The 56803-nt window shown below is 29.8% G+C and overlaps 1 protein-coding gene across 1 annotated transcript; it reads left to right on the top strand.

The window, feature by feature from the left end:
- Positions 1-11352: 11352 nt before the first annotated feature.
- On the top strand, positions 11353-50937 carry Wdr24 (WD repeat domain 24). The gene is made up of 13 exons (XM_067270575.1): positions 11353-11698; positions 19101-19224; positions 21244-21360; positions 26573-26650; positions 28979-29123; positions 34014-34230; positions 34302-34503; positions 36979-37289; positions 41047-41290; positions 41372-41949; positions 46193-46295; positions 50278-50470; positions 50538-50937. Exons 2-13 carry the CDS (start codon positions 19128-19130, stop codon positions 50671-50673), a joined length of 2421 nt encoding a protein of 806 aa, XP_067126676.1. The 5' UTR covers positions 11353-11698; positions 19101-19127; the 3' UTR covers positions 50674-50937.
- Positions 50938-56803: the final 5866 nt, after the last annotated feature.

Here is a 56803-nt window from a genome sequence, read left to right as displayed (position 1 = left end):
CACCTGTCAAAATGGGCAAAAATGTCTGGCACGGAATAGTTTATACGTAGAGTCTTCCGCGAATATATCTGGTCTAAACTCTTGTTCGAACCCACCTCGGGGACTTCTCCCACCTTTGAAATTAGGTGCAGGTGTTAATGAATTAATCTAGCAACAAAGGAAATTCATTTGTTTGTTCGAAATTGTCCTAAAACGAAAGAAATGCGAAGTGCTGTCGTTAGATCGTGTTAAAGTTATCAGAGAAAGTGAAAATGGTTTATCACAACGGCAATTAGCAGCAAAGTTTAACTGTGGGAAAATAAAATTTATTTTACCGTAGATCTACAGTATTTTCCTTAGGGGCATAAAATATTATACACGATACAATTAATCGTCTGATTTCATCGTTTGATAAAATTTATTTTATTTTTTGACGCTCATATACAGTACATGTGCAATAAATAGTTTCTGTATCAATCTACCTTATTTCCACGATATTTTTAGAAAAATAATATCCAAGTAATTTTCGCACGCAAAATATTCAAAAGACACAAAACGCATTAACGCAAAAATTAGTTTTACAGACAACCTTCCTTTTTCGATTCCGCAATTGTCATTGAACAATTGCGGAATGTAATGAAATCGTATTATGAGAAAAAATAATAAAATTGTTTTATTATTAATTAATAATTTTTCTTATTGTACTTAAGAAAATATTAAATATTAAAGTTAAAATAAGATTAAACTAGCGAAACCCAAAACCAAAGTAATGAAGAGCTACGATATCGATATAATTATTGATATATATATCGATATATCGATATAATTATCGATATATATTGTATATCGATGACGTAATAAACGTAACTAAAAAGAACAAAGTTGAATTAATTAAGTCAGAAAAACGAAAGTGTGCATTATAATTGAAAAATCTCGGCTTTCGTTGACTTCTGTTATTGTCGGCTTGCCCAAGTGACCTCTGCTAATTTTGCGAAAACAAAAGGCGATCCACGCGTTTTCCGACTCAATGTGGCGTTATTTCTCGTTCTGTGAACATTACCCCGCGACGGCCCACCATTAGCCAACGTTTCTGTTCCCAGAACACTGGGAGTTCGGTCGTGGGTTCGCGCTTCGCCAAGACAGGTTGGTCACGTGGAGTTTTCCGGGTTTTCTCCACGTCTGTAACGCCCGAATAGGGGCCAATTATCCTTAAATGGACCTTCCAGAAGGCATTATTTCCCGCGATACAACCATCATAAACGCATACAACTACTATTACATGACAATTACGTCACACCTTACCACGGGGCGATATAGGCTAGAAGCTCATGTCAATTTCTACAAGATAAGACATTAACCTATTGACCTATAGCTAATTTATGTTATTATCTAGTCGATAAAGTATTATATGACGGATTTTAAAGCTTTATTATCTAATCTTATATACAAAAAAATGTAAATAAAATAAGATTTAATCTTGGATATCCTGAGGTGCAATAATAAGATAAGAAAGTAGACTATATTATTACATACATAAAATAATTTCATATATATATTATTAATTTAAGTCTTATCTTTTGTATGACGTAATGCTCTGCTTATCATACCTCTTCATAAGAGGAATGTTACATACGTAAGTATTAATTTGTTATTGTAATTTTGACCCTGATTTTGAACGCCCTTGACCGTATTCATGTATTGCTTGCATCATTTAATTGAATTTTTATTCTAGTTTCATAATAAAAAGTCTTGGGGATCATTTTTTGAACAATTACTTACTATTTGTTATATATAACAACCGGGAAAAGTAAAAAATTCTTTGTTTTTTTCTCAAGCGCAAGGCCGGATTTACATAAGGGCATTTGGGGCCTGTGCCCAGGGCCCCCACAAAACTAAAAAAAATTATGTTTAAACATAATTTTTTTTTTCTATTACAGCAACAGCCTAGTGTGGCCTAATAATGAGGGCAACAGGCAGAGAAAACCAAACCCGGGAAAAAACCTATGAAACATCGGAAAATTTCGGAAAAAAATTTCACATAGGTATTTTTCAGTTAAATTAAAATAATTAGTTTTACACAATAAAATATATGTATGTTTACAATAACCTTATTTTTAAATGAAATTTACAACTTCCTAGTTGAAATCTAATTGAAAGTACAGTATTTTGTGTAAATTTTCTAAATCATCAAATTTGCCTACTCTTAAAGGGGGGACCCCCACCGAATTTGTGCCCAGGACCCCTGGACTGGTAAATCCGGCCCTGCTCAAGCGGCTGACGGAACCACTGAACACCGGTAGTTTGTCACGGGTTCACGCATTATCAACTGACCATTTGGAGTTTCCCTGGTTTTCTCCACGTGTCTAAAAAGTGAAGAAAACCCGAAAAACTCCACGTGCCCATTTCGTTGGTGAGGCGCAAACTCAAGACCAACTACCAATGTTCTATGGTTGTTATCTACTCTGCCACTAGTAGGTACTTCTTGAGAGAGCCTGGTCCTCTCAAGAGAAAGCGTATAACGTAGATAATGACATAAAGAGGAGTACTATGTGTGTTCCATGGCCAAGAACAGAATACTATAGCGATACCCACAATGGAGACCCCATATAGGTTAATTGTGTCTTAGAAATAGGCACATAACGATGAGTGGTTTGAATAATGCATCATACAACCTCACTTCTATGAGAGAGGCATAAAGTCATTATTTATTATTTAATATAAATAACAATTTACTTTTGAACGTTTGATTGCAAATGAACGTTTTGTAAATTTCTTTAAATATATTTACTTACTGAAATTACTAATTATATTAAAAACACAAGTATTATTCAATTTTTCTGTTTCAAAAGGAAATATAAAGCGATATAAATATTAATTGTCATTGCATCATGTCCTGTAAATATGAATTACAAAGTGAAAGCGGAAGTACTGTATTATTATACTTGCACTTGTTAAACAAACATTATATTGATAAAACAAACATTACACTTGTTTGTTTTATCAATATAATCGGTTGCAGCAATTTCGCAAAATGAATGTGTTATACTGTACACTTCTTGTTTTAATTAATATTTTTAATATAGAAACAGGGAACACTACTTTAAAATAATAATAGGATTAATCAGTTTTTTTTTTAAATTTCAATTATTTTTCTCTTTATAGATGTTAAGAGAACCTCTTTCAAATCTCACCGTGTACTTGGCCAGCCATGAACGGGCTATCTTAATGAAGCCATTACCTCAGCGTACCATTGATTGGCAAGGCCCATTGATGGGACCAGTGTCATGATAGGTTTATTTTTAACATTTTTGGAAAATATTATATATTAAATATTAATCATTTAACTCGCAATATAAATAATTTTTTCTTTCGCTGTAGATGTAGGAAGTATCGAATGAGCGTAACTTTTCCAAGCATCGTCCTTCGTCACGCTCTATATTTTACGAATTATTTATCTTAAAAGTATAGTTGAAGGTAGTCCTTACTTTAAATAATGAGGAAAAATATTGAGAATATATTTTTTTTTTTCTAGAAGAGTGTGAGTTCAACTATCGACTGAAACAGTTTATGACCTTTTTCTCTCCTCCTCTTTTGTCTTTCTGGGAAGAGATTAATATAATAAAACATAAATATATATATACATAGTAACATATATATAAGTTTTAAGGACAAAAAATAAAATTAAAAAATTCAAGTTTCTTAAATGGAAATTTATTCAATAATCTCTTTATGTAGCCTAAGTAAGAAACTGAAAAGAAAAAAAACGATGGAGAAAAGGGAAGTGTTTAACAATATTTTTGAGAAAGCAAACTCTCTTATGGGTGATCACAGCAACGTTTCCAATTATTAATAATTTTCAAGGATAAAATTGAAAATCAATTGCAAAAAGTTAATTGTTTTTAATATTCTGCAGAAAAAGAAAATTAAAAAATCTGATATTACATTATGACAACTAAGTGTTAATGTTGACAGCCACTTTCAATTATTTACAATTGTTATCAATGTGTTTGATAATAGTCCATATCAGTTTACATAACAGTCTAACAGAATTTGGTATCAGTTATTTGCATAAAATAATAATTTCTACATAACAAATAGCTCTTTCTACCATTAAATTTTTTTCGAAAAATTAAAAAAAAACTTAGTCATTAATTAAAATGAATTATGCACCTATAAACTGCCTATCAACTGTAATTGCAACAGTAAACAGATAAATTGCTTATTAATTAATAATGCAGGCTTTTGCATAGAATTTTTAAAAATTATTTTTTGTAATATATTAATAGTTTATTAATTTGTACATTATAGGTGTATAGACTAATACAATACGAGTACATGCAATTGGTTGCCGAGTACATAAAACTAAAACACTGGCAGTTAGTCGTGAGTTTGTGCCTCCCCAATCGTACTGGGCAGAGGGTTTCCAGATTTTATTCACTTTCTAACATCTAAATTGGGGCCACTTTCCCTTTGGAACTCCTCCCGGGAGGCGTCCCTCTCTACAGATCGTACGGTACAGTACATAATAAATACCGTGTTAGATCATTTGGTGGGTTTAAGTTATTACTAATTACTTTTACTTTTTCATTAAATATACACTATTTTAATGAATTAATGTTTTCTCGTCCTGTTACTGGTGGAACTACTTTATACATAAACTAAACAAGCTACAGCTTAAGGCTTCATGCTTTTGATTATGCCTATCTTCGATATCATCTTTCATAGAATTTATGTGTACTTAATTAAACACGGAACATATTCATAATGAAAAGAAAGCATTAACAAACTCAGAATTTTGAGGAAGGAAAGAATAATAAAAAAAAAAAGTTAAACGAATCAAATGAGTTTTGTTAGAAAATTGACATAATAGGCAGAGAGTTTGCACGAAAATTGACCAAAATATATTTATTATTAGATCAAATCGATAAACATGTAATAAGTTATTGTTTCAGGACTTTAAACGTCCACTTTCTTTTAGATATTACTGTATTGTTTTAGTATTTATAATTAGTAGCCTTTCCTATACACTTATCACCTGCTTGCTGATAGGTTAGAGATGATAGGTGAGTAAAAAAGAATAAACTTGAGCATCCGGCTGTTTGACGTTAGATCTAAGAGTTTTATTGACGAAGCACAGGGCCACCAGGTGGGCACTATTGTCACCATTAATCTGAAGCCCTTCCAATCGAAATCGATCAGCCTTAAAAATGCTAAATTGCCAACCTGGGTCTTAGATGATAAATTGAAAGGTACAGCTAACTACTAACATTTGGAGTAACAGTGGTACTGGTGAACTGGTAGGCCCAGTCACTCGCAGACGAACCAAGAAAACATTTATTGTACTGACGAATTTTTGTATAGAACGCAGTGGCGTGCCGTGACATTTGATGATAGGGAAGCTGTGTTTCTGTAAGAAGCCGACTTACAGGGGCAATCAATTAATTACGCGTCAGGGCCCGTTCGTATTCGTTTGTTCGATAAGCCAGTAAAAACCGTATACTTCTTTAAGTGCATTTTTAATAGATTATCTGACTTACTTAATAAATAAGAAAGTTCAATATAATTTCCTCCGTTATTAGATTCAATAAATTCCCTATGCCCTCTAAATGCCAATTCTTGCTTTGAGAAAAAAACATATAACATCTATTAATTTAGATATATCTATTAATCGTAATTATCTTGTTATAATTTTCAATATTTATTTTATATTGTCTACCAATGTTAAATTCTATTCCGCTTTGAATTCCAAATTGCTTCAATTTTACGAAAGAATCGTCATTCGTCATAAATTTTATCGTCAAAATGTCGAAATTTTTTTGTTGACGTATTTATATTTAATTTAGGCATTGGTCTTTCTCTTTTAATAATGTTTTCTTTTTCGTTATACGGTCTCGAGCCAAAACTTTTTTAAAATAAATTTTTAAATCACTAGCCACGATATAAGGGCTAAAATTAAAATTATCAGAAAAACTTACTTGGTAAAACAAAATGTGTGATGAATATACATACCTAGTACAAAAAATTCTTCAATTGTATGAATATACTTTTAAAGAAACTTATAATTAAATATAACTTTGTGAAGAAACGTACATAAAAATAACAAAATATTCTTTACTTTTTAAATCTTAAAACAATCCACTTAGTGAAATAGCTCCCTACGAGTGGCTAATGAATGGAATCAGAGACTGTCCAGGTAGGTGTGTGTGTGCCAAATCCCGAGGGTGCCGATACCGGTCAATGTCAAATGCCTCTTTTGACGCATCACTAGCATATATCAAAGGACGCGACAGGGTTGTTGTAGATTTTAAACGTTTCTCACCATAGCTGTGAAAATCTAAATATGTTAAACTTAACAGATTGTCAGTCGTTCGTTTTCTAACTAATTCGTTTTAGGACCGAGTGTTCACAGAAATTTCCAAAATTTACAACTTTTCGGTCACTCTCATTGAACTGGAAAAATTTCTGTCTTTATTACATCTAATATTACGAAGAGATCAGACCCCACTGTACTCGGCAAGAGATTGGTTCGGTTAAGCTTCTGTTTAAGTAAAATTTCGGCTCTTTCATCGGGGTTTTATTTATGTTTCTAATTCCCTAATCGCTTAATTATTTAACTACTTAAATAGAAATAAGTCGAAACCGGTTACTTTGTACTCGAATATCTGTAGTCTTGGGAAAGAAGTGGAAAGAAATTTTTATGACAACCGATACATAAATCGTAAATTTAAGGAAAATAAATTCTAGAGCTTTTCTTGTACCATTGTACGTCTCATTCATTAAATTTGGTTGTAAATGATGCTGCCAAAGTAACAGTTAATTTTTTAACACTACTAGAATTGTACTGTACACGTTTTTTCTGCATCCCCTTACAGATGGGACATACAGTACTAAATCGTAATATCACCGGTTTAACATTGAAATCCGTAAGTAATATAAGATGGGAGAGCGGAATAAACGCAGAATAAATATATCAAATATTTTAATGGATTTTTTTAAAACTCCTGTCAACTATACAGAACTATCATAAAAACATGCCAGTAAATTCCTATCGGTTGGGTTAAGTTATAAATCTAGTCTAGGGTGGGCAACCTTTTTTATAACATGGGCCAGAATAAATTTTACGTTATTTCCGCGAGCCGTAGTAATTAATTGACGCCTTCTTGTGACTCGTGATTTTTTTAGTCTGCAAATATGAAATAAATAAATAAAAAGTTAATTACTACTTTTATTTCTCTTATCGTTTTCGAAAATTACAAAGAATTGGAAAAATAACTATTAATTAGTTATTTTTCCAATTTAATAATCTATTAAAGATCTCGCGGGCCGGATAGAAACTTTTCGCGAGCCGTAGCTGGCCCGCGGGCCGGGAGTTGCCCGCCGTTGATCTAGTCTACTCACGATTCACATAATCGGGCGAGGGCGGCCGAATATCTAGCAGGCAGGTGGCTAACAGCCCACAACCGGTCCGGGATATAAAATTAGAAGCTTTATGCGTGTGTTGCTTCTACCGGCTAAACCGGGTGAGGTTGGTGCTCTGTAAACCGCATGTGCCAATGCCTATATAATCTGGCTGATTGGAAACTGACATGGTTTCGACACTCCTTCCGCCACTGAATTATTCGAATATACAATAGATGTTAAGAATGTCAAGTATGTCAAGAATGATTGTTCAAGAAAGTTTGTGAAGTCTTGGTTTGATGCTGATTGTTTACGATTGAAAAGAGAGAAGAATCGTGCTCTACGGTCATTTCGGCGATCAAGATGTAAGCAACAATTTATTATTTATTCTAAATTAGAAAAAAGTTCAAATCCCTCTGTAAGGTCAAAAAGAAATTGTTTTGGAATAAGATTAATTTTCAGATATCGCATATTAAAAACTCTGCTGAATTATTGAAAAATTGTTAATAAATTTAGAATTAATAAACTTGTATATAATAACATTTCTATTTGTGATTGGTTAGACTATTTGAAAATTTATTTCTCTGGACCATGTTTGGCTGTACTGTCCATTTGTACCAATGACACTATGGACCCATTGCATTACTTGAAAATTTTTTTGTCTGAAAGACAATTGTTCTCTGATACCGCTTTTTAAATTGAAGTTAATTGTCTTTCAGAAGCGGTAAATGATAATAAAGGTCTTCCACGAGGTGAACCACTTAGTCCTATTTTGTTTAATTTATTTGTTAACGATCTCCCGGACACTTTTTATAGCCGTAATACTATGGGTATATCTATATCACCGGAAGTAGAATTGAACTCTCTTTTGTTTGCCAATGATATTGTAATATTTTCGTATTCACCTATTGGCCTTCAGAGGAAACTTAACCTTCTACAGGATTATTGTAAGTCTAATAAATTACTTATTAATGAGGCAAAGTCCAAAGTAATGGTTTTTTGGAGAGGGGGCAGATTGAGAAAGGCCGATAAATTTTATTTATCTAACTCTGAATTGGAGATCGTTTCGTCTTACAAATATCTGGGTATTTATTTTATTCACAGGGCTCATTTTCTTTTCACTTAGATAAATTGTTTTTTATATACAAACTTCAACTTTCTAATTTAATAAAGTTCATGATTAGAATGAAGCAATCTTCTATAAAATCATACTTTCGATTGTTCGATTCCTTGATACGCTCAAGTTTGAGATTTATGTTTCCTATTTGGGGATCATCTCTTGTTGATAAACTAGAGAAGACGCAAACTGAGATTTATCAGATCGATATTTCATATTAATCGTTCGGTGCCTGGACCTTTTTTAAGATTCGAATTGAGCCGTCTGCCAATGGCTATACGTTTAGCATTGGCCATTTTTAGATACTGGATTAAAATTTTAGAGTTACCAGAATTTGATCTTAGAAAGTTGGTTTATAATAAATTGAAATTAATAGGTAGAAATTCTTTGGTTGTAACTTGGTCTTCTTCAGTCGAACGTTTATTGTCTGATTTAGGTTATTCTACTGCTTACTATACTCAAATTTCTGATTAAAAAAAAAAAAAAAACTCTTTCTAGCTGAACTTTTTCAGTCACTAAAAGATAAATACTGGGTCCAAGATATTCATTACATTGAGCAAAAGTGTAGTTTTTTTTAAACTTTTTTTTAAAAACTTTTTAAACTCTATCTTCTACATGGACACCTCGATATTATCTGTTATTAAACTTAAATTACAATATTAAATCTTTAATAATACAACTACGACTTAGTATTAGTGACTATACTATTGTATTAAATTGGCGCAGAATGAATATATCGACTCATTTCAATTGTTCACAATGTAACAGATTTTGTGAAAACGTTAAGAACCACTTATTTGTATCTCGTGAACTTACCGAGCACTTAAAGGACACTTTTTTTGACATTTGATTTTGATGTGGTTTTTTTTTTTTTTTTTTAGACGATGATAATTTAAGTTCTGATATGTTGTATAAAGTTTACAAATTTTTCTGTTATTCATTAAATATGTTAACATAATATTACTAAGTTATATTATTATTTTTTGTAATCATGTATAACAATGTCTGTATTTATTAATGTTATTACGATTTTGTAACCCCCTTAGTAAAGGCGAAAGCCATAACAAATAAATGTTGATTGATTGATTGAATTTAATAAATACAAATATAATAATAAAACAAAATATAATTCTTTAAGTACAGAGTACCTAAGAATATTTACTTCATATTCGTATTTAAACTGTATTGACAAAATGTGTGACAAATACATAATAACACACACAAGTTCAAATTTGTTGTTTTTCTCGCTTTTTCGTTTGCAAATCGGTCAATCACTTTCTCCAGATTAAGTTGGCAAGCTCTTGTCGTTTTAATTGATATAGTAGCCGAAGAGCTAAGACGGTGTTGTGACATGCTGCTTCTTAAATAAGTTTTGATTAATTTTAATGTTGGAGAGATATGTCAAATATTTTATTCTGATCCTTCCAGAATAAAATATTTTGGAATTGTCTCAATTGTTACAATTTTTATCAGATGACGCAAAAAGATATGCAGGTGATAAGGGCATAAAAAGTGTACATAATTATCGAACGGATTCAAATTTAATAGTTAATTGATTGATTATTAAACTGCTCCGCGGTAGCTACGCCACTGGATGTAGTGTATAAGTATATGTCACTGCCAGGGACGTAAGTAAGGTAAAACGTGATTGGGAAATATTTTGGCTCCCTTTTTCGTTAGTCTGACCAGTTGTATGTTCGTGCTATCAACAGAATAAAGGCTACTAGGACGCGTTCCTGTGTGTTTTATTGTCTTCTTACCCCGGATTTAACAGTTTCTCTGACTTTTATGTTATTGCATCACCTTAAAAAATGCCTACATAGGTAATAAAACTAATGCAACTAATTTGATTAGTTTCAATCAAGACAGCAAATGATAAGGATACTCTGTAACCATTTGATCAAGTTACATAAATTTATGATTGCAAAATCATTCGAAATTATTATTAGACTGGCGTCTCACTGTTTTATGTAATTTTAGTTTAGTATCGTATAAAACTAACTGTTGGTACAAATTTGTTTAAAACCTGCACTATTCAAAAAGACCCAAAATGGCGGTTCCATAAGTAGGGTAACGTTCGTGATCAGACCTATTTATATAAACTTTGCAAATGTTTGTTTGTTTAGTTATGGCATCGCAACACTTGTGCGATCTGCCTAGGGGATGCCTTCCGGGAGGTCTTTTTAAGGGAAACTGGTCCCTATTTAGGCGTTACAGACGTGGAGAAAACCCGGAAAACTCCACGTGGCCAGCTCATCCGAGCGAGGCGCGAACCCACGACCGAACTCCCAGTGTTTAGAGAACGAAGGCCGCTTGGCCGCTGGTGGGCCAACTTTGCAAATGCCTACAATCAGCAGCACATGCCCGTGTTGGCAGAGGTGCGGAGCAACCGCTGTTAAAGAAAGCATTCCACTACTTTATGATCCTTTCTCCTCCATTGTAGGCCTGACCACAATTCATGATTTTTCTAAAGGATGGAGAATGAAAAAACCTTACGGTTTCAGCTACACCGAATGTAGTGGCCTGAATAACGAAGATCCACTGAATAAATAAAAAACATCGACTCCATGACAGGCATGGAAAAAAAGTAAGAATGTGCAGGGCGGAACGAATTTAAAAAATAAAATAGTACTATATTATAAAGAAAAAAACAACGAAATATTTATTTTCATAAAATTTATTATAAGTTGATTCTAACATATTTTTACTTAATGAAATAATTCGCAAAATAATATAATTTTTTCTATACAAATTAGTTGGCAAAAGTGATATCACATAAACAAGATGGCGTCTTTCACGACGAAAGTGGGATCTTTTTATCCCGACGAAAGTGAACGAAATAATACTGATCGATATAACTTCATGGTATCTCAATAAACCTAATTCGATGAAAATTAGAATTGTTTTTAAGAGGGATATATTAAAATTGTTTGCAAATATGCCTACACTTTTACATTTAGAAGCAAATTAGTCGTCAATATTTTCCCTAATCCCAAAACAGAAAACTCAATAGCGCTCCTAACGGCGAAAATCAGAAGTATTCCTGTAATCATGATCATGAGATGTGTCTGTAAACAGCGTGGTGTAGGGTGATACTAAGCGAATTTTTCGAATGATTCGGTTCCAAGTTGACATAACAAAAAAACAATGAGACTGTTAAATGATACTTAAATACATTTAATATTTAAATAAGTCATTTGTTTTGTAAGTATCATCTCTTAATTGACTCTCGCAATTAGTGATTAATTATCTTATGTGTTATTAATGACCTGGTATAAAAGGAAATAATTTAGAATTCCATCTAAAATCGACTTGTGCTGAGTACTCTCTGCCGTGAGGGAGTTTTCATGTCTTCCAACCTTATAAAATAAATGAGGCTGACTTAACAGTTAAGAAAAGTTAATTTTGGAATGCAAAAACAGAAATAAAAACAGTTTTTAGAATGAATGGCTGCGTTCGGCAGACTCGACAGTTCTGGAGCTGTCGAGTATTTTTCTGCTAAACTCTCTCTATGGTAGCACTGTTTCGGAATGTGTTTGGTATTTTAACTTAACATTTAGTAGCGTCTTTCATTTATGCTACCTGAAATTGACCGATGTTGGCTGCTTTTTGTTTCGACACACGCGTCGCTTGTCGTTTGGCAGATGTAACTATGAACGGCTACTGATTGAAACACCTCTGCTCGGTTACAACTGTTAATTCTGTCAAATGCAGCCATTTATTCAATTTTCAGTCTATTGCAATATTAAGTTTATAATATTGGCTTTCCTGCTAGAGATTATTAGTAGAAAAAAAAGTAGAAGACAGAGTAACAGTACATTGTACTATACATAATACATATTATGTAAAAAGTTAATTACCTAGAGAAAAGAAAAATTACAAAAATTAATAGTTCTTTACAGCCTGTACCCTAGAGAATGTGATTTTGACATGTAACTTAGATTTACAAGAACTTTCAAATTGGCTTTCTTGTATGAAGGATTTATCACATTTTGAGATGAAATTTTGTATGTAGCAAGTTTTTAGAGAAAAAATTTAATTTTTCTAATTTAATCAGAAATTTAAAGCTTTTGGTGAAATTCTTGTATGTGTATGGCAATATTGAAGTGAAAAAAAATATTAATGTTGGAGTGGACAATTTTAAACCCTTACAAACAAACTTGGAATTCTTAGTGCTATTGGTCATAAATTGATGTTTGTGAAGAAAATGCATTAATAGTTCCAGTACAGAATATTCTGTGTTGAAGAGGCTATCCATAAATGATGTTTCATTTCGTGAGTAGTAGTTCAGAATGTGATACAATGCAATGAGGAGAGGGAAAATGATCCATATGATATTACATTTTACATTTACCATTAATCAGTATCATATATGCTTTTTTAATAAAATATGTCACATTTAAAATACATAAAAATTTAGTTTTTGTACAGTAGACCCCCCCTATAACACGGTAGATACGTTCCGTGTTATATGAATTCCATATTGTACAAGTTACTTAGATTTTACAAATCAATGAGCTGTTCACAGCCTGGCACTTGTGCAGTTTAGGGGGTATGGCTGTTTGAAAGGTTTTCTTTCATAAAATTAATCGATTTTGACTAATTTTGATTTGAACATTCCAAAACATGTATAATTTTTTGGGAATAATCCATATAAAATATGCTATATACAAAAAATTGTAGGAATACTTACCAAGTGTGCACCATTCAAAGACACCATTGCTTAAGCCTTTTTCGTCGCGGAACAGCTCATCAAACGGCAAACGCGTTTCCTGATAAGTTATTCTTTCTATTAAAAATTCGCTGAACTTTGGAGATATCATTAATAGAAATATAATTGTTATGGCCATTGAATAATAAATGGTTTTTAGTAAGTCTGCTGCTCATTTAAACTTAATTGTTTGTGCAGTTTCCACTATTGGTCCAGATTCGACCAATCCTGTCGAGACATGAGTTGGCCATGACAATCTGTCTCATTCTCTTACCTTGCTATACGAGCCTCTTTTAGCATGTTATATGAATACGATTGCAATTTTTCTGCCAAGTTATACGAATCCGTCTTATATGAACTCGTGTTATAGGGGGAGTCTACTGTACTTAACTTTATGTAAAAACACTAAGAGATATAACAAAAATAAACTTGTATCATACAGTTACTTTACAATGGCTAGTAACTAGAGTTACCAAATGTTCGTATTTAGCACGGGCAGTCCGTACTTTAAAGGATTTGTTCGTGTTCTTACTGTACTTGGAAAAAATAAACAAAATGTCCATACTTTTCAACTGATTGTGCTGTTAATAGTTCAATTGTAACCAATTAGATTTAAATCTGATGAAAAGTGCTAAATTTTTGATTATTATTGTATTTGTTGGTTGTTGTTTAAGTGGTAAAATAGTTTTCTTATGTTTAAAATTGTATTCAGTGCCCCAAAGGAAAGTGTAAATTGAAATTTTGTATTATATGCCTACATTTACTAGATTGAAAAATATGAATAAATTCCTTTTACTTTGCTTTGTTGTCTGAGTACTTTTAATGCTAATCTGTTTGTATTTTGCTTTCAATTGTTATGGTAACCCTACTGGTAAAACAATCTGTTATAACCAAAGCAAAGTGATTGGTGCAATTTCTATGACTACAATAGTGTGGAATTTACATCATCACATTCTCAATATTTTTATGTTATAAATGACTCATCAGTTCATGCTTTTACAAATCTGAAGAGAAACAAGTATTACAATAACTAATGTTATGAAATTGTTAGGTTATGGAGTCATAGGTTGTCTTTATGTTTAAAATCTGTTGAGTTAAACAAGTTAATTTTGTATACTACTGTGAAAATATCAGGAATGATTCATTTAAACTGAGCATGTATGAGAGGCTGCTGTCATTGTATTTTTTGTTGTTTGATAAGACATTGACATCTAGCAGCAATACATCATTTTTGTTTGCAAATAAATGGTTGTTTTGCTTGTAAAGAATTGTGCTGGCAATTTTTCAAATTGTTGAGTGTAATTAAACAAAGAATAGAATGTGCATTAAATTTTGTTTTTCAACAGAATTACTCCTACAAAAATATTGGAAATGTTACAAAAAGTCTTTAGTGAAGATAATTTCAAAAACAAGTTTTCAAGGGGTTTAAGGAAGGCAGAGAATGTATTGAAGATAAACCACACTCTGGTAGATATCCATTTTAACTGATGAACAAGAAGTTGCTTGAATCAAAGATTTGATGCTCAATGATTGTAGTTTAACAATTAAGGGCATTATTGAACATGTTCCAGTATCATTTTAAAAGATCCCTTGGGCTTGAGATATCTCGTGTTACTTCTTAAGTTGTTTTGAAAACATTGAATTTTTTTCCAAAAACAATAACATATTCAAGTAGCCAAAGAAATGCTTTCTCAAGGAAAATAATTCTTAAAACGCATCATTATGGATGAAACATGGATCTATACCCTTGAGATTGAAACAGCTTAATAATTGAGTGAATGGCTCTTGAAAGGTGAAGCAAGACTGGAAAGACCACATCAGTCAGTCAAAAATCAAGGTCACGTTGACTGTTTTCTTTGATTGGTATTGTGTTGGGCATCATGAATTTTTTCTGACTAGCCAATCTGTCAAAAAAAAACATTTGTGAATTTTATGTTGTTTGCATGAAGCAATTCATAGAAAATGACCATATTAGAGTAAAATAACTTGCTATCAAGTTGTAGCAAAAATAAAATTTTGGTTAATATATGGCTATTGTTATGTAGTGTTTTATTATAATAAAAGTATAAACCATTAATTTTATGTTAATGTCTATTGCATAATTGATGCAGTGTGTTTGTTGTAATAATTCAAAGGCTTTGTTTGGGGTTAACAACCAGTGTGATATCATTTGTGAGGGAGACTTTGTCATAATGTGACTTGAGAGGAGGGATTAAAAATGTGGAATTTTTTATGACATCATTTATGGATGGCCCTAAAATTATATCAGCTCCTCATATGAAAAATATGCAGTCTCTGGTAATTTGAAATCTATATACTATTTTAAAAGAAAAAAACATTGTAATATGACACAGGAAAGAAAAAAATAGAATATATTGATACTATACATAATGTAAAAATAGTTTTTTAAAATATTTATTTCAATGATTTCTGATTTTATCAATATTTGTAAATTAAGACCTCAGTTAATTATTAAAATATTAAATGCTTAAAAAGCTAATCAAAAGTTAAATTTTATGTTTTAATTAATATGAAAACTTTCACTTTATAATTTTCTATAAAACTTAATGTTACTTAGTTATCATTTTAACTGGATAAAGTATAACTTACACTGCTTAAAATCCAGTGGGAAGTTTTGGAGAAATGTTTTCAATCATTTCTTAAGACTCCTTGTCGTCATCAAGTTTGAGATTCCATTTAAGACAATTGAAAGTGTTTGTTCTTTAAAACTTCCTGCTAGATTGAAAAGTATCCATGATTTAACTTATTAGTTATCATGGACATATTTTCTTCATAAATTTATAATATATTTTTAAATATTTGTAAGTTCTAAATATTTGTAAGTTTTAAATGAAGAGTATAAATTCCATTTTGTAATGTATAAAGAAAGTTTGGTATATTCGTTGGTTTAGAAATATATTTTTTTATATTGTATGTACAGTATATACAAAACAAAAACATGTTTTGTGTGTGTTTAAAGATATGAAAAAATATAATTTAACAATTCCAGTTTCCATATGCTGTACTTAGAGTGTAGAATTTCATTAGAATAGATAATGCATATCAGTTTTTAATTTTTGACTTTATCCTGTGGATGCATCCACAGGATAAAGTCAAAAATTAAAAACTTTCTTAAGAGTTCCTTTTAATCAAGCCCATTGTGGATTTCAGCCAGGCCCACAACAGGGTGGCCAGGCAGCGAGAGATGGGGCCCAATGTAAAGGGCCACCCCTCAAAAACTATGGGGTTTTCTGATTGGATTTGTTCCCAGATCCCTGGAATAGTAGGCTGATGCCTTAGCTGCTTTGCGATTTGGTAGTCAATGATAATCAGTTATGAGCAATGATATGTGGCATGCTTCTATTGTTCTTGTGTATAGAAAGTGAATATTTTTGTTACAAAAAAAAATGATATTTTGATAAAAGTGCATAAAATTAGAAGGAAATTGATGTTTTTACAGTATTATACTTATGCCAAACAACTGCTGGATTAAATTCGGCTACTTTAATCCAGCAATTGTTTGGCATATTACTAAAATATCAGGTTTTGGGATATTTATATGTGTATTATACTTATTCATTTTGTAGGTAATTTATTCTATTCATAAAATAAAATTATATCATCCATAGAATTAATTTTGTTTAACAGTAGAATCCCAATTATCCAACAAAATGTGGAGTGAAGATAACTTGGCTGCATATTGCCTCAACACCGGAACGTATTAACCAAAACACTCTAACCTGTTACCGGTGTGCACTCTTCTGAACGGTAACGAACGATTTCCGTTGATTTTTTGTGTTGATGGTCGTCTGGAGAGTGCACACCGGTAACAGGTTACAGCGTTTTGGTTAATAACTTGGCTGATCAAAAATTCAGATGACATGGAATGTTTGGTACAAAGCAATTAACAAAATACAAGAATATTGTTATAAAATCAAACTATTATGGTGATTACCACGTGGCACCATACCATGCCACAATTAACTATACAAACTTTTTGAAAATTCATATTGTAGTGAGAAATCACTAGAGCAAATTCTTTTTCAAAACTTCTAGAGCCTCTTTGTTTGATCAAGATTCATGAAATGAACTTTTGCCTTTGTACAGAAAATATTCTTTCACAATTTACCTTGTGTAATGCAGAACATCAGTTAATTGGGATTCTGTTGTATTAAATATTTTAATTAATTATTTTTAATAATAGAATTAATATAATAATAATTCATTTTTAATTATTCTTTAATTGCATATGTTAAAAATGGCTCACTGTTTCTCTCTCTTATCCACTTTCTTTTTATGATGTTTCTAATAAACTACAGCTTAATTTTTTCTTGAATATAGCTAAACTCTGAATTTATTTATGGAATAGAGTTTAGCTAGTTGGGCTGCAATTTGAAAAACTTGTAGGCCTATAAATTTCCACTTTCGTCTGTCTTTCCTTTCTTAATCTCTAGAACAGTGTTAGATAGATGAAAGTCAAGACCATATATGGAAAGCTTAAGGGCAGGAGGCCACAATTAACTATACGAACTTCCGGTCTAGACCAGAAGTCACATGAACTCAATGAAAAAATTTTTTCCTGAATGGAATTACATGGATGACCAACATGACTGTTCTTATCAGGAAAAGTATGATGTATAAGCTCAAGACACTACAAAATTTGAGATGGAGAATATATATTTTAAATTGAATAAATTAAGAATGTGATTAAAAATTGAAGCCCAGCATTGTGACAATGTCACAATAAATAATTGATTGTTTTTAAATAATGTAATTTTAGTTTGTATGTAACAGCTGACCAAACCTTGTCGTGACAAGAGCCATATATTGCATATCAGATATACAAGAGCTACATTCTCTATTGAAACTGTATTTTATATTATAGATATTTATTCCTGTATGTTTAGTTATAATAATTAAATACATGGGAGTTGCAGTTTAGACACCATGGGTATATCATTTTGGATTTTAGACTGTTTTTATAATTAAGAAACTATTTATTTAAATTTAATATGTATATTCAAGAGTTTGCTTATTTGATTTTTGTGTATTTGAATACTATTTTAATAAATTCAGCTATAATTTCCAAATCTGTCTTTTATTCAGAATTAGTTGACATTAAAAAATATTAAGAAAATTTTTAAAAATAAAATTTTTATTTGAAATTTTTCAGTTATATATATATTATAATGTTGTTCAATGTTTTATAATGTTTTATTAAAGCTTAAGATTTGATTAACTTAATTTTTATGATATTTTCAGAGACAGTGATACAGACTATTTATTCTTAATTGACAAATCAATTAAAATCATCAAAGTCAAATACAGGGTCTTCCAAAAAGAATGTATGCATTTTAAATTACTGTAATTTTGTTAATTATTATCTGAGAAGTATGTGATGCACACCGATCTGCAGAATAAATGTTTGAGTTTCATATATAATCTGTGTGCAATTGTCTTTTTGTCTGTTGCCAACTTTGCAGACTGCAAAACACAGAATGCCTTCTCTGTTATGGAGTTGCCATTTTTGTTTACGGCACTTCCTAGAGGGAGTAGACAAAAATATGTTTAAATGCAGATGGTAGGTGAAACTAAGACATTTACTCTATAAATTAGTGTACAATACATTCTTCTCAGAAAATAATTAACATAATTACAGTAATATAAAATGGTAGAATTCTTTTTGGAAGACCTGTATGTTTGTTCAGAAAATGCTATGGTATTAAATTAATGTTAGTGACATTTTAAGCTGAATAAAATGCTTAAATATTGAATATTTAATTACTTTTGACTGTAGATTATTTAAGAATCAATTTTTATAATATGGTCCTTAATAGCATGACTAAATTTTTTAAGAGCATATTAATAAATTAATTTATAAATTTTTTATTTCAGAATACATGACTGAAAAATTTATTCAATATGTCTGCAAAAACTATGTCCATTACTCTGGATCAGCCAGCAAATGCATTAGCAGCCAACAAAGATTCAGCACAAGTGGCAGTTGCAGGAAGAAATGGTTATTACATTTAAAAAATTTTATTAAAAAAATTTAGTGTATCAAACATCAGAAGTTTTAATCTCATTCTTAATGATATGCATACATAGATACATAATATAAAATATTTAACTAAATATGCACATGATACATATATATTTAAAAGTAAAAAATTATGAAAAGTATACATTCTATTCTAGGGTACTAAGAGAGCTTCTTATGTTCATGTGTTTGAGTAATGAGGGCTAGAGCCTAATATATCTGATGAAACCATTGGGCAGACTTTTTGATCTAATTGGGGCTCACATCTAAATTTCTCTACTATTTTGTCTGGCCATCTGCATTTTCACATATATGCACATATTAAATTACAGATCCAATTTTCTTTTAATAGAAAAATCATATATTTACTTAACTTTTAACCACCTCAAACATGCAATATTTGTATCAAACTTGTCATATAAATTTTTTTATACTTGACATCTATTGTACATTTTTTTCTCTTTATCTAACAACATATGATAGTCGGGCGCCCACTGAGCATTTATAGCAGGGGTGTTAAACTCAAACTGCTTAAGTGCCAATTTTTTGTCTCAAGTATGACAGGAGGCCAGATATTTTTAGCTTTTGTAGCCAAAAATTTTGTAAAAAGTAGCCCAAAAGTAGACAACTCAAAAAATTCCTTTTTAATAACCCGAGACTTCATAATAAAATAAGAAAAACACCATTTGTAGTTTTCTAGCAATAACTTTAATCACAGAAGAAACATTTTTGGCCAATTTACAGGCCTGTAAAATGATCTGGAAATAAGGATTGCAAGACTCAAAATACAAGCATAAACTGTAATTTACTAATATGTTGAAAACATGCATTTTATGTGCAAAATAGTGAGAATTATGCAATAAATGATCTTGCCAAGACGGACTTTAATTTGAAATTCAAAATATGAAATAGAGAAAACATAATGTAAACAAGAAATTAAACACAAAAATAAATCAAATAAAATAAATATCTCTAAATAATATGAATAAATAAAAATGAAAACAATAATAATTGAGTTTAACAATTTTGTTTATTAAGTATTGTTTGTTTAAGTACAGAATATCACATTTTCTTTGGTATCTAGATAATAAAAAAATAAACAAATAGCATTATTGAATTGATGTTGCAGGCCATGACTAATTGTCTCACGGGTAATGACTGACCTGCAGGCCGTATCTTTGACATGCCTGATTTATGGTATACACATTAGTGAATGTTGTTAATTGATTAAGGTTTGGTTAATGACACCTATGTCTACTAATGGGCATTGCTTGTAGTGGGTTGTTTTCTATAGTTGCTTATTACCATTCAAACAGTCTGTAAGGAAATGCAAAGAGAACAGTAGCATATTGTCTAAATCTTAGTCTATCCAGCATAATGGTTGTGAATAAATATTTTTAATGATTGTCTAATTATAACTGATCATTTGTTATGCTTTCCTTATAAAGAATTTACCATATATAAAACACCCAAACTGTTTGTTCCTCAGATTTGTTAATTAGAGAATTTCCAGTAAATTATTAAAGTTTAACATGATTTTTAAAAGTAAAAATCAATTTTGTTTCTTTCTTACTTTAGTTTTCATTATTGCAATTTTACATAAGAACCAGTAAAATTTCGTCATTTTTTAAAAATATTTTTAAATAAATTTATCTTTATAATATTAATAAGTAATATAGTATCGTAATAAGTATAATATTAATAACCTGCAACCCCTGCACAGTATGCAGGAGTTGCGGGTTCAAGTCCCTCTTCGGGCCGATTCTTTTCTTCCAGTTAGTTCTAAATTATTTAATTAAAATTATAATTATTAAATTTAGCAAGAGATGGCACCTAACACCTAATACCAAATTATCTTATAAATCGTTTATTATTGTAGCCGTTTCTAGCTTGATAATTCGACTTTGGTTAGTGTATCACTTTAACGGGTTAGCTGATGATGTTTGTTTATATACTAATAAGTAATTTAATAAAATTATATATTATTTTTATTAACAGTGTTTAAAGTTTTCAATATTGAAGATGACGAATTCACTGAATGTCTCAACTTAAGAGTAGGAAAAAATCTCAATCTTAACTTCAGTTGTGTTGATGTTGCTTGGAATCCTATAGAAGGTGAGACTTTTAATTTCTTGTAGGTTTGATTTTAATTTATGCTGGGTGATTAAATGAAAGGAAAATTTGTGAGAAATAGCTTAAGGAGTTTGTCAATGCTGCTCGTGTGACTTCACACTGATCTATCACACAAAGTGCAAATTTTCAAGTTTAATATTAGCTTTTCAATTTTGTTTATATAGTATCCACATAGACCTTGTATATAAATATGACTTATTATACTGGCATAGTTTTGAATTAGTAAAAGGAGGAAAACAGTCAAAAATAAGACAAAATATTTTCACCTGTACACTTCTTTTGTGTGTTTTGGACCTATAGGCCCATTTTTAGCAGGTTTACAAAAGTCTATAAACAAATTATATAGAACAGTTTTAAAAATATAATATACCTAACAATATTTTAAAACACATTATTATTACTAGCCAATATTAATACAATGATAATACTGACAAACATGTGTGTTGGGAAGTTCAAAAAGTGAATGTTGCTAAATTGAATTTTGACAAACAAATCTTTGAAAAAACCCACTTACCTGTCCCATGTTATTCCCCACATATTTCTGGTTGCCAAGTGCTAACTTTGACTGGAGATATCTCGTTTCATCATCAAAACTTTTTGAAACTAGATGGTAATTATAATTTTATATTAAAACTAACTTCCAAAATATAATTATTTTTTCTTTTTACATTTATTAATATATATATTTTGTTTGTGCAAAATAAAAAAATAATTGCAAACGATACAAAAGCCACCATTATTTTTTTCAAAAACGGGAAATTTTCACATTGACAAAAATTCAACCTGGGACATCATGCAACAGAGAGAAATTTCAACATTCGATAGGTTAATTTCACTGAAAATGCATCATGGACCATGTTGTGGCTGTGGCCGGTGAGGTTTGAATGATTGCGCTCAAAACTAGCAATACCAAAGATGATTGGAGAATGAGAACGAGACTCGTTGTAAGTGTCAGTGATTCTACTTAGTAGTGAGTTTCTGAGACATAGTCTTGTCCCAAATACAGCCTTGCTGTTTTACTTGTTCTATATAAAACAATAAAGCCATTAAAAAGTTTTTACTTACGTACAAAATATTAAAATCCCTTACTAACTATATTTCCATTGTATGTTTTTTCATGTTCCTACCTCCTCCTATTCTCTTTTTGCCTCTTCTTACTTCTATTTTAAATACCTCTATCCATAATGCCCTCTATAAATGAACGTGTTCTATGATTGATGGTTTTTTCTTCCTAAATTATCATTCATTTTATCATCTTGTTTTTTTATATAAATATGTTCTAATAATTGTCTTTTAAATCTATTTATTTCTTTTATTTTTATTGTATTTAAATTAATTTTACATCCTCCTTTATTACATTGCTTGGCTACTGCTGAATTTGCAAAATTACCTTTAATAGACTTATATATTCCTTTATGTGTATTTTAAGTTTCTGTTGTTTCCCCTATGTATGATTTATCTTGTCCACAAATACATTGAAAAGAATATACTACTACTATTTCTTCTATTACATTAGAGCATTGATTATCCGACTCAATTGGGGACTGGGGTTGGTCGGATAACTGAAAAAACGGATAACCAAAAAGTATGAAAAAATATATCGTTAGTATAGTATATTAGTATATCTCATGTAATTAGTACAGTCAAACCTGTTTTTATGCGCTCTTTTTATGTGCGATTTTTATTTGTGCGATTTTTTTAATGCAAATTTTTAATTTGTGCGGTATAGTTGGCGACTAGTCTCGTGCGATTCGTCATGTCTCACGTTGACTTATTATAGCATAAATGCACTTATTATAGTAATATTATTGCATGAATATGCGAAAAATGAAATAATTTACTTTTTAAGTCAACAAAACACCACCTGGACAAAAATATGTAAAACAGACGATAGACCAGACGATGCAGTCAAGTGCTGACATCTGTTGTCAATAAATTCTATTTCGTACGGTTTTGAGTTATTTTCTATGTGAGACTTTTTTTATGCGGTCCCTGTTGACCACATAAAAAAAAATATTTTTTAATTGTGTTGCGAAAACTATTATTTACAGCCATTCGTGAAGTTTCGTGAGATTTTTTTTTATGCGTTTTTTTTTAATGCGGTCCCTATCCCCCGCATAAAAACAGGTTTGACTGTATATTAGTATATTGCTATTAACCTACTTCGCATTGAATTTTCATCAATGTTAAGCCTAACAAAATTTTTTTAAATAATAATTATCGCTATTGTATCATTAAAAATTATTTCTTTATTATGCACAAAATAAATACAAAAATAAAGAAAAAATTGAAAATTAAGCCTGATTTAAATACTGGCTTCCCTTTCATGGTCGAGCCAGTGTTGCCAGCTAAAACATGCAAACATTTAACAAAAATAATATTAAAGTAGCCAAGACATAGCCAAATATTGTAGCGCCACATCACTAGTGGACACTTGAATTTGCCGACTAGAACACGGTCGGTTAACCGATGTGACGGTTGATCGGGGGTCAGATAATCAATGCTCTACTGTATTTCAGTTTTTTTTATTATTATTTCTATAATATAAATGCTTTTTAAATAAATCATTTTATTTTTGCATATTAAATTTATTTTATTATTGAATAGTTTCTTTAATCTTCCAAATAATTTAGGAATATAATTAAATTTCACATATTTTTTATTACCATTGAAAGATTTTATCAGGAATCACAGCAATGACTCCTTGCCAAGTAAAAAAGCCACTGACTGACTATATATACAGGAATCAGGATTGCCGATTTTTAGGAGTCAGTTTCACTGCCCACAAACACCTGAAGTTATTCCAAATAGCTCATTTGAAAGAAAATTGTTTTCTTAGGTAGTATGCAAAATTTTAAGATTTTCTATAAAGCAGTTGCAACATAAGCAATTGAAACAGTGAAAAAAATAATAAAAAATGCTGTACTTTTTTTTTCTTCACCCGGCACTGCAGACACTCACAGAGAAAAAACTACTGTGTCTAGAAAGCTCAAATTTTAAACTTGAGCCTTTCTTATTATCAATGAAACTCATCATCAAATGAAGCTCATGAAACTTCTGGGTCAATAGGTCAAACTGCATGGAGGTTTCCCATAGAGCTAATTCAGTTTTATGACTTAATTTTATGCTTATAAATATAAAATTGCATTGAAACAAATGACTTTTATTCAAAATGTTACTCAGAATAACAAAAGCTAAAATATATGCCAATTAAAACTTTTTATAAGGATTTTTCTAAATGGCGTATTGAAAGTATTTGTTGGCTGGAAATGTGTTTGGTTGGTACTGACCAAAATGAATATTGAAAGTGTTTGTTTGGCAACACATTTGTCAGCAGTGAACTGCCGAGTGCTAACCAAATTGCATATCATTGTCTTATATCTTGACATAATAATACAATTTAAAAAACAAAAACAATTGCTATTCAAACAAAAACATTTGACATGTAAAAAAATTTTGTTAAGTAAAAATTTATGACAATTTAGATGACAGTCAAATTGTTTTTTAGGAGGATTTCTTTGGTAAAGATAAGCTTGGTGCTTTGAAGTGGTTCTCATAAGATTTTTACCTGTATTATTCTACATTTTGCTTCCAAGTGCAAAGTTTATCTTTATCAAAGGAAAACTTCTAAAAAAAATGTTAACTGTCATCTAAATTGTCACAAGTTTTTACTTAACAAAATTTTTTTACATCTCAAATGTTTTGTTTGGATATTCCTATTGATTATTTATTACTTTATTTATCCATTCGTCTAATAATTTTTTAGGGTAATCATTGAACATAAATATTTTTACTATTTGTTGTATTTCTTTTTCCTGATTTTCTATTTTATTTTTAATTTTACATATATACATTTCATATTTATTGGTTCATCTGATTTATTATTAATTACTTTAGACACTGTAATAAGTCCTATTTATAAACAAGGTCTATGTGGAAAATATATAACCAAAATTGAAATATTTAAAGACATAGAAGCACAAAGAATTTAATATTAACTCTTAATTTAAGTAATAATAAAGTGTTGTAATAACTAGAAGTATTTTACTTTAGTCTTTGTAGTGAAAAGTTACTTAAAGAAGATAAGTTACTGAAAATTAATATGGAAAAATTTTGTAAATCATCTTTACTTAGAGGGTTTTTACTTACAAACTTTTTTAATAAATTGTCCACAGGGTTTGTTCATGGGAAAAAATTGTCATGAACAAAATGTCATCTGAAGAAAGCAAGATTTGGTCATGCTTAGATGCAAATTCAATGAACATCTCATGAAACTGGATTATCTTATGGTACTGTTTATTCAGCCACAAAAAGAATTAATTATCAGGGTTATAAAGTAAGAGTTGTCCATGAAATTTATATTTATATATTTATTTTATTTTATTCTATGTATTCATTTACAGTTTCAAATGTTATTCCTCAAGACCATATAAATAAATGTTTAAGATTCAAATGTTTTTTGCAATGCAAAGCAGGCCAGACAAACATGGCACTGTTGTTTGACTCATGGTGTTGCTAAACTCTTTGCAAGTTTTGATTTCATTTGATCACTCAGTATAAAGAAAATTATAGAAATAATTATTTTTATATATAAAGTAATAAAATGTCTTTTAATCATGCTTCTCATGGCCCCAGCCAGACCTGCAGGAGGATTTCCATGTTTAAGGAATGGAGATTGACATATTTAAATTGATCCACTTCAAGCCCATTCAAACTTGAACCTAGGTCCACAGAATGACCGACTGGTGCCTTCACCAACCAGATGACTACAGTAATAGTCTTGATCATCTGGTCAGCCTGCTGAGTCTAGGAGACAATGCAGAAATTTAATATTTATAACAGAACCATACAAGTGTAAAGGATTGAATAATATAATGCAATATTAATTTAATATTTTGTTTTAACTAAACATGAATTGAGTAGGACTTAATTTCTGCAGTGAAATAATTTTCAAAACCTAAAAAATACATTTTATTAAGGAATGTAAAATCAGTATTAATTAATCAGAAATTAATATTGTTAATATAAAATACAAAATAGTGATGTGTCTAAATTATTGAATTTTTTTAATTTGGTTGAAAATTTCTGATTAAACCTACTTTTTTTAGTACTAGTAGAAAGCAGTTTTAATAAACTTTTCATTTTTTTCTGTTTTACCATAACTTAATAGTTTACTTTTAAAATATTTTCTTAGATAATTTACTGGCAACTGCAGCTTCTAATGGAGCAGTTGTTACTTGGAATTTGAATAAGAATTCAAGATCAAAACAAGGTTAGATATATTTTTAAATTTAAAAATGAAGTTATTGAACAGAAATATATGTTACATAAATTTTGTTATAATTTTATATAATGTAATGTAAATTATTGTTGATATTTATACAACAAAATGTGAATCTGTCCTAACAGCATGTCACTCAGATTCAGTTCACATGAACATTTTATATACTACTATATATGTAAATTTACTAATTTTTTAGCTAATTTTATTTTGTTTTCATGAATTTTTTCCTGTTGAAGAGTTGTTCTGATGAATGATGGTTCTCCAATGGTAATTTGCTTCTCTCAGACTCCATCCTGTCCAATCCCTGATGTTTCTAATCCATGTTATTTGAAGTTTTTCTTTTTCTTTTCATCTAGAGTTCTTAATTATTCCTTAAATTGTAATAATTAAGTACACCAAACAAAACCTTTATAATCCAGTAAATAAGTTTAATTTGTAATTTGACAAATGTTTTCAATCTTACACAAGATCTGCTTCAGGTCAACATATGTACAGTACATTTCATATACTATTTTTATACATTAAAATTATTTACTGGATTATAAAGGTTTTATTTGGTGTTCATTGATCACCATTGATCCAGTTTTTTAGAAGAAGGCATTTAATTTCATTGTAATAATTATTTTTAATTCAATAAAAATAGGAAAAGTAAAAATTTGAGAGGTGTCCTTATGACATTTCCAAGTAATTTTGTAATAAAATATTTAAGCATTCTGTCTCTTCTTTCATAATTTGTAAACCAAGTGATTTTGGTACAGACCTTCTATTTGAGAATGAATGAAGAAAGAAGCAACAGAACATGTATAATTTGAATCTCAATAAAATAATTAAAATATATAAGAATAAATATATAGTAAATTTTTCTTACATATTTAATTTTTTTGATTTTTTAATGTAACAATTAGACCTGTGATATAATATCCATTGTTTTTTAAAATAAACTGTATTGTATATAAAACTTAAAATGAATGTTTATATTCATTATTATAATTAATTTTACTATAAAAGATCATAAATTATATTTTATCGGTATCATATAAAAAATTAAATGGAAATTCAAGATTTTCATTTGTTTACAATTCTTTATAAAAAAATTAGTAAAATGAAATAATTTACTTTCAGTCAGGTCCTTTAGTTGATAACATGTTAACTTATTATAACACCCAGATTTATAAATGTTTTATAAGTTAAAACATGTTTTTCTTCTGATATGTAGGAAAGTTTAACTTTGATATTTGACTTTCCTGTTGATTTCTGAAGCAAATTATGTCAATTTTATACAACATATTTTTCGTATTTTGTCATATTTCTTCATATTTTCCATTACTTTTATCATGCCAGCTGCATTATGGGGTGTTACTTGAAGCTACCATTTTAGTGATAATTATACTCAAACCTTTTTTGCTTCTTTCATCTTTAAATTTGATTAATTCATATGCCTCTATGTCCTTATTTTTTATTTATTATATATTTTGTCTACGAGACTTAGCCTATTAATAAGACTTATTGCACTGGTGTTTTGGCTTTAGCAATTGAAGAAAACCTTATTCAGAGAAAACAAACAATCTTTATTGATTACCTGTACACACTTTATACACTTTCTTTGTGTTTCAGATTTTCAGGTCCCTCCTCAGCAGATTTACAAAAACATGGTGAATTTCCTTTTTATCAATTACTTTAATATGTATGTAAATACACAGAAGAATTCCTTTAACTATGTTATAAAACAATTTTTTCATTAAATCAATACACCAAAAAATTCTTATTGAAATATCACAATACAGAGTATGCTTTGCAACAGCAAACAATGAAACTGGTTTCATTGTTTGCTGTTGCAAAGCATACTCTGTATTGTGATATTTCGATAAGAATTTTTTGGTGTATTGATTTAATGAAAAAATTGTTTTATAACATAGTTAAAGGAATTCTTCTGTGTATTTACATACATATTGAAGTAATTGATAAAAAGGAAATTCACCATGTTTTTGTAAACCTCCTGAGGAGGGACCTGAAAATCTGAAACACAAAAAAAGTGTATAAAGTGTGTACAGGTATAATACGAGGTGATCAATAAAAATTGTTTGTTTTCTCTGAATAAAGTTTTCTTCGATTGCTAAAGCCAAAACACCAGTGCAATAAGTCTTATTAATAGGCTAAGTCCTTGTAGACAAAATATATAACAAATTTAAATTTGATTGTTTAGTTAAATTTATATAATTGTGAACATGGATCCATGTTTCCAAATATTAATGATTTAAATATTTTCTTATTTTTGTTTTTACCATTTAAAATAAAATTACTGTAACTTTTTTACAGACATTGTTTATCAAGACCATAAAAGAACAGTAAATAAAGTATGTTTCCATGCAACAGAACCCCAGATATTAATTAGTGGATCACAAGATGGTACCATGAAATTATTTGATCTTAGAAAGAAAGATGCTGCTAGTACATTTTATAGGTCATTAAAAAATTTACTTTTTAAGAAAATTAAGTAATATAAAATTATAAATTATAGAATTAATTATTTATTATCAAGGATATTACATGCTAAGTATTATAAAAGCTAATAAAAATAATATAGAGAATTAAAATTATTCTCATGAAAATATGAGTAAAATATCAAGTAAAATTGGACTGCAGATAAGAATTTTGAAAGTTTGTAAAACATATTTCTTTTTAATGTTTGAATTATTTAAAATCATTAAAAATAGCTTTAAACTAGAAAGGAAAGGCAATAAAATGACTGACTTTTTCATGTTTAAAATAAAAGTTTTTGTGAAATTAAAATTTTGCATAATGCATAATATATATATATATAAACATCCACTAATGCAATTTTACCTAAAGCCAATCAATCTACCAGATTATTCTGTTATTTAAAAGCTGATTTTACTAACTAAATAAATAGTAATTTGACTAGAGGTAAACAGTTTTGTTGGTATATCTTGATAAATTTAATAATTATAAATTAATTAATTTGTAATTTTAATTTAGAAAGTTTTGGAAGAAAAGAATCAGTCTGGAGTGATACTCAAATCACACAGTTCTTGCATATCCTACAGATGCATTACCAGTTACACTATCTGGACCTCTGCTTAATCTTCGGCATATCTGCACAGCATTCAGAGGTTTCAGGTTTGAGTCCTGCTCCAGGCCAATTCATTTCATCTAGAACTTTCTAAAATAAAATTAACAATTAATTTATTTATAATTATTAAATTTATCAAGATATGGTGGTCTATCTATCTACCTGTAGTCAAATTATTGTTTATTTAATTATTAAAATTAGCCTTAAAATAGCCTAATAATCATTTGGCTTTATACATAATAACCAAAAATCCTCAATTGTATATAATTTCAAGAAAAAGAAAACCAATTTTAAGTTATATTGGATTTATAAGTTCTGGCACAAAGGTATAAAAACAATTAGATCACTATACCAAGATAATATCTATTAAAATACTAAAAAAACTACTGTCTCTTGGCATTATAACACTTTTTATTAACATGAGCACTTTTGACATTTTTATTAATGTCATCTTCGGGTAAAGAACATAATTTTGAAATAATTCGTTTTAAAAAATGGAACATCACATATTCAAAATGGAAAATGTATTTTGGAATATAACATTAAATAAACTTAAACTAACATAAGTACAATAATAACATGCACATGAATTAGTATGGAAAATAATAATAAATAAATAAATAAATAAAAATTATAAACATGCATATAGAAATAAATCCACATGGAAAAGTTGAAAGTGCTTGTGTTAATAAAAAGTGTTTTAACATTGATATACAGTAGTAAAACTCACTTTACTATGATATTTGCTGGCGACAACCTATTACATCATTGAACTCAGAAGCAACATCTCGAGGAGAAGACTTCCTCAGGAAGTTAAAAGAATGATCTCCTGCCCCAAATTGTCACTCAATATAAACCATAAAAATTTATAAATAATTAAATGTCAGGACAATGACATGACTTAAAGAAGATTACTAGAATTATCAAATGTTAGCCATTTAAGTACATAAATAGGGTTGAGTGGGCATAATCATGTAATGTCACCACAACCACACTATAAGATGATGGTGAAGCCAGGATCAAATGATGTGATGCTAAGGATCAAGTAAGGTTAAAGAAAGGCTTTCAAGTTCCATTGATGACAAAAGTTCTTGGTGATGATTAGGAGAGTTTATTTAGTAAGATTGAATTGTGAATTTTCTATATATTTCAATTTTCTGGAGATAAGTATAAGTAGCTATAATTCAAGTGTTAAGTCCCCAATTATTGGGAAAGTTTATTGTACATATTTCATTTGGATTTGGTAAATTAATATTTTATATTTTTGAATTTTTCACTAACTCATTTCATTTTTGTAAATATATTGGCATAGACTAATAAATAGATATTTTCATATTACATATAGTAATTATTTCAGGTTTTGAGTCATTAGCAATGTTTTTGTTACTTATTGCCTGCATACTCTCCAGGTCTGGCACTAACAGAACCCTCGTTTATGTAATGCACTGATGGGAAACTATCCAAGCATTCGATAGAACTAGATAAGATGTTACAAATGGAATTTGTCCACTGATCAAGAATAAAAGTACAGACTTTAAATTGATAAAAACACTTAAGAATGTGTTTGTACAGCATATAAATATGATATAACTTAAAATTCTTTTCTTTTCCTGAAACTGTTTGATCAAGGATTTTTCATTATTACATATAACTTCATATAAACTTTTACTTTATACATAAAATATTTAGAATTTAGGTAGTAACTTACTTTTGTTGCCTTTCCTTGTAAGAAATAATAAAATTAACAAGCATAAATTCATTATATTGACAATATAACCGAAACACAAATTAGTTTTACATTGTGTTTAGCCAGCATAAGTTGTATTAAAATTAGATTTACTACATATGTCTGATGGTGAAAATCAGAGTAAAAGTGGCTTAGTAAAAGTGTGATGTTTGTGTGATTAATATATGAAATGAGATAAAAGTAATAAACAAGCAATTATTTAGTGTGATATCATCACAATGCTGGGCTACAATTTTTAAGCAGTTTTTTAATTTAAAATATTATTAGCTCTCCACTTCAAATTAGTAGTGGCTTGCCCCTGTACATCATACTTTTTCTTTAACAATAGAGTCGTGCTGTCATCTGTTAACTCCTTTCAGGAGAAAAGTTTTTAATTGAAATAACGTGATTTCCAGTTTGCATCAGAAGTTTGTACAGTCAAACCTGTTTTTATGCGGTGGATAGGGACCGCATTAAAAAAAACGCATAAAAAAATTGCACTAAACTTCACAAATGGTTGTAAAAAATAGTTTTCACAACACAACTAAAAAAATATTTTTTTTATGCGGTCAACAGGGACCACATAAAAAAAGTCTCACATAGAAAATAACTCAAAACCATACGAAATAGAATTTATTGACAACAGATGTCAGCACTTGACTGCATCGTCTGGTCTATCGTCTGTTTTACATATTTTTGTCCAGGTGGTGTTTTGTTGACTTAAAAAGTAAATTATTTCATTTTTCGCATATTCATGCAATAATATTACTATAATAAGTGCATTTATGCTATAATAAGTTTATTTAGCTATAATAAGTCAACGTGAGACATGACGAATCACACGAGACTAGTCGCCAACTATACCGCACAAATAAAAAATCGCACAAAAAAAACCGCACAAATTAAAAATTCGCATTAAAAAAATCGCACATAAAAAGAGCGCATAAAAACAGGTTTGACTGTATATAATCATTTTGTTTTAAGTTTGTATTAATCAAATTTTCCATATCTGGTCTCATTTTTCATATACTTAACTCTATTCTTGAAATTAAAAGAAAGACAGACAGGCAATAGTGGGAATTTATAGGTCTACAATTTTTTCAAATTGCAGCAAAATGACATGGGCAGTCAAAAAGTTCATGGAATTGTGGTATATCACTAATAGTAAGAGATACGGAAATGCTTACCTAATCACTCTTAAAGTAGACCCTTTGACACACTTGCCTCATTGAGTCTACCATTATTGGAAGTACTGTTGGAAGCCTTTTTTGGAATACTTAAGAGTTTGGCCATTGCACTTATTGCATTCTTTGACTGTGGATGCTGTGGTGCATCATGACTTCATACTGCCTTGACAGTATGTTACTGGTCATTTCTATATGCAAGTTTTTCATAGAAAATGGTGCAACAAATGAGGAGGGTGCTTTTTGCATCATGATAATGCACCAAGTCACTCATCATTTGTGCAGAAATTTCTTGCTGACAAAAGACTCACCCAAACATTGTACTCATTAGATATCATTATGAGTGACTTTTGGTTTTTTTTATATGCTGAAAGTTAGTCTCAAGGGGATGTGTTCCACAATCATGGAAGACATCAAACTGAATGTAATAGCAGAACTCTTGAATATTCCAAAATCAATTTTTTAATGGTGCTTCCAACAAAGGAAGACTCTATATGGAGAAATGTGTGTATGCTTGAAAGTTTCTATTTTAAAGGTGATTAGATAAGTATTTCCATGTGTCTTACCATTACAGTTAAGTACCACAATTTCAGGAACTTTTTGACTGCCCATGTCATTCATCATTTCATTCTTTCAATTTCAAATAATGGTTTTTACAGTTTTACAAAAAGATTACTTAAAAATTTAAAAATGGAATATTTGATTACTTTTATCTCATTTCATATATGAGCAAGTTAACATCACATTGACTGCTCACATATGCTATATTTACTTAAATATAGCATATCTTCTTTTCGCTTAAGTGTTTGTTTTTTTTCTTTTTCTTCAAAATTATGACTGTTAGAATTTTTTCCACTTGATTTGCAAACTTGAAAACTCTATTTATTGTTGTGCTGTGTGTGTTGTAACTTGTTGTGCTCTTCCAACTTTTTTTTTTCCTGTCACTCTAAGATCTGTCATTTGTCTTTCTCTAAGTTTTGTACCTTTTTGTTTGGGTTAGTTCATCATTCCCTAGTCTTGACACACTTCTATTTTAATCAGTATTATTTTCATATGATCACATATGCTACATCTCCTTGGTTCAGGCAAAATTTTCAAAACATTGAAATTAAAAAACCTGTTTGCTTTTTTTTTAATTCAAAGCTTTGACAAATCAAATAAATTTTTAGTTTTGAGAATTTGAAATCAGGTTGTACAGTATCCATTTCAAATAAATGTGGTATACTTACTATATTTATTTGAATTGGCTACTTACTTATATCTTACTAATATGTGTTAGTATTTGTAAAATATTCAAATAAAATCAGTTCTAATTTCTAATAAAATTATATTTTATTTTTATGTATATAGTCAGTCAGAAAGTGTTAGAGATGTACAGTTTACTCCACATCAATACTTCTTTTTTGCTGCCGTTCAAGAAAATGGTAATGTTCAGATATGGGATCTACGCAGGTCAGATCGTTATGACAGGCAGTTTACAGCACATAATGGACCCATATTTACGTGCGATTGGCATCCAGAAGAGAAAAAATGGTTGGCAACAGCTGGAAGAGATAAATCTATTAAGGTTTAAGATATTATTTAAATTAATTGTTATAAGTATTTTTAAATATTTTAATTGATTTTTTTATTCTGTAGGTTTGGGATTTAAGTGCAAAACCAGTTTTAGATTATTGTATACAAACAATTGCATCTGTTGTGCATGTTAAATGGAGACCACAAAAGAAATTTAATATTGCTAGCAGTAGTCTGTTATTAGATTTTGATGTAAATGTCTGGGATATACGAAGACCTTATATTCCTTTTGCAGCATTTAATGAGCATAAGGATGTGACTACAGGTACATTTCTTACTTTATTGAGCATCAGTTCATAGTGCATGAAATTTACTCAAATCTTACTTTGATTTATGTCTGGAACATATCAAAAATTCTTCAATTTTGTATTATTTCTAATATGAAGAATTTTTAATTATTATTTTTAAAAATTTTAAATTATTAAAAAAATACATTAAAAATAATGTGAATTGAGAAAGATAAAGAAAATATCTCTCTTCACATGCTTTAAATACTTTATTATATTTTTCTTTAATTTTTATTGTAAAACATTTAAGGTAAAGCTTCAACTTTTTAGAATAAATACAAAAATTATATTTAAAATTAACATTTTCTATAGTCTTTTATGCAATCTCAAAATGATACTTCCATATCTTTCTTGATTATTATATAGATTTTGTTGATAACTTAAACCTACTACAGAACAATGATCTTTTTAATTCATTAAACTACATTGAGTTAAATTGCAGTTGTGATGTATGCATTCAAATGCTGATGATAATTTTGAGTTTGATTTAATGTTTAGTGAAATGTTAAACATTAAAACAGTTCAAATACATGTTTTATACCTTCTAAGGCACACTGGAATGTAAAGTATTATGCTTAATGTAAAAATTGATTATATTAAGTTATTTTGATGTAAATATAAATGTTGGTGATGAAATTTATGAGTTAATAACTTTTAAGTTTGAAAACTTTAAAAAAAATTATCAAATTTTTATTATTGCATTTGGGACTCAATATAACATGAGTCTCAGGATCTGAAATAGCAACTCACATTATAGTTGAGTCCATGTTCTATTGCAATTTGACAGGTAGATAGAAACCAGCAACTGATTGCTCAACACATGAATAGTTGAAAATACATTAATTACTATAATATGTTAATTGTATATTGTGTTGTATATTTCATATTAATGCATTTATATGTAAGTAAAAAGTTAAAATATTTCTATTAAATTAATTTTACTGAAACAAAATCAAGCATCACAAAAAAAACTTCAGAATGCAGTAATATTTTTTTATCTTCTAATGTTTTCAGTCATTTTTATCAATCTTCAGGATAAAAAACAGTGATTGAAAGACTATTTTTGTTCGAAATGAGCAGAACATAATGTATTTCTGTAGTGTAAAATACTATGTTTAATGTGAAAATTGTATTAAGTTATTTTGATGTAAATATAAATATTAGTGATTAAAGTTCTAGTTCTAGAATAAATAAATAATAAATATAATAAAATAAAATAATAAAATTTAATAAATATTAAATATATATGCATCAGAAATATGTTTATGTTCTATTTGTTTCAAATGAAAACCTTCATTCAATCACTGTTTTTTATCCTGAAGAAGATTGATAAAAATGACTGAAAACATTAGAAGATACATTTTAGTATCACTACATACTATATAAGGTTTTATTGAAGTATGCAGTATCTAAAGAAGTACAAGCATTTATCACCATAAAGAAAAAACAAACAAAAAAAGCATATTTGAAATAATTTATTTACAACAAAGAATTATTGATAAACACATGTCCAAAACTTAAGGACAGACAACATTTTTACATCAATAGAGAAAACTTTAAATGAATGCAAAAAATATGGCAAGAACTGTATTACTCAACATTAACACAGGGTAATATACAACAACTTATAGGATTTTACAAAATCAAAACAATAAAATTAAGTCTTTGGTGAAGAAGATACATACAGTAGTTGGACATAGGTGTTGAACGGATGGAAATTGTTTACCAATACATAGGCAGAGATACATGTCAGTATGGAATATGTCCACCTTAAACTGCAATGCAGCACTCATAATGTTGTGACAATCCTGTCACCAAATGACTTCTTCTAGCTATCACTGCTAGCAATTATGTTCATCCTTAAGTTTTGTATGTGTGAAGACCATTGAAATATTGAACTATAAGGCATTAAAGATGCATAACAAAACTTATACACAAAAAGCATGATATCAAAATTGGGATCCAGCTTTGTTACTTCATTGTAAGTGATACTATGTTCTATCTAGTCCCAAGTGTATTAATTAAACTTTATTATTAAAATATACATAACACGATGCTTTCTATATTATATGAAATTATCTAAACAATTTGCATCTTAAACTAATTGTAAAATTAATATATTAAGTAAATTATTTTTATGTTTTATATTAAGTGTATTTTATACTATTGTAAAAACATAGTTTGATAATATGTCAGTTATAATGTAAATATTAATATGCTGTGTTAAAACTTTTTTACCAGTATATTTTCTACTTATGGTTTAATGATGACAAAATTAATTTGCAATAAAATTTGTAATTAAGTGCAAAAAACTTAGAAGACAAATGTTTTCTTACCCAAACCAAAATTGGATTTGCTTTCTACATTCTACATCTACTTCTTATGGTAATTGGTGGCACAGTGCATATATTCATTTGGCATTACAAGTTTATGGATTGTTTATATATTTACAGGTTTTGTTTGGCGGCAAGATCCACAAATACTTCTTTCTACAAGTAAAGACTGTACTCTTTATCAGCATGTTTTTAGAGATGCTAAAAGACCAGCAGATCAAGCTACACCCATTGGTCTTGACATAAATAATTTTGGTGACATTTCATTTGCTGCAAGTGAAAGAATAATTGATGATGGCAGTACCTCGATTAAAGGATCTAATTATTCTTCTACTAAGTTACCCGTATTTTTCCGTAAAGTTCCAAATCCAGCCGATCAGTTTCGATCTGCCCTCAGTTCAATGTTATATTTCAAAAATAGTAAAAATGAGGTAATAATAGTCTATTTAAAATATTTTAAATGAAGAGGTCAGTTCAAGAGAGAGCTAAGTCCACAGATGGCTGGTTTTGAGTTATCAGTGATTTTTGTCCTTTGTGCATGCATCCCCATCTGTGTATGAACAGATGGAGATGCAATAGGAATATACTTAAATGCTTAATTGTGGACTGTCACAAGCGTTCAAAGTCAAATACTTTGATGGTAGCACAGTTTTTTTTTTGTATATCTTGAAACACAAATCTATGACTTACATTCTTCTTGAACAGACATCTTTAAATATTTTGATATATAAGTATATTAAGTAAAACCTTTTTATTATGGTATAGTATTGTGATATTCTGTATAACAATATCACAGTTACATCTAGAAATTGCAATATTGGATTTAAACTTATCTAAATCAGCATTTCCCAAACTTTGATCCTTCTGACCAGTTTGAGAGGACCCACAAAACGTTCAGATTATATCTAGTAACATGCATTCATTTTTCTAGCAAGATGCTGACAAAATTCAGTCATAATCATAATGAGTGTTGACTTAGAGCAGAGGTTGGCAACCTATGGCACGCATGCCAGACATGGCACGTGAGACCATTTTCAGTGGCACACTGAATGAATTAAAATATTAAAACAAATAAATAAATAAAATATGTTAAAAATTATTATTATAAAATGATATTGAAATCACAATGCATCAGCTACTTTTCCATATGTGTTCATGTTCTATGTCTACTGAGGCCAGACATGCGACAGTCAGCATATTCTGCATGTCTGGATCCGGACAGTTTGCCTATTCCTGCATGCTTGTTTAATAAGTAATATACCACCCTAGAATGACTCATAAAAGACAAAAAGTTAACTTTCGATCTTTTCAAGACATTTGGACTGAAGAATATGGATTTCTACAACAAAAGGGTCATGCTGTTTGTGCTTTATGTTATGAAAGTGTAATGTTTCGTACTTCACGTGTACAAAAATATTATCAAAGCAAACATCATTCTACATTTAAGAACGCTGATGAGAAAATTGAAGCAATTAAACAAGCTATTTCTGGTTTAAAAAACAAACTACTGTACTTTTTTAGTCAAGGAACTAAAAATAAAGCCACTGAATGTAGTTATAAAATTGTTCAAAGTATAGCTTCCAAAGGCAAACCTTTCACAGATGGTGAATTCATCAAACAAACATTTTTGGAAAGTGCCAATATTTTATTCGGTGATTTACTAAGTAAGGAGACAATTTGGATATATCTGTCTCTGCAAGATAAATTGAGAAACAAATAACAGATATGGCCAATAATATAACAATTAAATAGAAAACTGGATTACAAGAAGCCTCTATATTCAATGTTGCTGTTGATGAAAGCATTGGTGTGAATGACTAGCAATAGATTGCTTGATATTGTGGAAAGGATCAAATTTATGAAGAATTATGTTGTTTGATTCCTTTTACTGGTACAACTATAGGACAAGACATTACCAGAGCATTTTTAAATTATTTTGAAAATTAGAAAATTAATATAAATAAAATGTTTTCTGTTACTACTAATGCCACTTGTGCAATGGTTGGAAAAGAAAAATGGTTTGTTAAACTTCTTGAAAATCATATTGGACATAAAATATTAAGTTTTTGCTGTATTATACACTGGGAAAGTTTAGTCACAAACATCTTATCACAGTGTTTGAATTAAGTAATAGACACAGTTGTTAAAATAGTTAATTTCATCATTCAGGTTCTTCACTGACACAGGCAATTGAACACCTAAACAACCTGTTTCCATCATTACTGGAAAACAAAATATTATAAAAATAAACTAAAATGTATAAAATATTTTCTTTGATGTACAAATAAACACACAAAGCCATTGTAATAAATTGCATGAACTGTAAACCTGTCCTGTTCAATGAACTGGAATTCTGAGAGTTCTAATTTCTAAGAACATATGAGTAGAACAAATATTTCGAAATAAAATATTAAAACAAAATTTGTAGAATCATGTCGGCATGCGGTACAAGTTTATAAAAATCATTTGGCACAACACCCCCAAAAGGTTGCTGACCCCTGTCTTAGAGCATTACTTATTTTTGATATGATTAGTGTATATACAAGTGCAGTGACATATCTATGGAAAAAATGGAAATTGCATCCCTTTCCAAACATTTGATGCCCATCCCATAGCATGGTATTACAGTATAGATGGTCTACTTTTTATATAACTTTACCATAATACCAACTGAAAAATACAAGTCATACTCATTAATCTTTTAATTAACAAATTATGGCACTACATAAAAATTGTAAGTGCTTATAAAACAGTTATTAACTAATATTCTTGAATCTCTTAACATTAAAATTAATCTAGCTAAGACCATGGCTATATGCTAAGCATTAGTATGTAATCCTACTATGTATCTGTTCTTCATATCTAATCATTAGTTACTTGTGTCAAAATGTTTCTCAATCTTGGAGTTATATTAGTTTGATGTCTTACCTTCTTAGACCACATCAGTGAAATGATTAAAAATCTTGCCATCAGATGAGGCCACTTTCATCGCATCTGTAATCAGTCCTCACAGCTTTTTTCTTTTTCTTTTTTTTGGCTAACCTTCAATTATTAATTATTGTTTATCTCAATCATCTTCACACACCGGGACAAAAAACAAACTTACATAAAACCCGATAACCAGAGTGGTAGAATTACAAGGAATGCTAATGTTTTCGAAGCCCCATCTGGGCTCTTCAGGCTTTATAGTAATATGAGAAGCCGTACGTCAAGAATCGAATAGTTTCCTTTTGAAAAAAAAGGAAATTATTCGATTCTTGACGTACGGCTTCTCATATTACTATAAAGCCTGAAGAAGAGCCCAGACAGGGCTTCGAAAACATTAGCATTCCTTGTAATTCTACCACTCCGGTTATCGGGTTTTACATAAGTTTGTTTTTGTATTGTTTACCTGTATAGTCTGCAGCTTCTCTGTTTTTACTAGCAAAGTTTATCTCTTTTTAAATAAATTCTAACTTGTCTTACACTGCAGCAAAGTTGCCAGGTCTAGATTGGGCTTTCCATTTGATTGTATCTTATATTTTAAATATAAGGTGTTTCAGAATAAATTTACAAATTAAAAAAAAACTCCAAATGTAATTTTTTCTTCAATGTAAATAATTTTTTGGAGGTTAAAGGATGTAGCCAATGAGCTATTAATATATTTTTTAAGAATAAACTACGTTGTCTTTTTGGCATTAAAGTCATTTACTTCAAAAGTTTTTAATACTGAAAGACAGTGTAGCTTATTCTTAATCTAAGTTTGGCATTGTTAGTGAGTACATTTTAAAATGATTTTTATTCTTTTTAATAAATTTATGAAAAGTTTTCTTTCACTATCTAAGAATAGTTTGTCAAATTTTAGTAGAAACTGCTCAGTGGATCCAGGACATAAGCCCTATCTGCCACATCATAGTTATTCTACTGTGCAAGTGTTTCTCTCACCAAGTGCATTCAACACACAAACATTTTTAAGAGGTTTTTAAATTTGTTGAAATATTCAAGATTAAAAGTATTTCTGACATGATGAGGGTGGAAACTTATTTACTTTATTAGTTCAAACTTCTTAAGCAAAGAAAGTAAGAACTGTGAAGTCATATTAATAAAATGTTAATCTTCAAATTAAACATTTTTGACAGATAATTTCATTTTTAATTTTTTTTCTTGCTTTTTACAATAATAATTAAGAGAGAAATTTTTCTAAAATAGTTTTTGTCAATGGATTGGTTTGTTGAAAGTGCCCGTAAATATAAATTATCAGGCAAACCCATTGAAGAATTGTGTGACCATAATGCTGAAGTAGCATCAAAATTATGCCGATTTCATATTAGTCAAACATGGCAAATTCTGAAAATATTATATAACAGTGGATCATCATTTGTGCCAGATTATTCTCAGGCATCAACAGGAATTGGAATTACATCTGAATCTCTGAGAAATGAAGTTGATAGAGGTATGCAAAAATTTTAATAGAATACAGTATATTAAAATTTATTGATAATTCTAAAAATTTCAAAATTTATATATATTATAGGCATAGATGATGGCAATAATAATCGTTCTAGTAGACATAATAGTGGAAACAATCTTAGAAACAGACATCAGAGTGGTAATAAGACTACCACTCGTCTTGTTAGCAATGCAGGTACTACTGCACATTCTGCTGCAGATCGTAGCATTGCTGACATATCAGGACCTACTGAGGATGATTCACAATCTTCTGAAACTGACCACGAAAATACCTTAACCAATATAGCAAGTGGAATGGCATCTACTCAAGATTTCTTTTTTGGAGATGGAACGATGGACAATTTAATTGGTTTAGATTATAATACAATGAATACAATTGACAATTTACAAGATTGGACTCTACCTCACGAAGTTTTTCATCCTCGGCATCCCATCAAAGATTGTTCCCCTCCACCTGAAATAACTAACGCACCAAGTTCTCCAACTTCAGATAGTGAAGATGAGACTAAAATAGATAACTTTATTGGAAGTAGTGATATAAATAAACATTCTTCTGTTATAACAATATATTCTGTACCGTCTTTTCCTTTCTGGAATTTTGAAGAAACAGTTATTGATGCATTACATTTTTATGCTAATCAGGTAAGGTTTTTATTTATTTTTTGATAATTAAATGATATTTTAACTTTCACTTGAAATAATTTTAACATTTTTAGGTAATGTAATTGTAATACTATAGATTTTGTAGCTTTTACAGTAAAAACCAATGCCCACAAGCCTCAAAATTAAAATGACAATGAATGTCATTAACTCAACCAATTGTCTCTGATAATTGTGAAGATAGGAAAGATGATTTGGCAAAACTAGTCATTAACATTCATTGTTGTAATTGCGGCTTATGTTCATTTGGATTTGAGTTTTAAATTAATTCCTGCTTTCCTCATTTTGTTTTAGTGTACTGAGTTTTCACTTAACATTGTTGATAGATTCTTGGAAACTGTGACATTAAGCAAAACAACATATAAGGAAACCAATTTTCCAACAAATTACACAACGTAATCTAAATATTTTCTAGCTAAATGTACTGTACTTTCCTTAGCTTACAAATTGCAGAAAACAAGCAAATCTACAAAATTAAAGTTAACAGCAATTTCCAAGTAATGTTTAAGTGATAATTGTATTGATAAATGTATTTGTAATGATAAATATATTTTACTAAAGCAACAACATTATATTACTATTATGGAAATGAATGAACATATCACAGTTAAGATTGTTTATTGGAAACTACAGTGGATGATTAGATAACGAACACTTTTCCATGAAAGATTTTTATGTTCAGACAACAAACACCTCACAGAACAAACACAAGAAGAAGTGACGTAAAATAATGAATACCAATTGGTCTTCCCTTGTCTTTAGGCAACAATTCAAAACTTTTTGGAGCGCGGGAGATGTTGACATCGATGCTCAACCCAGTATATACTGATCGGATAGTATTCCTCCAAACTTTGAAAACTCTCCCTTGTAATTTCTGCCTTTTATTTTTCTGACATAAACAATTCTTTTATAGTATTTGTATAGTATTTGTGAGGCTGTCAGGCAGGCACTCGTTAAGTTTTGCGTGGGTTTTTATTTTCAAAAGGTGAGAGTATAATAGCAAAGTTAGAGAGTGGGCAGAAGATGTCTGATGTTGCTGGGCAGTATGGCTCAGACAGGTCTACAGTAAGCCGCAGTTCAGTCTTATCTAAGAAAGATACAGTATAATTAAGAAGACTCAAGCAGCTAAAGGAGTAACAAAAATCACATCTGATAAATAAACAACATTGAAGAGCTCATAACTAGAACCTGAAACTGATCTGATGACAGAAGAACACCAAGAACTCTTGAATGAAGAACATCAAGAAACTCAGCGAGATATGTTTTTTTCTGAAAAAGAGGATTAATGCCGATATCTGCTATTAAAGATCTTATGAAGAAGTGGAGGATGTCAGAACAATGGTCTTAGAATGGCATCCAAACCAGGTTGAGGTTAATAGGCTTTAGGGATCTCTACAATTACAATGCTATTAATTACTTCTGAAAAATCCTGAAAAAGAGAGGAAAGCAGTTGACCTTAAACAGATTCTTTAACCCCCACAAAAGGAAAAAAACATGACTAATAAAAATGTAAAACTGTGTATATATGTATTTTTATTATTACATATAAATAAACATAGTAAGAAAGTATATATTTTTTTATTTTTGGGTGTCTCCATAACAAATTAATCAAATTCCCATAAAAATCTATGATAGATCGATAATTGGTTAACGAACAAAGTCTTGGAACAGATTGTGTTCATTAACTGATCACTCACTTTATATAAAACTAACTAAATATTAGAAAGATTCATAATAAAAATAACCATAATAGTAATATAAAAGTTTAATAAACAAGTTATATTTTGACAAAATAGTTACAAATATGATGCTAAGGAGTCTGAATAAATCAACAATATGGATTTAAATATAATCATAACTTTTAACATTATAAATTGTTAAAATACTGTTGAATTTGACTTTTCATCTCATTCTTCTAAAAAAAATTCTGGCAGAAAAGGAAATAATGGAGTGGAATTCTTGCTTCTGAATATCAAAAGCAAACACTATGATTCCTTTTTAAATCTCTCTCATTAACTGTTTATAGAAATATCTTGGGACTGTAATTTAAAATAAACTTTAAAGATGCACATATTTCTTTAAATTTTTGGATTCTGTTATATGTTTTTCTTTTGAATAAACAATAAATTTTGCTTTGTGTAATAAAGTATAACAATTTTTTAAACTATATTCTATGTTGTTGGAATAATAATGTTAATAACTTAAATAACATTAACGATTAGTGTGGCAACAAAATATTTTAATAAAGAATTTAATGTATTATTTTTGAAAAAAAAAGAAAAACATTGTGAAAATATTTATTTATTTTCTATTGTAATATACAATATAAATATTACTTTTGAATTTATATATCATTTTCAACAAAACTATAAGAATGGAAAATTATTTCTAAATCTTCATCTCTGTTTTTGCATAAATTTGATGTATAGATTCAGTCTAATAATATACTGTAAAATTATACAAATCTTGACAGAATATCATTTAAATTACAATATCAAAGTAATAATGCAAAAAATTTGTTTTAATTGTTAAAATTTTAATGGAAATTTGGCCTTGAACAATCAATTACAGTTGTCCTGTCATTGATTGTTTTGGTCGTTAGTGAGATCACCCGCATCATTGATGATGATGCTATTTAAATTAGATTTTACTGTGCAGGAAAGATACTACTACTGTTCTTTGGTATGCACTGCAGTTTGATTTAAATTCAACATTTAAATCAAATTAATTAATAAAACCCACATTAATTGGCATGCAAGAATTTTTATTTCTCATTTTCAATAATTACATGACATATTTTAGCTAATTGTTAACAAGCAAAACACAAATTTGTTTTATATTTTTATATAAATTTTAATCTTCCAAAATTAGAGTTAACTGTAGGAAATATAATTTCTATTTATTTATTTATAATAATTTCATAAAGTGCATTTCAAATAATTATCAACATATGTTGTTTTAAAATTAAAAAAGAACTGTCAGTTATATTAATTTAACTAGATAAAAAAAAAATCAATCTTGTTTTTAATGATGTTTATTATATGAATTAAATGCTACAAAAAATTTGCTTATTGTTGACTTACCTCCATTTAATATTCAAACAGTTTCAGTTTGGAATATACTTTCAACTGTCCAAGCATCAATTTTGCCTTTTTCAGTCACTTAAATTGCATTTTTTATCCATAGTAACAAACAACTTTTCAATCTTCAAATGTATCAAATATTTTCATATGCTTACACAGAAGCAATATGAATATGCAAACTGATTTATATTTCCTGGAAGGTGTTTTTCAGAAACAGTTGATAATTTTTTGGGATAGGGTAAAATTTCACTTTGCTAATTTAAAAAAAAAAAAAATATGGAAGATACAACTTTGTAGCATTTAATTCATGTAATAAACATGATTAAAAGCAACATTGGTTTTTATCTAGTTAATATAGCTGATAGCTTTTTTTAATTTTAAAATAAGCAAAAATTATTGTGACATTATCACATTGCCAGGCTGCAATTTTTACTTATGTTTTTAATTTATTTAATTTAAAATATATACTCTGATCTCAAATTAGTAGTGTCTTGCCCCTCTACATCATACTTTTCCTGATGACAATAGAGTTGTACTGGTCATCTATCTAACTCCATTGTGGAGAAAATATTTGACTTGAAATCAAGGGCGTTGCCAGGGGGAGGGGCAGAGGGGCAGTTGCCCTCCCCTAGAAATTCGAAAAAGTTATTTAAATGCTAAGTTTTAATTAAAATAATCTTCTTAGGCTTCTTGTAAGTTAAAGAAAATGTTTTATTTGAGATATTTCTTTTCCGGTACATAGTAGACGATTAAAACTTTATGAATCGTTTCTATTTTACCTACATACAATTCATATCCTCTATCAATTTACATCATCTTGCCCCCCCTTACCCATTGGCTGGCATCATCCTTGCTTGAAATCATAACTTCCAGTCTATACCAGAAGTTTGTATATAGTTAATTGGAGCCTCCTGCCCTTAATCTCTACATATCTGATCTTGAATTTCATCTATCTAACACCATTCTTGAGATTAAAGAATTGTGTTAGATAGACTGACAGTGGAAATTTTTAGGTCTATATTTTTTTAAAATTGCAAAAACAACATATGTTGACAATTATTTGGGATACACCTTATTATTAAAAAAAAGGAATTTCTAAGAATGTTTGTTTTCATAAAATGTTAATATATTTAATTTTTTAGGGAGATGTACAAATGGCTGTATCCATTTTATTAGTATTAGGAAATAGATTGGATGGATGTATCAATGAAACTCTGGTTGAAAATTGGATAATTTCTTATATAGGTAAAATAATATCTTTTATTAATTTTTACATTTTATTTTTGTAGAGAAAAAATAAACTATAAATAAGCTTTTCCCCTACAAAACCTAAGTAATAATTCCACTAATCTCAACAACCTTATGCAATAATTAGTTTAGAATTAACAAGAGTGCATTGTATACTATATTACTTTAAATGTAAGATACAATTTTTTTTCTTGTGTTTCCAATCACAAACTTAAGAGTTTAATCTAAATTCAATCTTCTTAATTCTGGACAATCTTTGTCGTTCTTTAAAAGACTTTTAGGTAATGAAAAGATTTTAATAATTTCTGTTAAGTAAATGAATAAAATAAAGTAGAATTATTTTATTTACAGCTCATCCTTGACTGCGTGACTTATCAATACAAAACTCATACCACCTTATATAAGCAGCCGTTTTAATAGAATCTAACTAACGTTTTCGATCGTGTTTAACGATCATCTTCAGGTTATAACATCAAAAAAATCGAACGTAAGAACACTTAGCAGTAACGACCTAAGTAAGATGATGCACTTAACCACATTCTCATCTATCTTTAGCTTTAAAGGCGTCACTTACACGCAACAGAAAGGTGTAGCCATGGGTAGCCCCCTGGCAGGTACATTATGTGAGATGGTCCTAAGAACGATGGAGAATGCACTCCTGCCTAAATATACTTCGCAAATCCTATATTACGCTAGGTACGTCGATGACGTAGTTGTTTTCTGGAAAGTAAAACCCAACATACTCCAATTCATGACGGATATCAACGATAACAAATTCGGCCTCGAGATCGAACTCGAACAAGAAAACGATAAATTTATACATTTCCTAGATTTATCTATACAGCTGGATAGCCAAGGAGTTTTCCACACTAAAGTGTACAGAAAGCCTACGTACAACCCGATATTCATCCCATGGAACTCGCACGACCCGCCATCGTATAAGCCCGCAGCATTCAGAGCGCTCGCCGCTCGAGCACACACACACTGCAGCAGCACCCAAGACGAAAATGAAGAGATGAATTACATCATTAAGCTAGCTAAGAAACACGGGATCAGTCACAAAGCCATCACTAGCCTCACCACGACACACACTACGAAGAGAAACCTTGTAAACATAGAGGAGTTTACATTGATGGACTATAGAGCGGCACTAAGCGGCATATATAGACGCATAGGAACTGCTACAAACAAAAGAATAATATACAAATGGAGTCCCAATATATACCAACTGTTAAGAGCTGATAAAGACCCCCCAGACACTAATTCCCTCCCGGGAGTTTACAAAATCCCGATTACGGACGCACGGAGGCAGAATAAATTATTTTACATTGGTGCCACCAGAAGATCACTCAAGGAAAGGCTAGCGGAACATCAGAGAAACATAAGAAACGCACAGCCTTGCACAGCGCTGGCGACTTATGTCCTAGCAGATCCCCAGGAAGTCCAAGCCGAATGGGCCCAAGCAAGACTAATACAAACAGTTCGTAACATAAAGCACCTACGTTATACAGAGGCATGGCATATCTACAAAGCTAGCCAGAAAGGACAATCCATAAACTTCCGAGAGGCTAGTAAAATATCTACGGCCTGGCGCTCAGGCGACACGTAAACGCCAGAAAGGTGGATTTACAGAAGCTTACGCAAGGACTGAACCCGCTGGTTAGTCTCCGCACAGCTTCTACCCTTCCCTCGGGTATATGAGATGTTCGGCACACACCGTATTCTTACGTTCGTACTTTATTTTCAATATCCCCACGAGGCATATATTATTATTATTTTTCACTGTTTGTTATCTATCTTTACATTATTCTCTTGTATTGTATTATTTAATACTCATCTATGTAGAGATGGCGCACATTATTCTATTTAAATGTTCATTTTAAAGACGTTCCAAATGAGCGGTCGTTACTGCTAAATGTTCTTACGTTCGATTTTTTTGATGTTATAACCTGAAGATGATCGTTAAACACGATCGAAAACGTTAGTTAGATTCTATTAAAACGGCTGCTTATATAAGGTGGTATGAGTTTTGTATTTATTTTATTTACTTTGAATACAATCAGTGAAGTCCATTCCTTATATACAACTCAAAAATAAATACATTATTGTTTACAATCATAACAAATACTACATCTTAATTATTACTTCTAATTGTCAGTTTTCTTCATCATCTCACAAAGTTTTCATTCTTATAGCTTGCCATAATCTTTTGTTGACCTGATACACTATCTTCAAATACTATCTTATGATCAACAATTGTTTGCACATTGTCACACTTGAGTATCTGCAGAGCAGCAGCATGTTACAGCCATCTTTTTTTACATATGAGAGCATGTATTTGCTCATATGCAAATGAAATTGTGCATAAAGTTTTTCTTGCCTTCTATGTGCATCATCTGTTTCTGTGAAATCTTTTCTACTAATTTGATGATGCTCTGCTATTTACTTTGTACTTCTGGTCCATATAGACCTTTGTTTGTTGCTATTGAACCTCTATGTTGTTGTTAGTTATCATTCCTAGTATAGTGGAGAAAAGAAGAGAGTTGACTTTATTTTTAAGAATGGAAATAATTTTAAAAATAATTATTTTATTATGCAATGCTCTACTAAAACTTTAAATGTGAGAATTTCAATTAAAACTGTTAGGAATTGCACATTATAGTCATTAAGGAGTAAATTTTATGAAGAAAGGATTTGTCATTTTGAATTTATATCTCTTACAAGGAGAGAGGACATGGATGGCTATCCATCAATTTTGATTAGCTTGGACATGGTTAAACTACATCAAAAATGAATGGATACATGTTTGAGTATTTTGTCCAATGTGCTTTGCAGATATTTTTGATGTTTAAAAATTCAAATTCTCATAGTGTGTAGTTGTATGTATGTAGCCATGATGGAAGACATGTTTGAGGGTGCTGCATAGCATGGTTTGAAAAGCTGTAGTTCTGGTTTTTAATCCAGTTTTTTATATATATATATATATATGTGTGTGTGTGTGTGTGTATGTTACTTATATAACTTTTACCTAATAGAAATGTAACATAGTTTTTGTATTTTCATATTTAATAAAATACTTATATAAATAATCAGACAGAAATGACATATTTTCCAAACATTTTAATTTTTAAATGTACTTATTATGATGGCTTACAATTTGTCAGATGATGCATATCATAAGAACATATAAAACATAACATTTCCCATATCCCATTTCTTGAATGGACAGAAAAACCTATTTTGTTTATGTTGTAAAATATGTTTAATTGTATACAGTAGAGCATCGATTATCTGACTCAATTGGGGACTGGGGTTGGTCGGATAACTGAAAAAAACAGATAACCAAAAAGTATGAAAAAATACATTATTAGTATAGTATATTAGTATATCACTATTAACCTATTTCGCATTGAATTTTCATCGATGTTAAGCCTAACAAAATTTTTAAAAAATAATAATCGTCGCTATTGTATTGTTAAAAATTATTTCTTTATTATGCACAAAATAAATACAAAAATAAAGAAAAAATTGAAAATTAAGCCTGGTTTAAATACTGGTCTCCCTTTCATGGTCAAGCCAATGTTGCCAGCTAAAACACACAAAAATTTAACAAAAATAATATTAAAGTAGCCAAGACATAGCCAAATATTGTAGCGCTACATCACTATCGGGCACTTGAATTTGCCGACTAGAACGCGGTCGGTTAACCGATGTGACGGTTGATTAGAGGTCGGATAATCGATGCTCTACTGTATTTAGTTTCAATATCAGCTATGGTGTTAAGTGGCACATACCTGTATATCAGAGCAAATGCTTTTATAAGTTTGAATTATCAGTATTATTGACTTGTATATCTTGCCTTTGTTTACACATATGTTTGAGATCATGAATTTAAACAATATTTTGAGATTAATTTGATTAAATTCACAATTGTTAAATTAATAACAATTTAAGTAATCATTTTAACTATGTTTGATAGAACTTCTTAGTCGATTCAAACTGTGGAATATTGCAAATGAAGTAATCAATTTAAGTAGTCTGTCGGCAATCAATACGCTAAACCAGCAGTCTACGACAATACGTTCTCTCTGTGGGAAATGCCGTCAGCCTTTGGGACACGTTGGTTGGGAATGCACACGCTGCAACATCATGCCAGCACCTTGCAGCATATGGCAAGTATTTGTAATTTTATCAAAGTTTTGATCAACAAGAACATAATTGTAAATTTTTTTATTTCAGTCACCAGATAGTGAGAGGCCTCTATGTTTGGTGTCAAGGTTGTTGTCATGGCGGGCATCAGAAACACATGGAGAAGTGGTTTCAAAACCATCGAGAGTGTCCCACTGGATGTGGACATTTGTGTGAATATGTTTAAATTCATCAATTATAAAAAATCAGGTAGAACAAGTCAAGAGATGAGTAATGAATTAGAATATAGATATTTAAATTACATTTTTAATCATAATAAAAAAATATCTGTTAACATATTTTTGAAAACAGGTTCACAAAATGAAGTTTTTTGTATTCCAAAATGTGATATTGCAATTTTGGCAAAAGTGTGTTAAAAATGACTATGTATAATTTAATTGTTAAGAAAATTTTTCTACATAATATAATAAACTCTTATCTTCATAGTTGATGTTCCATTTCAAGTGATAAATTGAGTCATGTTTTATGTATTATATTAATTGTGATATATATTTATCCACATTTTACTATAAGAAATGGATAGAATGAAAATTAGAGTATTTGGTATGATTAGACATTTTTTTTTTTTTTTTTTGAGATATTCAGACTATGCCACACTTCTTAAAGGAGAAGTTGAACGAAAATTCACAAAAAAAGGAAGACCTTTCCACAGCTGGCTGTTTGCACAGCCAGCTGTGGAAAGAAAAATGTAAAGGAAGTAACAAGCTACCCATAGGTTGAGAAGAAAAAGATTTACAAGTATTTTGTTTTTATTTAAATAATTAAATAGTAATCAAATGCTTCTTATTGGGCTACAGTGAGGCTAATTATAAGATGTGAAGCAATTTGGACTAAAGGTTGTCACCAACTCACATTAAAATTAATAATTAGTACAAAACAGTACTTGGTTTAGCATAAACACAGGAATGAGCAGAAACGTCTAAGAAAGCAGTGAACATTTATGCACAAAACAACACAAACATAAAAATTATTTAGCACAGGTACCCGCAAGGTGATGAGGGACATATCCGAAACGGACCGCTAACGTGGGTGCTCACCTATATTTTACTCCGGATCCCCAGGGAGGCATCTGGCAATCTCATCATCATCATAAAAATCATTAAGGAAAGAGAGAAAATGTTCCCAAGTTTGTTTGTTGAATGGAGGTTTTCTTTTTAAGTTGGTATTTTCTAGTCTATTGTAATAAATCCACTGGAATTACTGAAAGAATACACATCCTACAAAAAAATCATTGAAATAAAAATGTCGGACTTCAAGGGGGCCAGAAGAGTTTCGATTCAACCAAATGATATACTAATTGGTGGATCAAAGTGCTACAAAATTATCTCCTAAACTAAGTGTCTTGTGATACTAGTTCTACCTAATTACACTTGTTTCTTGATGTTCTATCTCCACGGCTGTGGAGAGGGGAGAGAGCCAGGTATTTTCCCCGTGCCCGAAGAAAACTCGGGTGGTTCCCAATCCTACAGAATTAATGTTACTTTTACTAACCAAAAACTTTAAGACTGTTTTTAATTAATAAAAAAATTCTATATATTTTATTTGATTAAAAAATGGCTCTATACCTGGACCCGTACAAGCTCTCCACAGCCTGTATATCGGGTGGCCGACTAGTCGATCGCTCACGATGTCTTGACTTAATGTGTTACACTTGTAACCGAACGCAACTCGTAAACGTAACGCGCAAACGCAACAGTAGTGATATCGGACCTCCGCGTTTTCCCTTAGTTGCGGTTTTGTCGGTCTGTGTGCAATCCGTTTGCGTACAGTTGTAAGAGGGGAATAAGAAATGTAGACAATCGCGAAAGTGAAATCTTAAAATCAAATTATCAGCCATACTGTGCATTTTTATAACAACTTTTTTATATTTACGAACAAACAGTACCACAACTTATACATTGCATTGATAAAAAAAAATTAAATAGATTTTTTAGTAACTTAGTGTCGAAAAATCGAACTTTCTAGGTACCGCCTGTACGGAATGAACTCGGAGCTGCAAGTATCAAAAATTGGGTACGGAAATTTATTTTCTTTATGACGCTATATCTCGAAAATTTAATAAGTGATTAAAAAAAAAAAAATAGTTTTGAACATATATTTTGCTTATCTACCCATAGCTCGCGGGAGTGTACCTCGTACTGAAGTACAGTGTATTAAACATGGTATGTATTTCACACCTCCCCTCGCCACTTAGACTATGCCTACGACAACAAGTCGATCGCGACACATTTTAAAGATAAAAAGTAGATCTTATGTACACAAAAATTGGCCACCCCTGCTGTATATCACCTCTGGAAGTTTGGCTAGTTTTTATCGTTAACACATCATCAACCTAATCTTATTTTTATAAGTATTTCGCTGAATAATAATTAAATCTTTATAAAGAGTTAAGTTAATCAGAACGAAGTTTATTCAATTTATTTTTAATTAATCAATTTAATAGAATAGAATTCAATCGAGATTAAAATCTAATTGTGTTTTTGTACTTAATTTATTTTGTATTGAGTAACATTTGAATTCATGATTTAAAGAATTCATTTCAGAAATCAAAACTAATTTTAAAGGAATGTTTTATAAAATATATAATGAAATAATGTAAGGCAGTAATTTGTCTTTTGGGCTACCCTTTATATTCATCTCTGTGTTAAATTAGTCCTGAGTTACGAGAGTACTAATACAGCATGTCACGTGGTATTCATTGAGACATTCATTGACCCCTTGAGATCACGTGTCGCTACTCATGAACACACTGATCTCATCTCAAAACGTCTATAGTAATTAATCCTCTTCTCATAAGCCCAATATTTTGATATTCCTATGAATATTGCTAAAAATACGTGCTTCGCGATTATATTAAATCACAGATTTTTTAAAATCTCTGTTTATTTCTAATGTTACTTTCTTCTTTAAAGTAAATTATGAATATACAACTTTAAAAGAAATTGAAAAAATCGGTTGATTTCACCATTATGCAAGCAGATGTGGTGTTACATTTATCATTTAACATGGCGGCAGTTACCGGTACATACAAGTTAGGTTTTTTTTTCTTTCTTATTTTAATTGGTGATTCCTTATTTTATAATAACTCTATTATGTTGAACTCAGATATAAATGTGGTCCACCAATTTGGAAATACATTTCTACAATGTATTTTAAGAGAAAGCATTGATCACATGTCCTACTAATTAGACTTTGCGATGCTTTAATATTATTAATATATTTATTAACTGTAAAATGAATATAGAGAAATAAGCATTTTTAATGCAATGATTCGTTGGTTTTGTAATATATTGAAATTTGTGTAAACGGAAATAAAATCTTTGATCGCAACCGAGGACGATTATGTAATTGATGGAATGGATGATCACGAATTACCTTGTTTTTCTTATTTTATTTTCAGAAATTTTCGTAATTTTTTTCGTTTACTGAATAGATAAATAATTTATCTCAGATTAAGAAGCATAAAAATACGTAGGAATGTTATGCAATATGAATATGATATCTGTACACGTGACCTACTAATTATAGACCTTGTTAGAAATCAAAAATAAATCAGTCGATTCAATTTTTTTATTGGTAAATCTTAAATTGCAAATATTTGATCTCTTCCAGGCACTATTGTCACCCTTCTAGGCATGGCTGGATTAACCATTAAGCAAAATAAGTACGTGCTTAGGGCATTGAGCAGGGGCGCCCGAACATTGAGGCACATGTCCCTCCTCCCCTTTTCCTAATTCTTAAGTTGTTCCAAATTCCATTATCAACAAACAATAAAAAATTCATGACTTCTAGCCTATTCTGCAAATATAAAAGAAACTAATGAACGATATTTGTTCATTGTGCCTTGTAACTTTGTCCTATGTTGACCAAAACCATAATTCCTTATTTTCGAGGCAAAGTTAGCCCCTTGTGCAACCAACACTACCTTGTGGAAGCGCTGATCCGACGTTGAATCAGAGTTTGAAGCTTCTTGCATAATTTACGATGCCTTTTTTAGTCTGTGAGTGTCGCTAGCATCAAGAAAAGATGAGCACCACAGAAAATTTTTATTTTTGATTTACCATGGACCATATGGTGCAAAACTGCAACTGGTGCAGCTGAAGCAGAGTCCATAAAAAAGGAACCTTCACAATAAATAAATAAAAATTAAAGTATTCGCTGGCGACATTCATTTCGATTATGTCTCTTTATTGTTTATATTTTCAATTACTTATACAGGCACCAACTTTTTAAAGTGATTAGTACTTCTATCCGGCCCTGCTTGTAGGACCATATAGTCTACCATTGTTATACTAAAAACCCTTTCAACTACAGATAGAGGAGCGACTTTTCATATGATTTGGCTTTTCAAAGTTGTCCTTATTCATCTTCAAGTTTGTCTAGCTATAACCAAAAATTAGCACGGTTTAAAGGTTACTCTTCGCTGTTTTCTAGGAAAAACTTTATAATCTACATAGTGTATTTGTTAAATAATTTATTTTTTCTCAAATTCAGTGTTTTTGAACCTTCTACTAGTGGTAACCCCAACTTGGAATTTTTTTCTTGTGGCACACCTTCGTTAGAGTTATTGCACTTTTCATACTTTTAGTAGTACATGTAAGAAGTATTATGACACTTCTTTAACAGAGTATCTGGTAGAAATAAAATCTCAAAATTCCAATATTTGCTCAGTACTCAATACAGTTTTATTTTTTTATTAATTGTGTAATAACCTTATTCTTGAAAATATTCTTCAATAGAGTGAAATGTAAATGGTCTTGTTAATCCCACGTGATAAGACCTGCTTCAGAAAATTTAATTAATGGTCTGAATAAATTTATGGATTTAAAGAAGAGTTATGTTAATCCTTTAAGAAGATTCAAAATTTTATATGATGTACATGAAGAAGGGTAAATGGCGTTAGCTATTTTAAGGATACAACAGCAATTAATTGTCACTTGCATCATAAATAACTGTGCATTAACTTTCGCAATTTGTTTGAAATTATATTTAATTCTTTTACTTCATTGTGTAAAATCCTTTTTTTATCATAATCTATAAGGTATTAAGTGTAGCTTGTAAAGAATAATACTTCTATAACAGTTTTATACAATTTGCAGCAACAAATTAACAACAAACAAACGAAAATAGTATCACACTACATCAAGAAATCACCATATTGGCATCTAATTATACCAATAAGTCTACAAATTAGCATAAGAAGCTACTCTGGCACCAACCACACCAAAAAAGTAATCAAATTATACCAATAATTAATCTTTCGGCTTTCGAAAAACTGCAGAAAAGCAAAAATTCTAATTAGATTTTACTGTACTTCCCGTTCTAAAAATGTGTAAACAAATATATTTAATTACTAATTTATTCCCATTTTATTGCAGTCGTCAGCAATTTATTCGGTTTCTCATTTATTCATCAAAAATTTGCAGAACATTAAAATTTGAACGTTTCAAATGCACCATCACGAATTATCTTTATAACACCTCAGAAATTTTAATGATTTTGCAAGCGAATTACAGTTAAATAAATTACATTTTTTGAATTATCTAGATGTAAATTAATAAAATTTTATCAGAAAATAATTGTAATTTATTTATTTATTTTTGTTTTAAAATACTGCCTTGTTTAAAAAATAACTTAGGAACACTAAAATGAAATTTACGGCTTACAGACGGACAGTTTTTAAATGTATAAACAGTATAACTACTGATATTATAGGAGGAATTTTTATTGTAATTAATATGCCATTTTCCAATAGTGTCTGTCCGTCGCGCTCTAATTTCGAACTGTTTTTTTTTTTTATCTTCGAAAGTTAGAAAGGAGCAAGTATATATCTGAATATTAGGGCGTGACGGACAGACATTTATTATAATAATTATACGAGTGTTTTAAATATAGATTAAAAGAATATAAATTTTCTTTATATTTTTAAAATTAATTTCCCATAAAATATGATAAAAAATGTTTAAAAAAATAACAAAAATTCGAAGTTTTATTTTGCTATTTTCAATGCAGGAAAGGGAAAAGTAGAAATTTCTATCACATTCATCCATTTAAAAATATTCTAGGAATTTTTTCTATTTTTATAATATGAAAAGAAAAGAAAAACAAATGAAAAAATATTCAATAAAAATAAATTATATTATAAAAGAATTTTTTCCAAGTCTTCCTGTACACGTATAATATAAAAAAATCTGAAACAAAGCATATTTTTCCAATGATGGAACGATAAAATTTTTAAATAAATGACTTAATTTTGCATCAAATTTTCTCAATATTAAAGTTAAAAATTGTAAAAT

Source organism: Centruroides vittatus, unplaced genomic scaffold, assembly GCF_030686945.1.
Source record: "Centruroides vittatus isolate TY-2023 unplaced genomic scaffold, ASM3068694v2 contig_374, whole genome shotgun sequence".
Lineage (NCBI taxonomy): Eukaryota > Metazoa > Arthropoda > Arachnida > Scorpiones > Buthidae > Centruroides > Centruroides vittatus.
Note: the sequence above shows the minus strand (reverse complement) of the source record. Positions and strands in the feature narration are given on the sequence as shown.

What these genes read in the sequence shown, in the direction of transcription:
- Wdr24 (XM_067270575.1), top strand. Translation starts at nt 19,128, where the DNA reads ATGTCTGCAAAAACTATGTCCATTACTCTGGATCAGCCAGCAAATGCA. An exon ending in GAATTCAAGATCAAAACAAG is followed by an intron (nt 26,651 to 28,978) that starts GTTAGATATATT and finishes ACTTTTTTACAG; the next exon opens with ACATTGTTTATCAAGACCAT. An exon ending in TTGGATAATTTCTTATATAG is followed by an intron (nt 46,296 to 50,277) that starts GTAAAATAATAT and finishes TATGTTTGATAG; the next exon opens with AACTTCTTAGTCGATTCAAA.